Source organism: Hordeum vulgare, chromosome 2H (genome assembly GCF_904849725.1).
Source record: "Hordeum vulgare subsp. vulgare chromosome 2H, MorexV3_pseudomolecules_assembly, whole genome shotgun sequence".
Classification (NCBI taxonomy): Eukaryota; Viridiplantae; Streptophyta; class Magnoliopsida; order Poales; family Poaceae; genus Hordeum; species Hordeum vulgare.
The window spans coordinates 182,030,902-182,102,990 of NC_058519.1; positions in this window are offsets into that span (position 1 = coordinate 182,030,902).

Genomic DNA, 72,089 nt, shown 5'->3' on the forward strand with positions numbered 1-72,089 from the left:
AAAAAACAGAGGAAATCTGCGTGATGCAGGGGTCAGACCAAACGGAAGTATATATAATGATTTTTTCTAGACCAGAAGGAGTACCCTACATGAAAGCAGAGTCTAGAAGGCGCACGAGGTGGCCACAAGCCCTCACGTCGCAGCCAGGGGGTGGGCCCGCACCGTGCAGGCTTGTCGCCTCCTCGCGCACTTTCCAGACTACTTCCAATTTTTGTATTTTTTCAAATATTCCAAAACGGAGAAAATTTCCTACTGGAAAAGTTTTGGACTCTGTTTTCTTACCGAACCACATACCTCTTCGTTTTCAGAGTCTAAAACAGGTTGATAAATATCCCTTAGGTATTCTTCCGGAGTTATGGTATTGATGATATTGCTTTCAACATTTATGGGAGTACCTGAGATATAATGCTTGATTCTCTGCCCATTTACAACTCTCGGATAATTACCTTCCGTGTTGTTGATCTTGATAGCACCGGAATGATATACTTCCTCAACAACATAGGGGCCTTCCCATTTAGATAGAAGCTTGCCTGCAAAGAACCTTAAACGAGAGTTATATAGCAAGACATAATCACCTACATTGAACTCATGATTTTGTATCCTCTTATCATGCCACCTCTTAACCTTCTCTTTGAACAGCTTGGCATTCTCATATGCCTGAGTTCTCCACTCATCAAGTGAACTAATGTCAAATAACCTCTTCTCACCGGCAAGTTTGAAATCAAAGTTGAGCTCTTTGATTGCCCAATAAGCTTTATGCTCTAGCTCAAGAGGTAAGTGACATGCTTTCCCATACACCATTTTTCACGGAGACATGCCCATGGGATTCTTATAGGCAGTTCTATAAGCCCACAGTGCATCATCGAGCTTCTTAGACCAATTCTTTCTAGACCTGTTGACAATCTTTTGCAGAATCAGTTTAATCTCTCTACTACTTAGCTCTACTTGACCACTGGACTGAGGGTGATAGGGAGACGCAATTCTATGGTTGACATCGTACTTAGAGAGCGTTTTACGGAAAGCACCATGAATGAAGTGTGAACCACCGTCGGTCATTAGATATCTAGGGACTCCAAATCTAGGGAAGATAACTTCTTTCAACATCTTGATAGAGGGGTTGTGATCAGCACTACTAGTGGGGATAGCTTCTACCCACTTAGTGACGTAATCAACAGCAACTAAGATATGCGTATACCCGTTGGATTTTGGAAAAGGTCCCATATAATCAAAGCCCCACACATCAAATGGTTCAATGACAAGTGAATAGTTCATAGGCATTTCCTGACATTTGCTAATATTACCTATTCTTTGACATTCGTCACAAGACAAGACAAACTTACGGGCATCCTTGAAGAGAGTTGGCCAATAGAAACCTGATTGCAATACCTTGTGTGCAGTTCTATCTCCCGCATGGTGTCCTCCGTAGGCCTCGGAGTGACACTTCTATAGGATTTGTCCCTGTTCATGTTCAGGCACACAACGTCTAATAACACCATCTACTCCTTCCTTATAAAGGCGAGGATCATCCCAAAAGTAGTGTCTCAAGTCAAAGAAGAATTTCTTCTTTTGTTGGTACGTGAAACTAGGTGGTATATATTTGGCAACGATATAGTTTGCATAATCAGCATACCACGGTGCATTATGTGTAGCATTGATGACATTCAGTTGCTCATCGGGAAAGCTATCATCAATAGGTTGTGGGTCATCAAGAACATTCTCCAACCTAGACAAGTTATCTGCTACTGGGTTATCAACACCCTTTCTGTCGACAACGTGCAAATCAAATTCTTGTAGCAAGAGAACCCATCTAATAAGTCTAGATTTAGCATCCTTCTTCTCCATGAGGTACTTAATAGCAGCGTGATCAGTGTGAATAGTGACTTTGAAATCAACTATGGAAGACCTGAACTTTTCACATGCAAACACGACTGCTAAAAATTCCTTCTCCATAGTAGCATAGTTTCTCTAGGCACTGTCTAGAGTTTTACTAGCGTAGTGAATAACATTCAACTTCTTATCAACTCTTTGCCCTAGAACAGCACCAACAGCATAATCACTAGTGTCACACATGATCTCAAAAGGTAAGTTCCAATCAGGTGGTTGAACAATAGGTGTAGTTATCAAAGCCCTCTTAAGTACTTCGAAGGCTTCCTCACAATCATCGTCAAAGACAAAAGGAATATCCTTTTGCAAGAGATTGGTAAGAGGCCTAGAAATCTTAGAGAAGTCTTTGATGAACCTTCTATAGAAACCAACATGACCAAGGAAACTTCTTATCCCTTTGATATCTGTGGGGTATGGCATTTTCTCGATTCCATCAACCTTAGCCTTATCGACTTCAATACCTCTTTCAGAAATTTTATGTCCTAAGACGATGCCTTCATTAACCATAAAGTGGCACTTCTCCCAATTCAAGACAAGATTGGTTTCTTTACATCTCTGCAAGACTCGATCAAGGTTGCTGAGGAAATCATCAAAGGAAGACCCCTTAACGGAGAAGTCATCCATGAAATCCTCGACAATCTTTTCACAAAAGTCACAGAATGTAGCCATCATACATCTTTGAAAGGTGGCAGGTGCATTACATAAGCCAAAAGGCATACGTCTATAGGCAAATGTACCGAAAGGGCAGGTGAAAGTGGTTTTCTCCTGGTCAGATTGTGCAACTGGTATTTGGGAGAAACCAGAATAACCGTCTAGAAAGGAGAAGTGTGTGTGTTTGGAGAGCCTTTCTAGCATTTGGTCGATAAAAGGCAAAGGGTAATGATCTTTCCTAGTGGCTTTATTCAGTTTCCTAAAATCGATCACCATCCTATAGCCAGTAATAATCCTGTGTGGGATCAACTCATCCTTATCATTAGGGACAATGGTAATGCCTCCCTTCTTAGGGACACAATGCACCGGACTCACCCAATCGCTATGAGCAACAGGATAGATAGTACCTGCTTCCAGGAGCTTTAGTATTTCTTTTCATACTACTTCTTTCATCGTAGGATTTAATCTCCTTTAATGATCAGCAACTGGTTTGAAATCAGGATCAGTTTTAATCTTGTGCTGGCATAGAGTAGGACTAATGCCCCTAAGATCATCAAGAGTATATCCAATAGCAGCACGGTGCTTTCTCAGAGTTTTTAGTAACTTCTTTTCTTCATGCTCTGAGAGGCTAGCACTAATAATAACATGATGTATCTCCTTTTCATCAAGATAGGCATACTTAAGAGTATCAGGCAACTTATTAAGCTCGAACACAGGATCACCCTTTGGTGGGGGTAGATCCCCAAGCAGTTCAACATGCAGATTATTCTTAAGGATAGGATATTGTTCTAGGACAACTCTATCTATCTCATCCCTTTCATCCATATGCATATCATTTTCATGCTCAAGCAAGTATTGCTCTAAGGGATCAGTACGAGGCACGACAATAGAGGCTAAGGCAATAGTTTCATCCCTACTAGGCAACTCCTTTTCATGAGGTTGTCTACCAAACTTAGAGAAATTGAACTCATGTGACACACCTTCAAAGCCAACAGTGACAGTTTGCTTCTCACAATAAATATGAGCATTGAAGGTATTGAGAAAAGGTCTGCCAAAAATGACGGGACAAAAGCTATCTTGTGCAGTAGCAAGAACGAGGAAATCAGCAGGATACTTCATTTTACCATACAAGACTTCAACATCCCTAACAATTCCCACAAGGCAGATAGTATCTCTATTGGCAAGCTGAATAGTGACATCAATATGCTCTATCTCAACAGGTGCAATCTCATCTTTGATTTCATCGTATAAGGATAGAGGTATTGCACTAACACTAGCACCCACGTCACATAAGCCATGATAACAATGATCTCCTATCTTAACAGAAACAACAGGCATGCCAACAACAGGCCTATGTTTGTCTCTAGCGTGAGGTTTAGCAATTCTAGCAGCATCTTCACAGAAGTGAATATTATGTCCCTCAACATCGTCGGACAAAATATCTTTGATAATAGCAATGCTAGGTTCAACTCTAATTTTCTCAGGGGGTGTAGGTGTTCTAATATAGCCTCTATGTATCAAAGTTGAAGCTTTAGAATGATCCTTTATCCTAACAGGGAAAGGTGATTTCTCAATGTAAGCACTGGGAACAACAGGATCATTATAGGCAATGACTTTCTCTTCAACTGGAGTGGGTTTAACTACATTGACTTCTAAAGGAGGATGATATTTAAACCACTTCTCTTTGGGGAGATCAATATGAGCAGCAAATGATTCACACAATGAAGCTACTTTCTCAGAGTCAAGTCCATACTTAGCGCGAAAATCACTAAAGGTATTTGTCTCAACAAAGGATTTAACGCAATCAAACGTGAAATTCATACCTGACTCCTTACCTTCTTCAAGCTCCCAATCTTGAGAGTTGCGTTTAATTCTCTCCAATAAATTCCATTTGAAGTCAATATCTCTCTTCATAAAAGAACCGGTACAAGAAGTGTCAGGCATGGTGCGATCATCATGAGAAAGCCGAGCATAGAAGTTGTGAATGATAATTTCTCTCGAGAGCTCATGATTGGGGATGAATATAGCATTGATTTAAGCCTCCCCCAAGCTTGAGAAATGCTTTCTCTGTCACGAGGCCAAAAATTGTAAATATAATTCCGATGACGATGTACTAAATGCATAGGATAAAACTTTTGATGAAATTCCAATTTCAACCGATTGTAGTCCCATGATCCAGTGTCATCACATAGCCTATACCATGTCAATGTATTATCCTTCATAGATAAAGGAAAGACCCTCTTCTTGACCTCATCCTCGGGCAAACCTGAAAGCTTAAATAAACCACAAACTTCATCTACATAGATTAGATGCAAGTCTGGATGTGATGTTCCATCTCCTGTAAAAGGATTAGCCAGCAGTTTCTCAAGCATACCCGAAGGAAATTCAAAGAAAATATTTTCAGTAGGTGCAGCAGGTTGAGGAGAAACTATTTGTGCTTCCATTTGAGGTGAAGATACCCCGAACAAGCCCCTCAAAGGATTAGTATCCATAGTGACAAGTGACAACAAATTTCAGCACACTATATGAATGTTTCCTTACCAAGTTCCACTTACCAAAGGCGCTTCACTCCCCGACAACGGCGCCAGAAAAGAGTCTTGATGACCCACAAGTATAGGGGATCAATCGTAGTCCTTTCAATAAGTAAGAGTGTCGAACCCAATAAGTATAGTGATTGTGTGGTGAGATGATTCGTAGAAATCAACAAGTAACAAAAGTAGCAACGGTGTAGCAAAGTGGCCCAATCCCTTTTGTAGCAAGGGACAAGCCTGGACAAAGTCTTATAGGAGGAAAATGCTCCCGAGGACACACAGGAATTTCTGTCATGCTAGTTTCATCATGTTCATATGATTCGCGTTCGTTACTTTGACAGTTTGATATGTGGGTGGACCGCCGCTTGGGTACTGCCCTTACTTGGACAAGCATCCCACTTATGATTAACCCCTCTTGCAAGCATTTGCAACTACGAAAGAAGAACTAAGACAAAGTCTAACCATAGCATTAAACTAGTGGATCCAAATCAGCCCCTTACGAAGCAACGCTTAAACTAGGGTTTAAGCTTCTGTCACTCTAGCAACCCATCATCTACTTACTACTTCCCAATGCCTTCCTCTAGGCCCAAATAATGGTGAAGTGTTATGTAGTCGATGTTCAGATAATACTACTAGAGGAAAAACAACATACAACACATCAAAATGTCGAACGAATACCAAATTCACATGACTACTATTAGCATGACTTATCCCATGTCCTGAGGAACAAAAGTAACTACTCATAAAGCATAATCATGATCATGACCAGAGAGGTAATGAGTAGCATCAAGGATCTGAACATAAACTCTTCCACCAAATAATCCAACTAGCATCAACTACAAAGAGTAATCAACACTACTAGAAACCTTACAAGGACCAATCGGAGTCGCGAGACGGAGATTGGTTACAAGTGATGAAATAGGGTTTGGAGATGAGATGGTGCTGATGAAGATGTTGATGGTGACGAGTCCCCTCCGATGAAATGAGTGTTGGTGATGATGATGGCGACGATTTCCCCCTCTGGGAGGGAAGTTTCCCCGGCAGGATCGTCCTCCCAGAGCTCTAGATTGGTTTTGCTCAAGTTCCGCCTCGTGGCGGCGGCGAATACATGAAAAAAGCTCCTCCCTGGTTTTTTCCTGGAAGAAACCCTCCATATAGCAAAAGAGGGGAGCAAGTGGGCTAGTGGGCTGCCCACAAGCCCTCATGGCGCGGCCTGGGGGGTGGCCGCATCGTGCAGGCTTGTGGGCACCCCTTGGTGCCCCTGTGACACTTCTTCGTCCCAGTATTTTTGATAAATCAGGAAAAAAATCCTTGTTGATTTTTACGACGTTTGGAGTTGCATAGAATAGGTATCTCAACTTTGCTCCACTTTCAGGCCAGAATTCCAGTTGCCGGTATTCTCACTCTTCATGTAAACCTTACAAAATAAGAGAGAAAAGGCATAAAAATTGTACCGTGAAGTGAAATAACAGCCAAAGAAGCGATAAGTATCAACATGAAAACATGATGCAAAATGGACGTATCAACGATGTACCCAGGTTCGGGGCTCTTCATGGGAGATAATACCCCTAGTCCTGCCGGAGTGGTTGATGAACCAAAGTCTTTATAATATGCTCCTTGAGCTGTTCGACGGAGGAGGAAGAAGGAGCAGCCGGCTCGCGTTCTACCTCTCTTGTGTGATGTGTGTGGGTGCGAGTATGGCCGACCCTCTGCATGGAGGGGGGCGGGGGGTTTCATAATCGAACCCACCGGCCTACAAAATGGATATCGGGTACATTATGGGAGACCCGGGTGGCAGCGTCTTAGGCCGGCCAGGGGGGCCGCTGAGGTTTGGTCTTGTCGCTTGAGGGGCTCGCCGGCTGCAAGGTCCCATCTGGCCATGGGACCCACCGGCTAGCCTATGGGATTGGTGCGTGCTCCCCATGCAGGATGCATGCGTTCCGACAGACGCCGTCTAGCGGGATCCGACGCTGGTCACCGATACAACCGCATCCACTGCAACCACGCCAAGCCAGGTAATGGAGTGGGTTGTGGCACAGGGGTACTATGCATGGTTAAAGGATCGGAGACGACGTCGGTCAGCGGTACAGCCGCCGCCACTGTAGCCATGCCTGCGCTTCTCCATCGTACCCATGCTAACGTACCTTCACCTTTAATCGAGGACCCCCATCACATCCTAGGGATTGATGCCACAGGAGCCCTTCAGTCGGCTAGCGGCTTGGCCAGCCGGCCAGACAGTAGACGGCTACGCTCCTAGTCGGCAAGTACTTCGTAGCCGGCCAGGAGGAGCCGGTGGTTGACGATGTTGTTGCTCCTTTCTATACCAAAGTATAGAGGAGTAGGCTTGATGATCCTACCCCGAAGTTATCCCCCCATCAGTAGTCCCCGAAGCAGGGGAGGTCTGCCGTCTCGAGGCGAAGGGCCTCTCAGGCTTGAGTATCCGGCTTGCGGTCCTTGAGAGCCGTTGTATGGGAGGCGATCGGGCCGGGAGCCGGTTGGCTTCCGGTGGACGCCTCGGCTTCTTCGTTCGTAGCACTAGTGTGCCATGTGCCGTGCTTTGGGCGCCGTGCCCTGACAAGCCATGTGCATGATGGGACTGGGCCTGCATCATGGGGCCCGCCACGCCGCGCCCTCGGCCCGCACGCGGGGATCCTTTGTGGATGCGCTACGACGGTTGGTATTTCAGAGCGCATTAAAGCTCCCACACAATCCGGAGTGGGTGAGGATCGTGCGCACCGGATCCCCTCCCCACGATCTCCTCTGTGGTTTAAATAGGCAAGTGGGGGCGCCGAAGAGCCATTTGCCCCCATTCTGCTTTGCTCCAACGCCCCTCCCTCCCAGAGCAAGAGAGAGAGAGAGACATTGTTCACGTCTTCGCCGCCGGGGCTTCGGGCATTCCTTAAAGCTTCTCGTCGTCGCTCCGCCATGTCCCAAGCTGCCGTCGACAAGGCGAAAGCCCGGGGCACCTGCGAAGGCAACGACGTCACCGATGGGCATATTGACGTGCTCCGCCACCGCCGTATGCGGCCCTCGGAGGAACTCATCGCGTTGGGCCTCCCTGACGCTGAAGGATCTCCGACCCCTCGTGAAGGTGAATTGGTGGTCTTCAAAGAGCACTTCTTCCGCGGGTTCGGGCTCCCCGCAAGCGACTTCTTCTCGCGATTCTTGGTGCACTTCAGCCTACAGTAGCACCACCTTGCGCCAAATGTCGTCCTCAAGTTGGCGGCCTCCGTAACCCTGTGCGAGGGGTTCGTGGGGATTGAGCCCCGATTGGACCCGTGGTGCAAGCTGTTTTTTTTTCAAGCAGAAGTCGGCCCTGACCGATGTTCCTACCGTCATGAAGATGACCCCTTGCAGCAGCACCCTCGCTCATCACCGGTCCGCCTCCGGCTTCTCGAAGCTTCCTCTCCAGGATTCGGTGAAGAAGTGGCAGAGGGGATGCTTCTATGTGAAGAATGTGAATACCCTGCTCGACTACATCAGCATGCCTCCATTCGCCATCGCTCTGCCGATTGCGAAGCTGAACTGGAAGATTTCACTTCTGAAGCCCATCCCAGAGGTGAAATAGATATGCGCTCACCTCGAGCTTTTGAAGACTTGAGGCCTTCTAACCGAAGATTTGCTTGCCACCATGGTGACACACCGGATACTGCCTCTGCAGTGTTGGCCAGACCTGATCTGCGAGATGGGTGGCCGACATGATCCATGTTGCCTCTCGACGAAGACCCTGCGAGCCGGCAGGGTAGCACATCAGGTGAACTTGATCTCCCCTGCCTCCATGGATGAATGCGGTGAATGGGAGTGGGGCATGGCCCCTTACAACCCAAACCATCTGGCTTCGACGGTATGCTTCTTCATTGATTGTGTTTCTTGTTTTTCTTTGAATACCATCCGGCTTCTAACGCTGGACGCCGGCTACGTCCTCAGCTATTCCAGCGTCTGCAAGTCTACCAGATGTCGGCTGCTGACGTGGAGGTGTCGGACCCCATCGAGATCGAGGATGAGGACGAGGTGGAGCTTCAACCATCCGCCTCCGAACAGGTGGAGGAGGTAGCGGAGTCAGAGGAAACTGAACTCGCCGGTGAATTTTCACGTCTGGGTTGCTTGACTAGACAGACGATGACGAGGTCTCGCCTCCCTTGCATGGTGCCGTCGACGTGGAAGACCTGGAAGAGCTAGAGGAGGTCTCAAGCCCTCCCGTGACGCGGCAACGTCGAGACGCCCGTGAGTTGGCCGCGGATGGCGAAGGGGCGTGGCGCAAAGGCAAGCAGGCCGCTACCGCCAAGCCAGCCTCCAAATGAACCACATCAGGGCCTCTAGTTGGAGGTCGCGGGGGCGGATCAAAGAAGCAGCGAGTCGGCCCGGTCGTCGTCGGGAGACGGGTGGTTCCCTTTGTTATCGGGTAAGTAACCGTGTTTCTCTTCTCTTTTTCCCCCATGTTTGATTCTTTGGTAGAAAATCCCTCCTTAGAAATTTATGGCAAGTAGGGATGCCCAGACAGCGGAAGAGGATGACGCCGCCGCTGTAGAGTAGGCCGCCTGGGCCGAGGCTGATGCCGCCAATAAGGTGCTGATCAAGCAGGAGAACCGTCCCTCAGAGGAGGCGGCCCAAAAGGCAGCTGCAAAACGGGACCAACTCGGCCAGCGTGCAGCCGTCCCTGCTCAGAAGCTAGACACCAAGGAGAGGCGGTCCAAAACGAAGTATGATCCCGCATGGCGGGTAACTGTGGGGGCCTAGACCATTGAGCCAGCTCGTGCCGGAGCAAGCGCGTCCGACACCGCCAAGGCCACCAGGCCAGGCCCTGCCGCCGCGCAGGTGGATCTCGATACTGCACCCAACGCGCCTGACGCTAGAACATACACCACACCGGAGGCACCAATGGATGCGCCGGGAACAGAGATCCCGCCACCCAACACGGAGACGGCCCTAGTGTTGAAGGACAAGATCGTGTGGACCGAGGGTCTGTAGGCGCGTCACCGGGCCGATGCATCGAGGGAGCCGACCCGAAGCGCGCCGCCAGGAGACGACACCATGGTCGCATTCGGTCGTGGCCCGTCCGCCTTCGGAGCCGGCCCCTTTTCCTGGAGTCGGCCCATAGAGTCCTGGAGCGCGGCAAGGGCAAGCCACGCGACCTTGCCTCCTGGCGCCATGCTGACTAGGGTCCCTGCGCTTGTGGCGGCGTATTCACATAGCCATGACGAGGTGGCACAAGCGGCCCTAGTGGCCCGGGAAGACCTGAACCGCCTCGAGGAGTGGACCACGGTATGTTTTAATTCTTGCACCTTTCGGTCGATATTTTTCTTCTTCTTCTTTGCTTCAGTGGAGGAGCGCCAACACACCCACTTGGTGTAGCCCCCGAGAGTCGGGCCGGCTGAGGGTTAGCCGGGCCGAATCTTACTTGCGGCGGCTTGTCTTCTTCTTTTTTCTTTCAGTGGGGGCGCGCAAGCGCACCCACTGGGTGTAGCCCGCGAGAACCAGGCCGGTTGGGAATCCTCCATGCCGAAGATTATTCTTGATTTGTTTTTCTTATTTTCACCGTAGGATCTCCACAACAACCAAGCGCAAGCACACAACACGTTGTTGGCCCGGCTCCAAGAGGCCGAGATGCGGACTAGCGACCTTCAAGGCCGACTGGACCAAGCCGTCTCGGAGCGTGATGCCTTGCATGGTGAAGACGGTCGGCTGCGTCAGGAAGTGGAACTTCTCCAGACGGAGAAGAAGGACCATGAGGCGGCCCATTAGACGTAGCTGGTGCAGCTGTGCGCCGCCTATAACGACGCCCTGACGCAGAAGGAAGCCTCCAACGCCGCCGACCTGGAGCGCATGGAGAAGCTGTGCCTTGATGAGAAGGCGCAGCAGGATGCCGCCCTGAAGGACACGCATGCCCAATTGGCGAAGGAGACCGAGGTGGCCCAGGCCGTTTGGGGCGAGGTCACCCGCCTGGCTCAAGAGCGCTTGGTTCGGGACCGCGAGGCTCTAGAGGAGGCGGGCGAGGTCAACATTTTCCTCGATCGTAAGCCATCCTTGCCTTGTGTTCTTTTTCAACGCTTCTCTTTTCCCTTTTTATCACGCCACGCCCCTACCCCTGCTCCCCATAACTCTTCCTAGGGACACGGGGTGCGGCGGATGCAGCCGTGGAGGCCAGTCGCGACGAGCGACGTGCTGCCGGCGTTGAGGTGGACGCCACCGCTGGTTGGTCCGCGTAGGAGATAGCCCTTGTCACCAGGGCCCGTATGCGGGAGCTAGCACAGTCTCTGACCCGGCTCTAGGATGCCAGGCTCGCGATGGTGAAGGCCCTTTGGCCCAACATGGTGGAGCCGGCGTCGATGAGCTGGCTGTCCCGCTGGCTTGAAGTTGGAAGCTCTTGTCAGGATGCCTGGCGTGCGTCGGCTGTGCGAGCTAGAGCATACATAGCGCTTCGCTTGGCCAAGTCATGGTACAAAAACCTGAACTTGAGCCTGTTCGCAGCACAACCCACCAGCACAGAAGCGGAGCTGGCAGCCGTCGAGGAGGAGCTGCAGGTGCAGGCCAGCGACATCGCCTCCTTCCACGCATGGAACGAATACAGCCTGGAGCGGGAGGCTGATGGCAGCATGATCCCGGAGGATCAATTCTAGGTGGCCATTTATGACGCCAATGGCAGCTCCGACGAGATGTCATTTGAGGACGCCGACTCCAGCGACGAGGCCTATGCCGGCTCCGCCGCAAGGGTTGGTGCCGAAGTTGCTCGGGCGGATGATCGTGTCTCTATCTTTGGCAGAGCCGGCGATGTCGGTGCCTCTGCCTCAAGTGCCGCTGGTGATGCCGGAGCCACGTGTGGAGCCACCACCAACTAAAGCTTTTTTAATTTTCTGCACGTCTTTTGTTAGTCCAGCAGTTCCACCCACTTGGGGTGTTATGTAATGAACTCCGACCGTGGGCATTTACATGCTTTTGAATGTAATATATGTTTGTCTATTTGCATTGTGTGTGAAGGTTGTGCTTGCCGGCTTTCTTTTCTGTCTTTTGTTTCCCTTTGGCTTCCGTTTTTCCATCAGCTTGCCTCCTCCAGCATCCACCCCGCCAGTCCGACAGCCGGGAGCCGGTCTGTGACTGGGACGGGGCTTATTCCTTTGAAAGCGTCACCCTCAGATTCTTTGAAGCCGCAGAGATACTTAGACTTGGAGCGAGCTAGCAGAGGCCGGCTAGAAATGAAGATCGGAAGCGATCGAACCAACCCGAGCAGGCGACCCCTTTCATAGTCGGATTTTTCGTGCAGCCGGCCTTCCTTCCCACAATCGCGTTATCCGGACAGCCGGGAGCGGTCTGTAGCTTTTGCAGGGTGGTAAGGGTTTCGGCTCGACGTGCATTATATATTCGACTACGACTAGGGAGCTAGCTCGGGCCGGCTAGCGATCCCCCGAGCCCGAGGAGTCGGACCAGAGAGCCCATCTTGTAATGACAACTCTTTTCATGAACTTGAAAAAGGTATGCCCCAAGTACTCGCTTTGAGCACCCATTGCATTCATTGAAATCCCAAAAAGGGTAAAGGATACATACGTACGCGTTTCTCTCTCTTGTTCTTAGTAGTAGAATAGGTGAAGCAATGGCGCATTCCATGGATGCTCCGTTTCTTCACCGGAGTCGTCTCTCTTGCACTTCTGCGGCTTCTGAGCGTCTATTAGATAGTACGCATTGTTTGGCAACGCCCTGCTGATAATGAAGGGTCCCTCCCATGGGGAAGAGAGCTTGTGTTGGCCGGTTGTTCGCTGGATACTTCTAAGTATCAGGTCCCCCTCACGAAAGGAGACACGTGTGATCTTCTTGCTGTGGTAGTGTCTCAACTTCTGCTGGTAGATGGCCGTCCAGCTCAGGGCCGGCTCCTGTGCCTCCTCGAGTAGATCAACGCCGCCATCTCTTTCCTCTTTTGCATCCGCCTCCATGTATAAGGTGACACGGGGCGAGTCGAACTCGACATCCGCAGAGATGATTGCCTCGGAACCATATACAAGGAAGAATGGCTTGAAGCCGGTTGACCAGTTCGGCATGGTGCGGATGCTCCACAGCACAGCCCGCAACTCTTCGATCCAGCGGCCGGCTGACCTGACAAGCGGCGCCACGAGTATTGGCTTGATGTCAGCCAAGATTAGGCCATTTTCCTTTTCTGCCTAGCCGTTTGACTGCGGGTGCGCCACTGACACCAGATCGAGTCGGATGCCTTCTTTTGCACAGTAGAGCGCCATTGCACCTTTGGAGAAGTTGGTGTCGTTGTCGATTATGATGCCGTGGGGGACGCCGTAGCGGACGGAGATGTCCTTGATGAACTTGACGGCCTTGGGACCGCCAAGCTTTTTGATTGGCCTGGCCTCAATCTACTTGGAGAATTTGTCGACGGCTACTAGGAGATGCGTCATGCCACCTCAAGCGGTCTTGAATGGGCCCACCATATCCAGCCCCCAGACGGCGAAGGGCCTTGACAGGGGAATGGTCTTGAGAGCCGAGGACAGCAAGTGGCTTTGTGTGTTGAAGCACTAGCATCCTTCGCACTTGTCGATCAGGGCAATGGCCTCTTCCAAGGCTGTGGGCCAGTAGAATCCATGGCGAACCGCCTTGGCCACCAGGGTTCTGGAGGCGGCCAGATTCCCACACTCACCCTGATCTTTGTCCTCGAGAATTTCTTGCCCTTACTATGATTGGACGCAATGTTGGAATACATCGGTTATGCTACGTTAAACCAGCTCGCATTTAATGATGGCGTATGCAGGAGATCGACGCTAGATCTGCCACGCTTCTGCCTCGTCTTCCGGGAGCTCGCCATGAAGAAGGAAAGCCAGGATGGGTGTGCCTGCTACCTCTTGAGCTTGCGTTGGTTTTCCCTTGAAGAGGAACGGGTGATGCAGCACACTAGCAGTAAGTATTTCCCTCAGTTTGAGAACCAAGGTATCAATCCAGTAGGAGTATCAAGACAAGTCACCAATGTACCTACGCAAAAACAAACAAACTTGCACCCAACGCTATAAAGGGGTTGTCAATCCCTTCATGATTAATTGCAAGGTGAGATCTGAAGGTGGAAAGTGCAACAAAGTAAAAGTTTAGAGCTGAAAATATGATGTGAAGTAGACCCGGGGGGCATAGTGTTCACTAGAGGATTCTCTCATGATAGCAAGTATTACAGTGGGTGAACGAATTACTGTCGAGCAATTGATAGAACCGCGCGAACTCATGATGATATCTAAGGCAATGATCATACATATAGGCATCACGTCCGAGACAAGTAGATCGATACTGTCTGCATCTACTACTATTACTCCACACATCAACCGCTATCCAGCATGCATCTAGTGTATTGAGTTCATAACAAACAGAGTAACGCCTTAAGCAAGATGACATGATATAGAGGGATAAATTCATGCAATAGATATAAACCCCATCTTTTTACCCTTGATGGAAACAACATGATGTGTGCCTCGCTACCCCTTCTGTCACTGGGTGAGGACACCGCACGGTATGAACCCAAAACCAAGCACTTCTCCCATTGCAAGAATTATAGATCAAGTTGGCCAAATGAAACCCACAACTCGAAGAGAATTACAAGGATATGAAATCATGCATATAAGAGATCATAAGAGACTCAAATAATATTCATAGATAATCTGATCATAAATCCACAATTCATCGGATCTCGACAAACACACTGCAAAAGAAGATTACATCGGATAGATCTCCATGAAGATCATGGAGAACTTTGTATTGAAGATCCAAGAGAGAAGAAGCCATCTAGCTACTAGCTATGGACCCGAAGGTCCGTGGTGAACTACTCAGGCATAATCGGAGAAGCAATGATGTTGATGAAGAAGCCCTTCGTGTCCGAATCCCCCCTCCGGCGGGGCACCAGAACGTGCCCCAGATGGGATCTTGCAGAGACAGAAGCTTGCGGCGGCGGAAAAGTATTTTCGTGGCTCTCTCTGGCAGTTTTGGATTTTTAGAGAATTTATAGGCGAAAGAAGTAGGGCAAAGGTGCCACGGGGGGCCCACAAACCTGCTAGGCGCGCGCCCCCCAGGCCGCGACTAGGGGGCTTGTGACCTCCCCCGTGGTCCTTTGCCTTGGTTCTCAAGTCCCCTGCGTATCTTCTGTTATGGAAAAAATCATTCCGCAGGTTTTATTCCATTTGGACTCCGTTTAATATTTTCTCTGAAAAAGGTCAAAAACACACAAAAAACAGAAACTGGCACTTGGCACTGAGTTAATAGGTTAGTTGCAAAAAAATATATAAAATATCATATTCATGCATACAAAACATCCAAAGTTGACAAGATAATAGCATGGAACCATAAAAAATTATAGATACGTTGGAGACGTATCAAGCATCCTCAAGCTTAACTCCTGCTCGTCCTTGAGTAGGGAAGTGATAAAGACTAAATTTTTGATGTGGAATGCTACCTAACATATTTGTCCTTTGTAACTTATTTCTTGTGACATGAATGTTCAGATCCGTAAGATTCAAAAAAATAGTTTACTATTGACATGAAAACAATAATACTTCAAGAAAACTAGCAAGGTAATCATGAACTTTTGAAATAACAAGGCCAAAGAAAGTTATCCATACAAAATCATATAGTCTGGCTATGCTCCATCATCCCCACACAACGACTTTAAATCATGCACGACACCGGTATTGGCCAAGTAATTGTTTTCGCACTCTTACTTTCTCAAACTTTTTCAACTCTCACGCAATACATGAGCGTGAGCCATGGATATAGCACTATAGGTGGAATAGAGTGTGGTGGAGGTTGTGAGGCAAAAAGGCGGAGATGGTCACATCGACTCGGTGTATCAACGGGCTATGGAGATGCCCGTCAATAGATATCAATGTGAATGAGTAGGAATTACCATGCAACATATGCACTTAGAGCTATAAGTGTGTGAAATCTCAAAAGGAGAAATAGTGGGTGTGCACCCAACTTGCTTGCTCACGAAGACCTAGAGCAATTTTGAGGAAGCCCATCATTGGAATATACAAGCCAAGTTATATAATGAAAATTCCCACTAGTATATGGAAGTGTCAAAACAAGAGACTCTCTATCATGAAGAACATGGTGCTATTTTGAAGCACAAGTGTGGAAAAAGATAGTAGCATTGTCCCTTCTCTCTTTTTCTCTCTTTTTTTGTTTGGGCTCTTTGGCCTCTTTTCATTTTTTTGGTGGGCATCTTTGGCCACTTTTTTTTTATTTCCTCACATGGGACAATGCTCTAATAATGATGATCACCACACTTTTATTTACTCACAACTCAATACTTAGAGCAATGATGACTCTATAGGAAATGCCTCCGGCAGTGTACCGGGATGTGCAACGATCTAGCTTAGCGTATGACTTTGAAACATCTCGCTAGCTATCTTACGATCATGCAATGGCAATATGAAAGTGATGGCACCAGTCATGAGACGGAACGGTGGGAGTAGCATGGCAATATTTCTCGGAATGGCTATGAAAATGCCATAATAGGTAGGTATGGTGGCTGATTTGAGAAAGGTATATGGTGGGTTTGTGTACCGGCGAAAGTTGCGCGACACTAGAGAGGCTAGCAATGGTGGAAGGTGAAAGTGCATCTATACCATGGAATCACATTAGTCATGAAGAACTCATATACTTATTGCGAAAGTTTTATTAGTAATCGAAACAAAGTGCTAAATGCATACTCCTAGGGGAAGGGTTGGTAGGTGTTAACCATCGCGCGATCCCGACCGCCACACAAAGGATGACAATCAATAAATCAATTATGCTCCGACTTCCTAACATAGCGGTTCACCATACGTGCATGCTACGGGAATCACTAACTTCAACACAAGTATTTCTAGATTCACAACACCCTACTAACATAACTCTAATATTACCAAATCCATGTCTCAAAACTTAATTGTTAGGAATCAAACTTCTCTTACTAATCAATGCACTTGAATATGGAAGTTTTTATTATATCATCCTTGGGTGCCTATCATCTTTAGGACTACTTTCATAGCACACACCAATTACCAAGTTACTTAGAGAAAGCACTCTCAAAAAGATATAAGTGAAGATCGAGAGTTTTTATTTCTACAAAATATGACACCGCCATGCTCTAAAAAGATCTAAGTTAAGCACTAGAGCAAAGTTATCTATCTCAAAAGATATAAGTGAGGCACATGCGAGCTAAATTGCCTAACTCAAAAGATATAAGTGAAGCTCAATGAGTATTCTAGCAAAATCACGATGAGTGCATGTCTCTGTCAAAAAGGTGTGCAGCAAGGATGATTGTGACAAAAAAAAAGAAAATAATCCTATAATACACGACGCTCCAAGAAAAACACATATCATGTGGTGAATAAAAATATAGCTCCAAGTAACGTTACCGATGGATTGAAGACGAAAGAGGGGATGCCTTCCCGGGGCATCCCCAAGCTTAGGCTTTTTGGTGTCCTTGAATTTGTCTTGGGATGCCTTGGGAATCCCCAAGCTTGAGCTCTTTCCACTCTTTATCCCATTGTCCACGAGAACATCACCCAAAACTTGAAAACTTCACAACACAAAACTAAAACAGAAACCCGTGATATCATTAGCATAAGAAAACAAACTACCAACTCTTTAGGCACTGTAGTAAACTTGATTTCTATTTAGATTGATGTTAGATTACTGTATTCTCACTTTTCCATGGCTAGTAACCCCGATAATATCCATAGTTTCATCAAAATAAGCAATCAACACAACAAAAACAGAATCTGTCAAAAACAGACCAGTTTGTAGCAATCTGTATACTTCGTATACTTCTGGTATCTCAAAACTTCTAAACAATTATTACAGTTAGGGAAATTGGCATATCAACCAGCTACAAAAAGAATCAACTCAAAAGGTCTTTCTGTATAGGAATTAAAAATAATTTCGTGAGCGCAAAGTTTCTGTCTTTTCCGGCAAGATCAAACAACCATCACCAAATCTAGTCATAAAGGTTTTACTTGGCCCAAACACAAAAAGAAACACAAAAAACACAATCATAGCAGAATTATGATGGTGCGGGCGCAACAAAACAGAAAGCAAAAAAGCAAAGATAAATTCATTGGGTTGCCTCCCAACAAGCGCTATTGTTTAATTCCCTTAGCTAGGCATAAGGCGATAGAATCAAGTATCGTCGTCTTTGGTGCTCAAACCATAAGTAGCCCTCATCATGGATTCATAAGGCAATCTTATTTTCTTTCTAGAAAACTGTTCCATGCCCTTCTTTTGAAATCTAATATTCCCTTCCTTCATATTGATGGGACATGTCGGATTGCAATCAATATCAAGCACAATGAAATCTACGGGTACATAGTTCCTATTTGTAATAATAAGAACATCATTGATCCTTACCATAGGTTTCTTAATAGTAGAATCCGCAAGATGCAAATTAAGAGAGCACTCATCAATCTCGTTGAAGCCTAGAACATCACATAAATACTTTGGAATAGCGAAAACACTAGCACCCAAATCACACAAAGCATTGTATTCATAGTTTTTAATATTGATTTTGATAGTAGGTTCCCACTCATGATGAAGTTTTCTAGGAATAGATATCTCCAACTCAAGTTTCTCTTCAAGAGATTTCATCAAAGCATCAACGATACGATCAGTAAAGGCCTTATTTTGGCTATAAGCATGTGGAGAGTTTAGCATGGATTGCATCAAGGAAATACATTCAATCAAAGAGCAACTATCATAATTGAATTCCTTGAAATCCAAAGTAGTAATTTCATTATTACTCAAAGTTTTCATATCCTCTACTCCACTTTTAGTGCTTTTAGCATCAAGACAAATAGACTCCGATTCATTGGGGCATTTCTCAACCAAAGTGGATTCATATCCAGCCCCATCATCATTACGTTTGACATTAGAAAACAAGGATTCAATAGGAGTCACACCAAGCACTTTAAGATCTTCGTGATTCTCATCGCGAGAACATGCCTTTTTAAGCCATTCATGTCTAGCACGAATTTGGGTGGTTCTTTATTTACTCTCATTCATGGAAACACGCATAGATTTCAAAGTTTCATCCATATTAATCTTGGGAGGAGCGCATCTCAATTTCAAAGCATCAATATCAAGAGACATTCTATCAACGGTCCTAGCCAAGTCATCAATTTTGAGCAGTTTTTCTTCTATGGACGCATTGAAAATCTTTTGCGGGTTGATAAACTCTTTAATATTACTCTCAAGATCATAGGGTAATTTATTGTAATTTCCATGAGCATTGTTGTAGGAATTGCCAAAGTTATTAGAGGGATTACTAGGAAAAGGCCTAGGAATAAAGTTACCTCTATAAGCATTGTTGTTGCCAAAATTATTCCTACCAACAAAATTAACATCCAAACTTTCATTGCTATTATCAATCTAGGAATACAAAGGCATATCATTTGGATATAGAGGAGCACCTTTACTAGCAAACAATTTCATTAACTCATCCATCTTATCACTCAAAGAGTTGATTTCTTCTATAGCATGCACTTTTTTACTAGTAGGTGACCTTTCAGTGTTCCATTGAGAATAGTTTGTCATGATATTGTCTAGGAGTTTTGTGGCTTCTTCTAATGTGATTTCCATGAAATTCCACCGGAGGCGGAATCCAAGATATTTCTAGAAGCAAAATTCAAACCAGCATAGAAGATTTGTATAATCATCCAAAGACTCAAGCCATGAGCGGGACAATTTATAATCATCAATTTCATTCTCTCCCAAGATTGTGCAACATGTTCATGATCTAGTTGCTCAAAATTCATGATATCATTACGGAGAGAGATAATCTTAGCCGGTGGAAAATACATGTATATATAAGCATCTTTACACTTGTTCCAAGAATCAATGCTATTTTTGGGTAAAGATGAAAACCAAGTTTTTGCTCGATCTCGTAATGAGAATGGAAATAGCATCAATTTAGTCACATGATTATCCATATCTTTCTTCTTTTGCATATCACATAACTCAATGAAGGTATTGAGATGGGATGCGGCATCTTCACTAGGAAGGCAAGAAAATTTCTCTTTCATAAAAAGATTCAGCAAAGCAGCATTGATTTCATATGATTCCGCACTAGTGGCACGAGCAATCGAAGTACTAATAAAATCATTATTATTAGTATTCGAGAAGTCACACAATTTGGTGTTTTCAGTCATGGTGACTTCAGCAAGCATACAAGCAGACAAGCGAACAAAAAGCAAGCGAAAGAAAAGGGCGAACGAAAAAGGCAAATATTTTTGTAAATTTTTGTTTTTCAGAAGTGGGGGAGAGGAAAACGAGAGGCAAAAGGCAAAAAAAGTAAATGCAAGAGATGAGTTTGCGAGAGTTACTTGGATAAGCTTCACTTAGAATAGTCCCCGGCGCCAGAAATTGACACGTTGAAGGGAGACTATTCTTGACTTGATACTCCCCGGCAACGGCGCCAGAAATTCTTCTTGCTACCTCTTGAGCTTGCGTTGGTTTTTCCCTTGAAGAGGAAAGGGTGATGCAGCACAGTAGCAGTAAGTATTTCCCTCAGTTTGAGAACCAAGGTATCAATCCAGTAGGAGTATCAAGAGTCACCAATGTACCTGCGCAAAAACACACAAACTTGCACCCAACGCTATAAAGGGGTTGTCAATCCCTTCACGATTAATTGCAAGGTGAGATCTGAAGGTGGAAAGTGCAACAAAGTAAAAGTGTAGAGCTGAAAATATGATGTGAAGTACACCCGGGGGCCTTAGTGTTCACTAGAGGCTTCTCTGATGATAGCAAGTATTACCGAGGGTGAACGAATTACTGTCGAGGAATTGATAGAACCGCGCAAAGTCATGATGATATCTAAGGCAATGATCATACATATAGGCATCACGTCTGAGACAAGTAGACCGATACTGTGTTTATCTACTACTATTACTCCACACATCGACCGCTATCCAGCATGCATCTAGTGTATTGAGTTCATAACAAACAGAGTAACGCCTTAAGCAAGATGACATGATGGAGAGGGATAAATTCATGCAATAGATATAAACCCCATATTTTTACCCTTGATGGCAACAACATGATGTGTGCCTCGCTACCCCTTCTGTCACTGGGTGAGGACACCGCACGGTATGAACCCAAAACCAAGCACTTCTCCCATTGCAAGAATTATAGATCAAGTTGGCCAAACGAAACCCACAACTCAAAGAGAATTACAAGGATACGAAATCATGCATATAAGATATCAGAGGAGACTCAAATAATATTCATAGATAATCTGATCATAAATCCACAATTCATCGGATCTCGACAAACACGCCGCAAGAGAAGATTACATCGGATAGATCTCCATGAAGATCATGGAGAACTTTGTATTGAAGATCCAAGAGAGAGAAGAAGCCATCTAGCTACTAGCTATGGACCCGAAGGTCTGTGGTGAACTACTCACATCATCGAAGAGGGAATGATGCTGATGAAGAAGCCCTTCGTGTCCGAATCCCCCCTCTGGCAGGGCACCAAAACGTGGCCCAGATGGGGTCTCGCGGAGACAGAAGCTTGCGGCGGCGGAAAAGTATTTTCGTGGCTCTCTATGGCAGTTTTGGATTTTTAAAGAATTTATAGGCGGACGAACTAGGGCACAGGAGCCACGGGGGGGGGGGGCACAAGCCTGCTAGGTGCCCCCCAGGCCGCGGCTAGGGGGCTTGTGACCTCCCCCGGGGTCCTTTGCCTTGATTCTCAAGTCCCCTGCGTACCTTATGTTATGGAAAAAATCATTCCGCGAGTTTTATTCCGTTTGGACTCCGTTTAATATTCTTCTCCGAAAAAGGTCAAAACACGGAAAAAACAGAAACCGGCACTTGGCACTGAGTTAATAGGTTAGTTCCAAAAAAGATATAAAATAGCATATTCATGCATACAAAACATCCAAAGTAGACAAGATAATAGCCTGGAACCATCAAAAATTATAGATACGTTGGAGACGTATCAGTGCCCATGATGGAGCCGCCACGGGAGCCGGCTCCGGCTCGGCTTGAAGGTCAAGGTCATCTGAAGCCCCCGAGTTAGTCGTTTTGGTCCTGGGTTTGAGAGCTTCTGTCCCTGCTACCGTCGTGGCAGCCGGCATGCCATCAACCTCAATGATGGCCACCCACTAGGTGTTGGGCCGACTGGGTTCGAGGTTTGTCATAGCCGACGGAGTTGCTGGAGCCGGCGAAGCAGCTGGAGCAGGCAAGATTGTTGGAGCCGGTGGAGCGAGCAGAGCCGGCGGAGTTGTCGATTCTGACGGTTTCTCCAGACCCAGAATCATTCGGACAGATGGGTCCGCATGCATGAAAATTGATGCTGACTCCGGAGACGGCTTGATGGAGGGTTTGTGCGGTTGCTCGAGGGATACGCCAGCCGGGATTGCTTGCCTTGTGTAGCCGATTTTGGTCAATGTATCAGCCGCCTCGTTCTTTGCTCGGGGGACATGATGGAACTCGCAACCCTCGAAGGGGCCACTGAGTTGCTGGATGAGGAAGCGATAGCTGGCCATGTTGGCGTCCCTGGCTTCCCACTCGTTAGAGACTTGCTGCACCACAAGATCAGAGTCTCCGAATCAAAGAATCCACCGGATGCCGATTTCTCTAACAAGCCGGGGCCGTGTGCGAGCGCCTCGTACTCGGCGACATTGTTGGAGGCGACGAAGTGTATCTGGAGAGCGTACTTGAGCTGGTCTCCTTTGGGAGACGTCAAGACGATGCCGGCTCCTAGACCGGTTTGCATCTTTGAGCCGTCGAAGTGCATCCGCCAATGTGTGGAGTCGGGAGGCGGCGGCAGGAACAGGATCTCATTCCAATCAACGAGGAAGTCGGCCACCACTAAGACTTGATGGCGGTGCGCGGCTCATAGCAGATGTCGTGGTCGGCCATGCCGATGGACCACTTGGCGATCTGGCCCATGGCATCATGGTTGCCCATGATTTCTGAGAGTGGAGAAGTGCTTACCACCGTGATGGCATGCTCCTGGAAGTATTGCTTCAGCTTCTTGGCGGCAAAGTACACACCATAATACATCTTTTGATAGTGGGGTAGTTTTGCTTGGAGGCGGACAAGACCTTGCTCAGATAGTAGACAGGGTGCTGAATCAGCAGCACCTTGCCCTCCTCCTTGTTCTCCACTACAAAGACCACACTGACCATGCATGTGGATGCTGCGATGTAGATGAGGATGGGCTCCCTCTCTGCCAGCGCGGCCAAGTTTAGCGTGCTCGAGATTACGCGCTTGAGGTCGCAAAAAGATTCGTCCCGCTTGATCATTCCACTCGAATTTGGTTGTCTTCTTCATCAGTTGATAGAGTGGTAGCGCCTTCTTGCCTAGCCGGCAGACGAACTGACTAAGGGATGCCAGGCAGCCGACAAACTTCTGAACATCTAGGAGACGAGCCGGCTTGGCCATGTGCTCGATGGTTCTGATTTTCTCGGGGTTAGCTTCAATGCCACGAGCCGACACGAAGAAACCCATGAGCTTGCCGGATGGAACTCCAAATACACACTTCTCAGGATTGAGCCAGATCTTGTACTCGCGCAGGTTGGCGAAGGCTCCCACAAATTGTCAAGGGGACTAAACTGCTGCTTGGTCTTGACGATGATGTAGTCAACGTGGACGTGAATGTTCCTGCCAATTTGCGGCAAGAGGCATTGTTGCATGCAGTGCTGGAAGGTGGCGCCGACGTTCTTCAGGCCGAACGTCATCATCGTGTAGCAGTAGGCTCCAAAAGGTGTGATGAAGGAGGTCTTGAGCCGGTCGGCCGAGTCCAGCTTGATCTAGTGGTAGCCGGAATAGGCGTCCAGAAAGGATAGCAATTCGCAGCCCCCCGTGGAGTCGATCACTTGATCTATCCGTGGCAGGGCGAAGGGGTATTTCGGACATGCCTTATTCAAGCTTGTGTAATCGATACACATGTGCCATGTCTTGTTCTTCTTCAGCACCAGGACTGGGTTGGCCAGCCTGTCCGGGTGCAAACTTCCATGATGAAGCCGGCTCCGAGCAGCCAAGCGATCTCTTCTCCAATTGTGCGCCACCTCCCCTCAGCCAAGCGGCACAAAGGTTGTTTGACCGGCTTTGCGTCCGGCCGCACATGAAGCTTGTGCTCGGCATACCTCCTCGGGACTCCCGGCATGTCCTTTAGGGATCATACGAAGATATCTCGATTGTCACGGGGGAATTCGACGTGCTCGCCTTCCTATTTGGGGCTGAGGTTGGAGCCACGGTGACGCACTGCTTGGGGTTGGCCGGGTCGGTCGCACTTGCTTGGTCTCCTTGGACGGCTCGAATGAGGCCTCGCTGGCCGACTGGGACAGAGGAGTGGGCATTGCCGGCTGCTCGGTGGCCTGAGCCATGAGCCAGTCAAGCTGCCTCTTCTCCTCGGCAATAACCAGTGCCTCGGCCAGCCAGCTGCTGCCGCGCGTGCACTAGAGCGACTTCTTGTAGTCGCCGACAACAGTGATGATGCCCTTGGGACCCAGCATCTTCATCTTGAGATAGGTGTAATGGGGGATCGCCATGAATTTGGCCAGTGTCGGCCTACCCAGCAGCGCGTGGTAGGGTCTGTTGAGGTCCAACACCTCAAACCAGACCGGCTCGCGACGGAAGTGTGCCTTGGTCGCCGAAGAGGACGTCCACCTGGATTTTGCCGATCGGTGAGCAAGATTGTCCTGGCACAATGTCGTGGAAGACAGTCCTGGTCGGCTGCAGGTCCTTCTCCTTCAGCCCGAGCTTGAGCAGAGTGTCTCGGTAGAGTATGTAGATGATGATGCCTCCATCGACCAACACCCGCGAGAACCGGCAGGTGAGTCTCTTGGAGGTGAGGGTGGGGTCGAGGACGAGCGCGTATGTGCCGGTGTTCGGCATCACCGTAGGATGGTCCACCCAGCTCCATGTAATTGGCATTTCAGACCAATGCATATATTGGGGAACCTAGGGGACCGTGGCATTCACCTCATGCTGGTGTTGATGCTGGTTGTGCTTGTCATCGCCTTCACTGGTGAAGATGATGTAGGCCGCGTCCTGCTCGGGGAACTGATCATGGAGACGACCATCGTTGGGAGGCGGCTGAGTTGGAGACGGACCTGGCCCAGGAGCCGGACCTCGAGGAGCCGCCCCCAGGGGAGCCAGCAGACCTTCACCCCGGGCCCGGCGTTGTGAGAAGGTGCACTGCCGGAGTGTGTGGGTGGCCGGCTTCGCCTTGGTATGCATCTTGCAAGGTGCGTCGAGCATCTGCTGGAAGGTGAGCTTGGGCTGCTAGGCGTACTTGCCGGTCCGCTGTCGCGGAGCGCTGGATTGAGCAGCCGGCTGCTCTTCCTCCATGTTGGCCACCTGCTTGCTTCGAGGTCGCGGGTCAAGTTGATCCACCTTGCGCTTGTTGTTTTGCCCGCCTCGGTTGTCGCCAGCCAGCTTCGCTGTAGCCGGCGGTTGGACGGGCTTGTTCGTTGGCTGATCTTGATCCTCTTGGCGGAGTCGGCAGTGTGGTAACTATCTGCCTTGACCATGAGTACCGCCAAAGAGGTAGGCTCGGAGCACATGAGCTTGTTCTTAAGAAGGGTGCCATCTCGGCAGCCCTCGATGAAGTATTGAATAGCTTGTACTTCATGCACTCCTTCGCAGGAGTTGCGCAACTCCGTCAACCGCGTGACGTAGTGTCGAAGGGGTTCGTCAGGCTTCTGAACGCACATGGCCAGCTCACGGGGGCGGCCAGGGCGCTTGTATGTGCCAGTGAAGTTGCGGACGAAGGCCTCTTCAAAGTCAACCCAAGAGTTGACGCTGCCGGCTGGCAGGTGCTACCTCTTGAGCTTGCGTAGGTTTTTCCCTTGAAGAGGAAAGGGTGATGCAACACAGTAGCAGTAAGTATTTCCCTCAGTTTGGGAACCAAGGTATCAACCCAGTAGGAGTATCAAGCCAAGTCTCTAAAGTACGTGCGCAAAAACAGCAAACTTGCACCCAACGCTACAAAGGGGTTGTCAATCCCTTCACGATTGATTGCAAGGTGAGATATGAAGGCGGAAAGTGCAACAAAGTAAAAGTGTAGGGCTGAAACTATGATGTGAAGTAGACCCGGGGGCCATAGTGTTCCCTAGAGGCTTCTCTCATGATATCAAATATTACAGTGGGTGAACGAATTACTGTCGAGCAATTGGTAGAACCGCGCAAAGTCATGACGATATCTAAGGCAATGATCATACATATAGGCATCACGTCCGAGACAAGTAGACCGATACTTTCTGCATCTACTACTATTACTCCACACATCGACCGCTATCCAGCATACATCTAGTGTATTGAGTTCATGACAAACAGAGTAAGGCCTTAAGCAAGATGACATGATGGCAACAACATGATGCGTGCCTCGCTACCCCTTCTGTCACTGGGTGAGGTAACCGCACGGTATGAACCCAAAACCAAGCACTTCTCCCATTGCAAGAATCATAGATCAAGTTGGCCAAACAAAACCCACAACTCGAAGAGAATTCCAAGGATATGAAATCATGCATATAAGAGATCAGAAGAAACTCAAATAAGATTCATAGATAATATGATCATAAATCCACAATTCAACGGATCTCGACAAACACACTGCAAAAGAGGACTACATCGGATAGATCTCCATGAAGATCATGGAGAACTTTGTATTGAAGCTCCAAGAGAGAGAAGAAGCCATCTAGCTACTAGCTATGGAGCCGAAGGTCTATGGTGAACTACTCACGCATCATCGGAGAAGCAATGGTGTTGATGAAGAAGCCCTCCGTGTCCGAATCCCCCCTCCGGCAGGGCACCAGAACGTGCCCCAGATGGGATCTTGCGGAAACAGAAGCTTGCGGCGGCGGAAAAGTATTTTCGTGGCTCTCTCTCGTGGTTTTGGATTTTTCGCGGATTTATAGGTGGAAGAAGTAGGGCAGAGGAGCCACACGGGGCCCACAAGCCTGCTAGGCACCCCCCAGGCCGCGGCTAGGGGGCTTGTGGCCTCCCCTTGTACCCTGTGCCTTGGTTCTCAAGCTTCCTACGTATCTTCTGTTCCGGAATAAATCTTTTCAGAGGTTTTATTCCGTTTGGACTCCGTTTGATATTCTCCTCTGAAAAAGGTCAAGAACACGGAAAAAACAGGAACTGGCACTTGGCACTGAGTTAATAAGTTAGTTCCAAAAAAGATATAAAAGGCATACAAAAATCCAAAGTTTGACAAGATAATAGTATGGAACCATCAACAATTATAGATACGTTGGAGACGTATCAGCAGGTTGTTAAGCCAAGTTCTCGTCGAGCCGGTCAGCATGAGTGGCATGTAGCAGACGGCTATGCGCTTGTTGCCCCGCGCGACGCTGACTGCAGTTGTGCAGTCGATCAGCGAGTCTTCCGGCTTGGCGGAGTCGTTGTACTTTGGATTGTCGCGGGGGAGGGTGAAGCCGGAAGGGAATTGCTCCCCTCGGATCCGGGGCCGAAGCACGCTGGACCAATGGGACCCTCCTCCTCCAGGAGTGCCGACCGCACGAGAAGGTCGAGGCGGATGCGAGCATAATTCTCGCTGTGGGGGACGCGAGGGCCGATCCAAGCCGTGAGCTTGGGCTGGATCGGCGGCACAGGCGTGTTAGCTCTTTCCCGAACCTCGGGTGGGGGAACCTCATGGACCGAGTCTCCTTCATCTCCAGCCGCCTCGCGACGCTGGCTAGAGAATGCTCGTGGCTCACTTCAGCGCTAGGAACACCGGTCGTGGCTTCCCTCAGCCCTCCGTCCGGAGGTGCGAGGGGCTGAAGAATGTTGAGCTTGCTGATGGCCGCTAGGGACGTGGTGACCCTCGGGGTCGAGTCCCGGAGAAACTGAGAAGGCGCGAGTAGGATCAAGGCGAGCCTCCTGCTCGTTGGCAGCGTCGAGGAGGTCCTTGATTTGCTTTTCTTGGCGAGCACGTTCCTCACCCTTTAGAGCGCTAATTTCTTCAAGGGCCGCCTAGACGACCCACATGTTGGCCGTAGGAGTGTTGTAGATGGGCATCGTGTCGCCTAGGACTTCGGCAATGACCCGACCGCGGTCGTGGATCTCTCCACGTCGGCTGTGACCATCGGCGGCCGGGGTGAAGCCATAAGCGGAGTTGTACTCGCGCTGCACGGCCTCCATCCGACGCTTGGCGGTGGCAAGGCAGTGCCCTCTACCAGGAGTGTTTTCGAGCTTCCTCCATCTCAGCCCTTGTCATGGTTGTGTTTCCTGTCGTGGCAATGGGAGTAGTCAACCTGACAAGGGTGTCATGAAGCGGCTCGGCAGGGCCCGGAGGGGGCTCAACCGCATCCACTACAGCCTTGCCACGGCCCGAGCTGGTGCTAGTGCCAGCAACCATCACCTCCATGAGATCAGAGGTAATGGCAACGTCGCACAGGGCAAGACATCCCTTGAACGATGGTGGATCGCTGCAATCGAGTATGTTGCAGGAATACTCGTCGGGCGCAGGTGCATCCTCAAGGCCGAGTCTGCTGAATGCGTGCAAAGACCGTCGATGTCAATGTTCCCGCCAAGGTGGCGAGGCTCCTCATCGAGGAGAAGGTTTTCGAAGAGAACGCAGAGGCGAGCGAAGTTGGCGAAGGGGCGGGCTCCACGAGCATGCTAATCAGTCCAAACGTGAGAGGTTGGCGAAGGGTCCCGCCCGGAGCGTAACTCCGACCGTTCCCGCGGACGGCCCCATGGTGGGTGCCATCTGTCGTTATTTTGTCACGACAGATGCCATAGGTAGGTTTATCGAGGGTAGTTGGGACCGAAAGGACACCGATGGGCTCCGGGAACGGAATTGGTAACTAGAAATGCAAGACACACTATATACTCAGGTTCGAGGCTCTCCGTGGGAGAGAATACCCCTAGTCTTGCCGGAGTGGTTGATGAACCAAAGTGTTTACAGTAAGCTCCTTGAGTTGTTCGACGGATGAGGAAGAAGGAGCAGCCGGCTCACGTTCTACCTCTCATGTCTGATGTGTGTGGGTGCGAGAATGGCCGACCCTCTGCATGGAGGGGGGAGTTATAGTCGAACCCACCGGCCTACAAAATGGATATCAGGTACATTATGGGGGACCCGGCTTGCAGCCTGTCAGGCCGGCCAGGGGGGGCGCTGAGGTTTGGTCTTGTTGCTTGAGTCGCCTGCCGGCTACAAGGTCCCATCTGGCCATGGGACCCGCCGGCTAGCCTATGGGATTGGTGGGTGCTCCCCACGCAGGACGCATGCGGTACGACGGACGTCGTCTAGCGGGATCCGACGCCGGTTAGTGGTATGACCGCATCCACTCTAGCTATGCCAAGCCAGGTAATGGAGTGGGCTGTGGCATGCTGGTACAGTGCATGGTTGACAGATCGGAGCCGGCGTCGGTCAGCGGTACAGCCGCCGCCACTGTAGCGATGCATGCGCTTCTCCATCGTACCCGTGCTGAGGTACCTTCACTTTTAATCGAGGACCCCCGTCACATCCTAGGGATTGATGCGACAGGAGCCCTTCAGGCAGCTGGTGGCTTGGCCAGCCGGCCAGAGAGTAGACGGCTACGCTCCTAGCCGACAAGTACTTCGTAGCCGGCCAGGAGGAGTCGGCGATTGAGGATGTTGTCGCTCCTTTCTATACCAAAGTATATAGGAGTAGGCTTGATGAGCCTACCCCGGGGTTATCCCCCCGTCACACCCGCAACACACCTCATCATGTTCCCAGTAGCAAGGTTAATTAACTGTGTGGTTGTAACATAAGAGGGATCTGAGGTATCACCCTCGATGGATTCCGAACGATGTAACCGTCAAGGTGGCCATGGAGGAATCACCCTCGATGGACCATGCTTGATGGGTTGTACGACAGAGGTGTTATCGGAGGTGGTGAAGGAGGATTCACCCTCCGAGAGCAACCGCCGGTCAACTACACTACAACACTAACATCGAAGTACGTAACGAGGTGTCACCCTCGTTACTCGATAGTAGCTCTCCATATTCATACAACTAAGGGGGTGTGAGTGATGTGACGGGTCTTGGCTCGTCGATCAGATGATCGAGACTTGGTAATAAAGCAGGGGCAACTAGGACTAACGGGTCAACGTGGAATCACTAAGCCACCTATACCAAGCATTTAAAGTTATAGTAGAGTAAAAAGAAGTGTACCAAAAAGAGGCTATGCATCAGAATAGGAGCTATCTACAATAGTAGCAAAATGTAATGCAAGCATGAGGGAGAAAGGAATATGTGAATATAGCAATGATCAAGGGGGTTGGCTTGCCTTGTTGCTGTGCGGCAAAGGGCTAGTCGTTAGGAGGGTAGTCGTACCCGGCAGCAACGTTTGTCTCGGGGTCTACCGGAGAGAAGAGGGGAAAGAAACAATAAATATAAAGCACACAGATGCATGACATGGCAATATGCAGTGGTAGGCATGAACTAACGCGACACTACACGTCATAAACGGATCGGGAAAATATCTGACGATATTTCTCACGTCTAACGCTACTACCGGACACACGAAAATGATGGAAAAGTTTCATGTTCGCTATGCTAGGGGCGTGTGACAATCAAATGGACATCGTATCTGGGTTCGTCTCGTTTTTCTGATTAACTTTCATGTACAAAATATTTTCATCCGTATTACGGATTATTTTCTCTTAATTTTCAAAGTTTTAAAGATTTTCTGAAATTCTCTTTATTATTAAATTCGATAGAAAAGGAAAAATGATGTCAGCATGGGGTTACATTGATGTGAGCAGTCAACTTTTAGGTGTTGACCAGTCAAACTGACAGGTGGGGTCCATCTGTCAGGTTTAACAGAGTTTATAACTAATCTAAATTAGTTAAATAACAGACTAGGTCCACATGTGAGTGTCACATTAACTTAACTTAATTATTTCTATTTAAATAATGAACTGGGCCCATATGTCATAGGCCTAGGGGGGCTGGCCCACTTGCCACTGACTGGGTTGTGCCTAGTCACCAAGTTGACCAAGTCAACTGGTGAACCAGTGCGCCCTGGCCCACTGGCGAGTGACACTAGCAGTGGCCACGGCTAGGCCACGTCGGCAGAGGTCGGTGGCCCGTCGCCGACGAGGTAAGACACGGCAGAGGGCTTGGGATGGGCTCGGGATTCGCCGTCCGGTCACCAAACGGGCGGCAGAGAGGTGTGTTAGGACGCAGGGGTCCATGCAGGACCATTCTGGCAAGCAGGAGGAGCTCGGGCGGAAGGGAACGACGTCGATGGCGAGAAGAGGTGATATGGGTACCACCAAGCGCGGGAATGCGACTGTAGGCTGCTAGCAAGCCACTAAGGTTGGTGGGCGGTACCTACGGCCCACCCGAAGAACGACGACTAGCATGGAGAGGCCCAAGCGGCTCGATGTTGAGAAGGGTGTCGGTCATGGCGCCGCCGAGCTCGGTGACGGTAGATGCTAACTATGGCGGCCTACGAGAGCGCAGAAGGAAGGGGACGACGAGGAGCTGCTCACATTGTTGCAGGGAAGGCTCGGGGAGACGTCCGCCGGGATCGAGAAGGGGGAAGTGCTCAGGGACGATGCCGCAACGAGCCATGGCTCAAGTTGGCGCGTAAGGTAAATAAAGGGGAGGCCCGAGGAGCTTCAGAACATAGCGACGGGGCGCCGGGACACATGTGGTTGCGAGTTCCACCACAGCATAGCAATATTGGGAGAGCCACCAAAAAGTTTGACGCATTTTGAGAAGTGTTTGGATACTAGACTCAACTTCGGCCAAGGAGTTGGAAAGGGGGCTACCTACATACGTCGGCTCTGATGCCAACTTGTGACGCCCTCGATTTGATCGTACACTAATCATACACGCCAATGCGTACGACCAAGCTCAAGGACTCACGGGAAGATATCACAACACAACTCTAGACACAAATAAAAACATACAAGCTTCATATTACAAGCCAGGGGCCTCGAGGGCTAGAATACAAAAGCTCGAGAAACACACTGAAAGGACGTGGATGTCGCCTAGAGGGGGGTGAATAGGCGCTTTAAAATAATTACGGTTTAGGCTTGAACAAATGCGGAATAAAACTAACGTTTAATATGTCAAGCACAAAACCTCGAACAACTAGGCTCACCTATGTGCACCAACAACTTATGCTAAGAAAGATAAACAACTAAGTGATAGCAAGATATTTGACAAGAGACAATATGGCTATCACAAAGTAAAGTGCATAAGTAAAGGGTTGGGGTAAGAGATAACCGAGGCACGCGGAGATGATGATGTATCCCGAAGTTCACACCCTCCCGAAGTTCACACCCTTGCACAATGCTCCCCAAGATGCCACTAAGGCCACCGTAATCTCCTCACGCCCTTGATGTCGTGATTCCACTAAGGGACCCTTGAGGGCGGTCACCGAACCCGTACAAATGGCAAACCTTGCGGGCGGTCACCGAACCCGTACACGTAGCAACCCTTGGGGGCGGTTACCGGTACCCGTACAAATTGCTCGGGGCAATCTCCACAACCTAATTGGAGACCCCGACGCTTGCCCGGAGCTTCACACCACAATGATTGAGCTCCGAGACACCACCAAGCTTCTAGGACGCCAAAGCATCCACGAAGAACAATATCTAGGGTACCAAGTATCAAAGGTAGTAAGCTTCTCAACTTCTCACTTCCACGTATCACCGTGGAGAACTCAAACCGATGCAACTAATGCAATGGCAAGAACACACGAAGTGGTCAAGTCCCTCAAACTCAAATCCCTCCACAACAACAAAAGCTATGGAGAAATATGAGAGGAAGAACAAGGAGCTCACAAAGAACTCCAAGATCTAGATCCAAGGGGTTCCCCTCACATAGAGGAGAAAGTGATTGGTGGAGATGTGGATCTAGATCTCCTCTCTCTTTTCCCTCAAGAACAAGCAAGAATCATTGGAGGGATTGAGAGTAAGCAAGCTCTAAGAATGTCAACAATGGAGGTAGAACAAGAGCTCAACGGATAGATAAGGCCAAGGGGGAAGAAGATCCCCTTTATATAGTGGGGGAAGGAATCAGACCATTACCCCCACTTACAACCCGAGCCCAGCGGTACTACCGCTGGCTCCAGCGGTACTACCGCTGACCCTCCGGCGGTACTACCGCTGGCTGCAGCGGTACTACCGCTGGCTGCAGCGGTACTACCACTAACCCTCCGGCGGTACTACCGCTGGCTGCAGCGGTACTACCACTGACCCTCCAGCGGTACTACTGCTAGCTGCAGCGGTACTACCGCTGAGCCCATGGTAGCGCAAAGATACTACCGGGCCAACCACCGCCAAGAAAGTCTTCGCAAAAATGTCCGACGCAGTACAACCGCAAAGATGACGGTACTAAAAACTTGGAGCGGTACTACCGCCGGCCAGGGGCGGTACTACCGCTGGGACAGCGGTACTACCGCCAGCTCTAGCGGTACTACCGCTAGGGCCAGCGGTACTACCGCCAACTCTAGCGGTACTACCGCTAGGTTCAGCGGTACTACCGCTTGCCACTGAAACAGCCATAACTTTCGCATACGAGCTCCGAATCGAGCAAACCCAAGCTTGTTGGATTCAGGACGACAAGAGCTATTGAAACAGCGATTGGAAATCTTAAGACCATGCAGATATGAAAATGCCAATGATATAGAGATGTGAGTCCTTTATGAATGAAGAACCGACAAAAACTCCAACATCGAAAACATCATAGTAGATGCATATGGACTCCGTTTTCGATGAACTTGAGCTTGTCACGAAGATGACCATAAGCTCTAAAACTCACAAAGAGAAACACCAAACAAGAACCAAGAAGTATGATGCAAGGATGCAAATGGTTTGAGCTCTCAACAAACGATACGATCAAGCTACTCACTTGAGAGCCCCCCTTGATAATACAACAATCTATCCTAAACAGAAAACCTATCAAGGGCAAACCTATACCTTGCACCTCGTCCTCTTGAGCTAGATGATGATGATCTTCCTCAAGATGGACCACCATTCTTGATTGCGTTGTCTTGATGAAGACTAGTTGATTGCTCCCCCATACTCACTATGGGTGAGCCACTCTTCAGCATATCTTCACAAGTCCATTGCCACCACAATGGACGGCAAGCTTCAAGCATCATATCTTCGTGCTGATCCACTTGAACTTGCACATCGCAATCTTGATGACGATAACAACTTGACGTCATACTCCATGGGTTGTATGAGATCTTCCCTTTGACGCAAGCCCATGGAAACACACCTAACCCCCACATAGAACTCTCACGAAGACCATGGGTTAGTACACAAACACGTAATGGACAATGCTTACCATACCATGGGACCACTTGATCCCTCTCGGTACATCTTGTACGCTTTGTGTGTTGATCATCTTGATTTACTCTTTGTCTCAGATCTTGATCAACCTTGTGTCTCTATGACCATTCTTTGGATAATACCTTGAATACCATCTTGGTCATCATATAAACTCCTTGAACCCAACAGATGGACTTCAAGAAGTGCCTATGGACAAATCCTATAAATGTAACTTAAAGCAACCATTAGTCCATAGGAATTGTCATCAATTACCAAAACCACATATGGAGATATATGCTCTAACACACACGAGTCAACGTAAGCAACAAATATCTGAGTGCAGACATACAAGATGGAAATTCCTTAGATAAGGCTAGCACAAAAGATATGTCGATCGAACAAGGCGAGGCCTCCTGCCTGGGAACCTCCTAAACTACTCCACGTAGTAGTAGGCACCAGAGGGCTAACAGACGTCATCGGCGGGATACACCATCTCATGGGGTCCATCATTTGGTTGCAGCAATCATATCAAGGGGAAAAGGGGGAGCAAAGCAACAGTGAATACTCATCCAAAGTACTCGCAAGACTGACAACAGAACTATGCTAAGAATGCATCATTATCAAAGGAATGGGGTTATATGTGGACTGACTGCAGTAATGCGAGAATGGAGAGGAGGGGCTAGTCCTATCGAAGACTTGCATCTTCAGGGGTCTTGCAGTAATAGACGAGAGTAGAGAAAGTAACACAATTAAATAGTCATACTGTTGCAGAAATATTAATTAAGGTCACACCCAAAGATTCTTCCTCAACACCTTGCGAGAAAGCAATCCCGAAGAAAACATTCGAGTTAAGTAATAGTTGAAGTTGTATAACATCGGGGCTCAACTCCAAGTCGCCCTGAAATCATGGACACGGCTATTCGAATAGTTAATTTTCATCCCTGTAGGGGTGCACAACAAATACCCAACACGCTTGATAAACTATGGCCGGACACACTTTCCTAGGTCATGCCCGGGCTCGGAATATCAACACGTCGCAGCCCTACCTAGGCTCACCAGAGAGGCCAGCCCTCCGGTCTAAATCATAAGCGCGCGGGAGTCATGGGCCCATCACCCTTTGCGCTCCTGCACGATGCAAGGGCGACCGAGGTCAGTCCTGGCACATCTTATACAAGAACGATGCTTACGCGGACACCTCGGGCGCGCAACGCTCCATTGCTGATGTCTGAAGAGCTTCGGCTGATACCACGATGTCGAGTACACATAACTTCTCCCACGTGAAGGTTAGTGCGAAAAGGTCTCCCCCCAACTCACATAAGAAACCCAAATCATATTTGCATTTTAATTAACACTGCAGTGATGATCAACAACCCATGATATGTGGTCCCGTCGCCCCGTCTCGAGGATGTGTGCCAAGGGCCAAGAATGCCCGGCCACGCCTCGTCACATTCACGCGAGAATCCACCCGCAACATACCTCATCATGTTCCCAGTAGCAAGGTTAATTAACTATGTGGTTGTAACATAAGAGGGATCCGAGGTATCACCCTCGATGGATTTCAAATGATGTAACCATCAAGGTGGCCAGGGAGGAATCACCCTCGATGGACCATGCTTGATGGGTTGTACGAAAGAGTCGTTATCGGAGGCGGTGAAGGAGGAATCACCCTCTGAGAGCCACCGCCGGTCGACTACCCTATAGCACTAACATCGGAGTATGTAACCAGGTGTCACCATCGGTACTCGATAGTAGCACTGCAGAGTCATACAACTAAGGGGATGCGAGTGACGTGACGGGTCTTGGCTCGTCGATCAGATGATCGAGCGTTGATGATAAAGCGGGGGCAACTCGGACTAAGGGGTCAATGGGGAATCACTGATCCACCTATACTAAGCATTTAAAGTAATAGCAGAGTAAATAACCGTGTATCAAAAACAAGCTATGCATCGGAAGAGGAACTATCTACAACAGTAGAAAAATCTAATGCAAGCATGAGGGAGAAAGGAATAGGCGATATAGCAATGATCAAGGGGGGTTTTCTTGCCTTGTTGCTCTGCGACAAAGGGCTGACCGTTAGGAGGGTAGTCGAACCTGACAGCAGCATCAGTCTCGGAGTCTATCGGAGAGAAGAGGGTGAAGAAACGATAAATATAAAGCAGACATATGCATCACGATGCATGGCATGACAATATGCAGTGCTAGGCATGAACTAACGCGGCACTACATGGCATAGACGGATCGAGAAAATATCTGACGATATTTACCTGATTTGTGGCTACTTCAGGACAAGCAAAAATGATGGAAAAGTTTCATGTTCGCTATGCTAGGGATGCGTGACAAATGAAAGGAGAGTGTATCCGGGTTCGTCTCGTTTTTCTCATCAACTTTCATGTACAAAATATTTTCATCTGGATTACGGATTATTCTCTATTAAGTTGAAAGTTTTATAGATTTTCTGAAATTATATTTATTATTAAATTCGACACAAAAGGAAAAATGATGTCAGCATGAGGTGAGACTCATGTCAACAGTCAACTTTGACCTCTTGAACAGTCAAAGTGACAGGTGGGGCCCATCTGTCATTGGAAGTGGGTTTTACAAAGTTTATAAGTAACCTAAATTAGTTAAATAATAGACCCGGTCCACATGGTAGTGTCACATTAACTTAACTCAATTATTTTTATTTAAACTAATTGCAAGATTAGCCCTAATGAACTGGGGCCATATGCCATAGGCCTAGGGGGGCTGGCCCACTTGTTAGTGACTCAGTTGCGCCTAGTCAGCCAGTTGACCAAGTCAACTGGTCAACCTGGGGGCCCTGGCCCAGTGGCTAGTGACACTGGGAGTGCCCCGGCAAGGCCACGTCGGCAGTGGCCGACGGCTCCTCACCGGCAACGTAAGACGCGGCGGAGGGCTCGGGATTCACCCTCCGGCCACCAAATGGGCGGCGGAGAGGTGTGTTAGTACACGGGGCCCGTGCGGGACCATTCCGGCAAGTAGGAGGAGCTCGGACGGACCAGAAGGGCGCCGACACCGAGAAGAGGCGACGACGGGTACGGCAAAGCGCGGGAGTGCGGCTGCTGGTCGCTAGCAAGACACTAAGGGGGTGGGTGGTAGCTACGGCCCACCCAGAGCACGACGACTAGCGTGGGGAGGCCCGAGTGGCTCGACGTTGAGCAGGGCGTCGGTCATGGCGCCGCCTTGCTCGGTGGCAGTAGAAGCTAGGTACGGTGGCCTACGAGAACGTATAAAGAAGGGGACGATGAGGAGAAGCTCACATCGTTGTAGGGAGGGCTCGAGGAGGCATGCGGAGGTCGAAATCGAGGGATCGAGAAGGGGGAAGTGCTCGAGGACGACGGAGCAACGAGCCACGACTTGAATTAGCGCGCGAGGTAGACGAAGGGGAGGCCCGCAAAGCTTCAAAAGACAGCGAGGGGGCGTCGGGACAGACCTGGCTCTTTGACATAGTGAAGGGGAGGGTTAGATGCTTTTCATGGCAATGTTGGGAGGCTTGATATATGAGGAGGTAGGCAGCAAGACATAGCGATAGAAATGAGACAACTAGCATAGCAATGATAATAGTGGTATCTAGGAAAATGATCATGTTGCCTGAGGTCCCGCTTGGATGAAGAACGAATCCATGAAGTAGACGAACCATGTAGTCGAATGAATCCTCACACTCCGAAGCGGTTTTGGAACTCTACCGAGAAGATGCAATCCGGAAACAAACTATAAGCACATGATAAACACCACAACATATTCATGACATGATGTGCAAACAAATATGATTCATGTCCGGTTTAAATATACGGGGCATGACAATCACAACAAACAAATATTGCATATTAAATGAAGCTCAATATGCAACAAGTTGCATATTGACCGAACTCCACATTTGAATTATTTAGTTCGCTCCCATTTAGGTACTCATCAATATAAGATGATGTTTAACATGTGTGGTCATGGCATAAGGTGAATATGGAATTAACCAATTTTAAATGGAGAAGGAGAACATACATAACACAAAACATTAACTCTCCATATTAATAGAAATGCGATTAATGTTGATTTAGCTAAATAATTATTTTAAATGTTGTTAAACATGCCAAGAGGTGAAGCATGGACAACTACATCATCTAGGCATTTTAAATGAGGCCGGAAACAACACTTAACAATTTTGGTAAACTATCATATGCAATTATTTTGAATTTCCTACTGTTCTGTCTATAACATAATTTTAAAGTTGTTAAACAGCAAAATAAATGCCATCATGTTATTTTACACTTTTTTAGTCAAGTTGCATATATAAAACATTATAATCGGAGATATGGTTATTTAGTTATGAAATAAATCATTTTAACCTTGCATTTATGCAAATTTAAACAAACAACAAGTTTAAACATGTTAAACATGCGTCAAAGTTGGATATTACTAACCTACACAAAATGATAAATATTTTTCACATACAAATTGTTTTAATCTGATGCATGGTTGTGAAGTTATTAAATGCATGAACATTGAGGACTTCTTTGAAAATCTGTAATTCCCTGGTTAATTAGTAAAATCGTTCTGCAGAAAAAATGTTATATGGGCCGAATCATTACACGGGCTAAAACAAGGTGAGCGTCGGTTAGCTAAAATGTTCTCAGGGCGATGAATAGCAATAGAGGCACACTGGGCCAGGACCAAGAACAGAAAAGGGGGGGATTGCTCACCATGGGCCTCGACCCAAACGGTGGAGCAGCTGGGCACGCGCGAGCTAGGCCAGGGGCAACTATTGCGGGCAGCCCGGCTCCTCGTCGTGGCTGGGCCTCGCGGGGCAGGAGGCCCGTGCAGCACGGGCGCCGTCAACGCTGGCATTGGTCCGTCGTCTTCCTCGCTCGATGCAGACGAGCAGGGTGGCGCGAACTTCCTGGTTCGATGGAGATGGGCAACAGGGTGTGGGATGGGGACGGGGTCGAGGGAAGCAAAACGGCGGATCCGGTGCCTTGGGACCCGGAGGCGAAGACGTGGCGATGGAGCCCCGGATCATGGCCAAGGCGATGAGGGCGGATGGAACTTTCTCAGTGGTGGCGGCTACTCCCTGCACAGAGGACGCGCGAGAGAGCTTAGAGAAGGAGAGAGAGTTGCGAGAGGAGGGAGAACATGGCACGAGGGACGGCACTGGCCTGCGTGGCTCCAGCGGGTTCAGGGTCACCGCAGGAGCTGTGAGCGGTAGGAAGACCGACGATCTAAGGCGCAGGGTCATAGCATTGGCCTGGCACCGCGTCACCGACGAGTGGAGTGCGAGCAGTCGCTCGAAGATGCGCGGGACGAGTGTTGAAATTAGAGATGGGTCTTAGACAAATTTCATAAGACAAATTTCATAAAAATGTTCAAAGACCCGTGTAGGTGGTGGCATGACAAGGTGGTGGAAAGTTTAGTCCCACCCCGCAGTAGTGGCATGATAAGCAGGTTATCGTCTACCCTAGCCGTCACGAGAATCAGATCACATCTGGCTCACGCGTTCGTTCCTTGACTGCTGCTGCCGCCGGGGACTCCGTCCCGTTTACCGCGTACACGGTCAACGGAAGAGCAGGCCTCCGAAACCTCGCCTCTCCGGTTCCTGTACGGAAGAGGGACGATTAGGTTTTTGGGGAGCGATCACGCGACTGCTCGCCTCCGTCCGTCTGCTTCGTCTACTGGCTGTATAATTTGCATAGCTAAGGAACTTGAGGTTCTTAAGTGCAATTTGCCGGGCAAGTTTGTCGCGGGCTGTATAATTGCTAAGCTCCCTAATTCCTGGAGGAACTTTGCTAGTACTCTGAAACATCAGAAGCGTGAGTTCTCAATAGAGGACATCATCGGCCATCTGAGTGTTGAGCAGAACTCGAGAGCAAGGACTCCAATGGAAAAGCGGTGGAAAGCTCTTCTGCTGCCAATATGGTACATCAGAGGAACTTCAATTCTCACAAGCCTAAGGGAAAGAATTCTGTCCAACAGAATACCGGCTTCAAGAAGAAGGGAAAGAAGCCCTTCAAGAAGAATAAGAAGGGAGATGGCTGTTATACTTGTGGTTCAGAGGAACATTGGGCGAACAAATGCCCAAACAAGTACAAGAAGCCGGCACATGACTCCAAGTCTGCCAATATGATTGTGGGCAACAATGAAAGTGGTGCATGTGGGTACGGTAATTTACTTACTGTATTTACAGTTTGTCAGTCCACCGATTGGTGGGTGGACACGGGTGCAAATATTCATGTGTGTGCTGACTTATCATTGTTTTCCTCTTATCAGGCCACCGGTCGCGGGTCCGTATTGATGGGGAATGGCGCGAGTGCTTCTGTTCTTGGTGTTGGCACGGTCGATCTGAAGTTTACTTCGGGAAGGATCGTGCAGCTGAAGAACGTGCAGCATGTCCCCGCCATTAAGAAGAATCTCGTTAGTGGCTCCCTTCTGTGTAGAGAAGGGTTTAAGTTGGTATTCGAGTCTAATAAAGTAGTAGTTACGAAATATGGACTTTTCGTTGGAAAAGGTTATGAATGCGGAGGTCTGTTCCGCCTTTCTCTTGCAGATTTTTGTAATAAAGTCGTGAACAATATTCATTCGAGTGTTAATGAATCTGAAGTTTGGCATTCACGTCTTTGTCACATAAGTTTCGGTGTTATGTCGCGGCTATCAAAACTGAAATTAATCTCAACTTTCACTTTAGCCAAAGGTTCTAAGTGCCATTCGTGTGTGCAAGCAAAGCAACTTCGCAAGCCTCACAAGGCTGCAGAGGAGAGACACTTGGCACCATTAGAACTCATACATTCTGATCTTTGTGAGATGAATGGTGTGTTGACTAAAGGTGGAAAGAAATACTTCATGACATTGATAGATGATTCCACTAGATTTTGCTACGTGTATCTGTTAAATACGAAAGACGAGGCTCTACACTACTTTAAAATCTATAAGGCAGAAGTTGAGAATCAACTTGAAAAGAAAATTAAACGAGTCCGTTCTGATCGTGGTGGAGAGTACTTCTCAAACGAATTTGATTCATTTTGTGCGGAACACGACATTATTCATGAGAGGACGCCTCCCTATTCACCCCAGTCAAACGGGGTTGCCGAGCGGAAAAATCATACTCTAACTGATTTGGTTAACGCCATGTTAGATACATCGGGTTTATCCAAGGCATGGTGGAGGGAGGCTATATTGACCGCGTGTCATGTCCTGAATAAAGTTCCTACAAAAGATAATGAGGTCACTCCCTACGAGGAGTGGTCGAAGAGAAGGACGACGCTCTCGTACTTACGTACTTGGGGCTGCTTGGCAAAAGTCAATGTACCGATCCCCAAGAAGCGTAAGCTTGGACCAAAGACTGTGGACTGCGTTAATTTGGGATACGCTAAGAATAGCATAGGCTATAGATTTCTAGTAGTGAAATCTGAGGTACCTGACGTGAAGGTCGGTACAATAATGGAGTCGAGGGATGCTACATTCTTTGAGGATATATTTCCCATGAGAGATATGCAAAGCACTTCTAGACAAGAATCTGAGATAACTCCTGAGCCTGCCATTCCTATGGAATACTATGAACAAACACATGATGAAAATCCTAAGGAGGATGACGAGGAAGCCCGTGGTAGGGGCAAGAGACAAAGGACTGCAAAGACCTTTGGTGATGATTTCTTCGTATACCTCGTGGATGATAATCCCACTTCTATTTCAGAAGCGTATGCTTCTCCAGATGCTGATTACTGGAAAGCTGCGGTCCGTAGCGAGATGGATTCCATCATGGCTAACGGGACATGGGAAATCACTGATCGTCCCTATGGTTGCAAACCATTGGGATGCAAGTGGGTGTTCAAAAAGAAGCTTAGGCCCGATGGTACGATTGAAAAGTACAAGGCTAGGCTTGTGGCCAAGGGCTATGCCCGGAAAGAAGAAGAAGATTTCTTCGATACTTATTCACCTGTGGCTAGACTGACCACCATTCGAGTACTACTCTCATTGGCGGCCTCTCATGGTCTTCTCGTTCATCAAATGGACGTTAAGACGACTTTCCTGAATGGAGAGCTAAATGAGGAAATCTATATGCAACAGCCAGATGGCTTTGTGATAGAAGGTCAGGAAGGAAAGGTGTGTAAGTTGCTGAAATCTTTATATGGTCTGAGACAAGCACCTAAGCAATGGCATGAGAAGTTTAACACAACTCTGACATCTGTTGGCTTCGTTGTTAATGAAGCTGACAAATGTGTATACTATCGCCATGGTGGGGGCGAAGGAGTTATATTGTGCTTGTATGTTGATGACATACTGATATTTGGAACCAACCTCAAAGTAATTGAGGATGTTAAGTCTTTTCTGTCTTAAAACTTTGAGATGAAGGACCTTGGGGTGACTGATGTTATCTTGAACATCAAGCTGTTGAGAGATGATGAGGGTGGGATTACACTTCTGCAATCCCACTATGTTGATAAGATTTTGAGTCGCTTTGGATATTCATACTGCAAAATTTGTCAAACACCATATGATCCTAGTGTGCTTATTCGAAAGTTTAAAGGCACAACTATAGATCAATTGAGATTCTCTCAAATTATCGGTTCACTTATGTACCTAGCTAGCGCAACAAGGCCTGACATCGTGTTTGCTTTGAGCAAACTTAGCCGGTTTGTTGCAAACCCAGGCGATGTTCATTGGCGTGGTGTTGAAAGAATTATGCGCTACTTGAAAGGTACTATCAACCACGGGCTTCACTATACGGGATTCCCATCGGTACTTGAAGGGTATAGTGATGCGAATTGGATCTCTGATGCTGATGAGATGAAGGCCACTACTGGGTATATGTTTACTCTTGGGGGTGGTGCTGTTTCCTGGAAGTCTTGCAAGAAAACGATCTTAACAAGATCGACAATGGAAGCAGAATTAACAGCATTAGACACATCTGGTGTCGAAGCAGAATTTCTTCAAGATCTTTTGATGGACTTACCTGTGGTTGAGAAGCCGGTTCCGGCTATCCTTATGAACTGCGATAATCAAACAGTTATTGTTAAAGTGAAGAGTTCAAAGGACAATATGAAGTCCAATAAACATATAAGAATGAGATTGAAGTCTGTCAGACGTTTGAGAAACTCCGGAGTGATAGCGTTGGATTACATCCAAACGGCTAAGAATCTGGCAGATCCCTTTACTAAAGGGCTATCACGTGTTGTGATAGACAGTGCATCGAGGGAGATGGGTATGAGACCCACATGAGTTGCCATGGCAGTAACCCAACCTATATGATCGGAGATCCCGTGAAGTAGGACCTGGGAAAACAAGCCAGTGGTGAACTGAGGAGAGTAACTTTACTAACCCACTCCGTTGGAGATGCAATACTCTCGGATACTGTATGGTAGGATGACTACTGTCTTAATGTGTTCTAAAGCTTATATGTAAGCAAGATGCTGTCCTACAGAGCGATCTTTGGAGGAACACACCTATATGAGCCTGACTGCTGGTCACAGTCTATGAGGTTTGGGTGATCTCTAGTAAACTCATGAATAGGCCAGGAGTGTGACTAATATGCTCCACCCTAGGGGTCACCTTCGGCAGCCTAGTACTAGTAAGACTTGTGGTGAAGCTCCTTTACAATTCAAGGCATAGTCCATTGTTCAGTTGTAAAGGGGTGTAGCTACTTGCTCTAGGTGAAGCTCAACCTTAACAGGTCTTCACTGAAATGCTGGTATATTAAAACAATGTTTGGAACGAGGGAACACAATGTGCCCTTGAGATCTGGTGGGGGATTGTTGAAATTAGAGATGGGCCTTAGGCCCATAAGACAAATTTCAGAAAAATCTCCAAGGGCCCGTGTAGGTGGTGGCATGACAAGGTGGTGGGAAGTTTAGTCCCACCCCGCTAGTGGAAGAGAAGTTGGACCCCTTTATAAGGGTCTCTCTTCCACATGCTATTGGAGAGTGAGAAGAGAAGGTGCCCTCGCGCACTCCTCCTCCGCCGCCCGCCTCGCCACGCCACGCCACGCCACGCCTCGTCACGCCGCGCCGCGCCGCGGGAATGAGCCGAGCCGAGCTCATACCTACGCGCTTATTTTTGCCGGTCAGGAACGGAGAATACGTAACGGACAAGGCACGATCCGAGACGTCGGATCGTGGCTGTTACCGACTCGGACGTGGGTTTGGCCCACGTCTCTCCACCCAGCCGCCTTTATAAGCAGGCTATTGCCTACCCTAGCCGACACGAGAATCAGATCACATCTGCCTCACGCGTTCGTTCCTTGACTGCTGCTGCCGCCGGCGACTCCATCCCGTTTACCGCGTACATGGTCGACGGGAGAGCAGGCCTCCGAAACCTCGCCTCTCTAGTTCCTGTACGGGAGAGGGGCGATTAGGTTTTTGGGGAGCGATCACGCGACTGCTCGCCTCCGTCCGTCTGCTTCGTCTACGTCCGCGTCGCCCTCGTCATCGCCATGTCTTCACCAAGCGAAGCTGACCGTCTCCGCGAGAAGGCCGAAGCCGAAAAGAAGGCGGCAGAGGATACTGCCGCCGCCGCCACTGCTGCTACGGCCAACTGGCCGATCGGAGGGTATGATGTGTTTGTCTCTCTCCTGTTTCTGTCTGCACTAGTAGTATTGCATATATGCGTAGATGTTTCTGCTATATGCGTAGTACTTGCTAGTATACTCCGTGATCAGTATGTCATGAACCTAGTCAATGCCATGTTAGTAATTATTTCATGGATTAATCTTCTCGGAAAATTGCCTATTTACTCAACAACGAGGTGTTCAGTGTGGCGGGTACTCGCTCGAGGCGGCGGTCATGGATCCCGCGGTTTCTACTGATCCGGATCGACGACCATGGTTATTGCTGGAGCTCAAAGGTTCGCTCGGGCACGAGGACGAGCTGTGGTCACTGGACATGTCCAGTTGATCCAGTGGGAAAACAAGGAGTTGAAGCTGTTGGCTGGTTTTGGATCTGCGGGGAGGAGGTGGTTGGCTGGCGCTGAAATCAAGGAAATTTGTTGGATCAGAGCAAGGACAATAGGATGACGTAAGCGGATTGTAAGACTTAAAATAATATATTTATGATGAGTTGGAAAAGGGAAAAGAGAAGGGAGAAGAGAAGCGGGCTACAAACTAACAGCCGACTGTAACACGTTCTCCTAGACACTTTGTGAAAGAGGATGGTGGTCCTTGTATCAATAAAGTAGTACTTATTTACATCTACCTATTGTATTTGGAGGCTATAAGCTTGGCTGTACATGATGTGTCAATATCATATAGCCAACATCTGGCTATACTATTAACCATGCTCTTAGGGAAGGAGGTGGATCTCGAGGAAGGGGAAGAGAGCGGCGGAGGCAAGGGAATGGGTGGACGGGACATCTAGGGCTAGGGTTTCATCTGCTACAAATAGCAAGTGGATATGGTTAGGGGTTATCTCGACTGTCCGATTTAGATCAAATGATAGAGAAAAAAATAGGTTAGGGTGTTCAATTAAAAAACCGATGATGGTTTGCCCAACGGTCATGACCGTCGGGTTCGGGTCAGCGAAAATATCGAGCGTGTGCTAGGGGTTTGTGCACCGTGCATAGGGGCAAGACATATGAGAGAGGGAAAGCGAGGGCAGCCCGACAACAAGTTTTAAACTGCGAAAACATCTCATAATTTGACCAACTATGTTGCCGTTATTGGTTTAATGGTTCGGGTATCAAACGACCTCCCAATGCGATGAAATTTGGCACGCAGTCTACCTACACTATATTAAGACCGCACGTCAACTGTCGACCCAATCTGAGAAAGTTTTATAGATATTTTAAAAACAATAATGTAACACTGCCGCGTGCGAGTGCGTGTGCGGTTGGTCTCGAAATGGTCGACGACAAGAACGTGAAGAACCGGGAACAAATAACGGTTGCAAGTTTTTAAAAAATGATGGCAACGGAGTGCCGATGCTATGCGGATGATGCGTATGATGCGATGATGACAGCGACAATCAAATAAATCACATGGCAATAACGAAATACAAAGGGAATCTTCTAGAGTGTCGGTTCCGAACTGATATAACTCTTCTCCACTAACAAGAGATCTCGACCCGAGATCTTAGAATGAGAAGAGAAAGAGAAAGAGGAAGAGTTAAAACTTAATTGCTTCTTTGACAAACGAGTGAAATGAACGAAACTTGAAGGTTGCAAAGAGATGAAGAACGGCATGAGGAACAAACGAGAATTCAAAAGAAATTTGGGCAGCACTTTGGTTGAAATAGAAGGAAAACTTGATAAGATGGAAAGAACTTGAAAAGATTTCATAGCACTCCGATTAATTGATAAGAAAGGAAAGAACATGATCTTGATAACACGAGATGATGATTCTATGAGAGTAGCACCACAAAGTATCTAGAACAAAAGAATAGAAGCTAGATCACTAGAAAGAAAAGAACGCATAAGAAAGTGACTACTTCTACGAAATTGAATTGAAGAGCATCCTTACAAGAATAATTGAACGGAGTTGTTGGAAAATCAACAACGATAAGAATAATCTTATTGTGGTCTTATGGAAACCATCCCAAATTATGAGGTGAAAACATTTCACTAACATAAACAAAGATTGTTTGGGAGCAACAATATATGCAAAACTTCTTTCACCAAGATGATACATTGAGAACTTGGATGAACGATAATCACCAGGATAGCAACAATCCTTAGGAAAAGATTTAAGTGAAATCCAATCCAAGATAACTTCAATGAAGAAATCATGAGTTGCAAATATCTCATGATCAAAGAAATTGGTGGGCTTAAATATCTCATTCTTCAAACAAATTCTCTTCAAGACTGCTCGTGGGTCAAGAATGCTATAACACCACCTCAAAGGATAATGGACGAAGAATTGCACTTTGAAATGCAAGATAAATAATACTTGAGGTACCACCACAAGAATCGTGAGGAATACTTCGAGAAAGAATTACATACTCAATGAACGACCATGAAGAACCACTTGAAGAACACCGGAATGAAAGGATGATAGAAAGAGTTGCAGGTTGCAAAAAGAACAAGATCGAGGCCTTGCCGTGATTTACATGGAGCTTCGCAAAGATATACTTGAGAAAACTTGGAACTCCAGAAAAGGAAAGGTAAACAATTTAGAATCTAGAATTTGATATCATGAATAAGTCTGAAAAAGAATTAAAATCACCTCAAGGAAACGAGAATAAGAATTATGTTATGCTTATCCTTCATCTAGTTAAATTGATGACAAGACATGGATTTGGCATACAACTTATTCTTCTTGAAAATGATTGTAGAGAGAGACCATGACCCGCCTAACATAAAACTTCAACAAGGCACAGGAATAAGTGAGATACGAACAAAGAGACTATAGTGAAGAAGAATTTGATAACAAAAGCTGAAAGCTGAGAACGAAGAAATCTTCTGAAATGATGATCGAGAAATAAAAAAACAACTCGGAAATGCACCGGATAGATACGGAAGGAATTTCGCATGACCGGAAACAATTTAAGAGGACCACAACAAGCTGACATGACGAATTTTTAGAAAAACGGACACAGATTTAAGAGAAACACTTCTTGGTCTTCAATGCACAGAATGATGGCGAGAAATACCACCAAGAATCACTAAGATACTTTCGAACAATCAATAAGGAAAGGTTTATCCAACGATGAAAATCAATTTGAAACGATCTTGAAGAAGGAATAAGACTGATGGAATCCATACTTACATCACAATTGCAAAGAACTTAAGATCTCCGAAAAGATTAGAAGAGCCAGCTAAGATCTTGGGAGAAACCTGTGGGTTATGGGCCCACTCTAAGAGAACACCATTGAAACGATTGCTCAGAAGGAGATATTGCACCGCTACAAATGAAAACTTTATGAGGCTGAGCACCTCAAAATAATTTGGAAGGATTTGAATGAAACACGAATATTCTGAGATATCTTCACCACTCCGGATAGAAAAGAGCGAGGTGAATAAATAAGAGAGGGTTGACTAAGAATTTTAAAAAGTGGAAAGCATTGAACGAATGAAAAGGATATGATGAACAACAAAAGCTTGAATTGAATCCACCAGGGAAGAACACAAAGGCGAAGAAACGACAAACTCGAAACTCCTAAGAATCTTCACAAGGAATCACCAGATACTATATGAAAGGAAAATATAGTGGAAGCAACAATTAAAGAAAGGCACTCTGATGATAATTAAATCATTGAAGAAAAGGGCGGGACGGTGGAGAAAACAAAGACAACTTGGGACAGATAAGACGAACTCCGGAAAGAAACACGAGGATTGATGTTGCAAATATTGGAGATAATTAAATTGCTTGAATAAAAGCACACCGGTTGAAAAGAATTTTACATTAAAAATTGGATTGAGCAAAAGGATTAGCACTCTCATATAAATATGATAACACGTAGAAAAGATATGAAAACACCACTTGACATCAAAGCAACTCGAATTACCATATTCCAACAAAACAAATGATGAGGCTTGCAAGTTAAGCCGGAAACAAATATATGACAGAGATTTCTCTCGATATTTTCGTGGTATGATTCACACGGGCTCGATCGTACATTGGATTATCATATTGAAATGACGCTCGAATATGCTCCCTAGGCGTTGCAAACTACAAGGCTTCACATAGCATATTTGATGAAGTATATCAACACTATCCTCTGTAAGAAAGACCGTGAACAAACAAACCACCAGATGTCGAACCCCAACCTAACATCATGCATATGTTGGAAGATAATCCTAGATAACTACTTGAATTCCCATCTAAGAACTTCTGAAATCTTTCTTGGTTATGCTATTAGGTTGCGGGTGCAGGAACTACTCAATGTAATCAAGTGCATGACCTTTTCCGCAAGTGTCAACACATATCCGAGAAGTTCTACAAACTCATATACCTCAAACCTTTGAAACAACAATGATACCAGACCCGGTAGATTATCCAAGCTATCTCCACTATTACTAGGGAAAAGTCACGACACTATTTGCTACCAAGCAAAGTATTGAGGCATTTTGATGTCCGCATCCTGAGGTACTAAGGAAGCTGACGTCGAAAACCCTTGGAGATCTACTCCTCGAAAACAGGGGCATCAAGTACAAAACTCCGTCACATCGGCATCATAGAGATTCCAATATACCCGCGTGATCCTAAAAAAGTCTGAGTGAGAAGAGGGGTAGAATTAAAATAACCACGTCAAGATTCCTCACTTGAGCATAGAAGAGGAGTAAAAAGAGTCCTACTCTCCTTATATAATTAGACTCAAAGTAGTTTTTACTAGCCTCCACTCGGCCAAGTTCGATCAATCAAGGGGGCTCCTAGGTTGGTACTGCTCTAATACCAACTTGTAACGCCCAAAATGTGGTACTATCCTTATTTTGGCATGAGGGCCTCAATGGTGATAGAAGCGCATCTCGTTGTTTCATTAGAATGGATATCGTTACAAGTACATGTAAAGAAGAGATGAGTATATGGAATTGGCTTACACTCGCGACAAGGTAATCATGATCATCTGAATACAATGTACATCCAATCACCTTTCATAAGAGAAGGGTCCAACTACGGACAAAATCAAAAGATAAAAACGACGTCCATCCTTGCTATCCCAGACTGCCGGTCAGGAACCCAACCTATGATCGAAGAAGAAGAAGAAGAAGAAACTCCAAATAGAACAATCATCGCGCTCACTTCAAAGTATCGCTTTACCTGTACCTTCAACTATTGTTGTAGTAACTTATGAGCCACATGGACTCAGCAATCTCATTTCCAAAGGTATCAAGAATAGCAAAGCTTAATGGGTGAGGTATGGTTAAGTGGTCAGGTTGCAACAAGCACTAAGCATTTATTTGAGTGGCTAACTTACGAGTACAAGAACAAGAGGGGGTGATCTATGCATAAATAGACATGAACTAATAATGATCAAGAAATGATCTTGAACACCTACTTATGACTCAAACATAACCCGAGTGTGTCCTCTCTTGGATAAGAATTCACGAGAAGAGACATTCATGGTTACACACACAGTTGGCATATTTTAATTGAGTTTACTTCAAGTTTGCTATGATGGGGGTGTTAAACAAAGTGTCCAAGTTGCCACATAACCGCGGGCATGACATTCTGAAAGATTTAACCCTGCACGGGTGCTCCAACTAGTCCATTACAAACTACCACAAGCTGGCCTTGAGAGAAAACCTCAACCTCGAGGTAGGCCGAGGTATTCTCAATATCGCAATGCATAAGACCTTCGATAAGAGTAAAAGAAATCCAGCAAGACCGCCCGACAGGCCAGATTACAATAGGATTCGGGCATATCTCTTTCTTAGGGCACTACCGGATAAGCGAAGCATACGGTGGCCCGATCGAAATCTCCCGAGTTGGCCCGGGTTGGCCCCGCACGGTGCTCTAGTTTTGGACCAGGACCATCAGCACCGGTGCCCTGTATTAGGTTGAATAACAAACCTCGGGCAACGCTAACTCCTTATGCATCATATTAATTATTAGTATTATTACATTGAGCAAATATAGTACCAATGTTGGGCCGTGCCGAAGAGTTTTATCCCAAAACGAAAATCAAGGGGGTCCCCATAACAACCCCAAACATGTTAGGAGCGCTCAGTATGGAACATAACACTGCTACACAAGTAATTAGGGTGGCATAGATGGAACAAAACACCTAGCTAGAAGGACATGCCTTCCACCTTTTACCAAGTGTATAGGTCCATTAAATTAAATAGCAATAATATTTTTATACATCAAGGAATCCATGTTGTCACAAGGGAAGCAACTTGTACCTGCTACTAGCAATGCTATAAGAAGGGACGAGAAAGCGGTAACATAACCAAACAAAGGTTTGCTGGGGTGTGGCGGGGGTTAGAGGCTTTTCATGGCAATGTTGGGAGGCTTGACATAACAAGTGGTAGGTAGCAAGACATAGCAATAGATACGAGACAACTAGCATAACAATGATAGTAGTGATATCTAGGGAAATGATCATCTTACCTGAGATCTCGCTTGGAAGAACAACGAATCCGTGAAGTAGACGAACCACGTCGTCGAACGAATCCTCACACTCCGAAGCGGTTTCGGAACTCTATCCAGAAGAAGCAATCCATAAACAAATAGTCAACACACGATAAACACCACAACATATTCATGACATGATGTGCAAACAAATATGGTGCATGTCCGATTTAAATATACGGGCCATGACAATCACAACAAACAAATACTACACGGTAAGTGAAGCTCAATATGCAATGAGTTGCATATTGACAAAACTCCACATTTAAATTATTTAGTTCAGTCCCATTTAGGTACTCATCAATTAAAGTGTTGATTAACATGTGTGGTCATGGCATAAGGTGAATATGGAATTAAGCAATTTTAAATGGAGAAGGAGAACATACATAACACAAAACGGTAACTCTCCATATTAATAGAAGTACGATTAATGTTGTTTTAGCTAGACAATCATTTTTAAATGCTGTTAAACATGGCAAGAGGTGAAGCATGGACAACTACATCATCTAGGCATTTTAAATGAGGCCGGAAACAACACTTAACAATTTTTGTAACTCTCATATGCAATTATTTTGCATTTCCTATTGTTCTGCCTATAACACAAATTTTGAGTTGTTCAACAATAAAATAAATGCCACCGTGTTATTCTACACATTTTTTTAGTGAAGTTGCATATATAAAACATTTTAATTGAAGATACAGTTATTTAGTTATGAAATATATCATTGTAACATGACATTTACGCAAATTTAAACAACCAACAAGTTTAAACATTTTAAACATGGGTGAAAGTTGGATATTACTAACCTACACAAAATGTTCAACATTATAAATAAATAAATGAATAGAGTTTTTATATAATGGGTGAGGAATAGTTATCCTTCACCCCTCTATTTTAACATTAATGTATCGTAATTTTACATTACATAATTTTTTACTTATTCCATACGTAAAAAGAGACCGTAAGAAAATATATAATCACTGTAAAAAAATTTTGTTACGTAAAATTACAAACGTAAAAACATAGTGTAAAATATACATAAAATGCATATTTTCTTTTCTTACAGCCTATATTTTTAATTTTTTTATGCCAAATTTTCCATAGTGGGTCAATATGAATGTAACTATTTGTATTTTAAATGTAATTTATTTATGAAAATCTCGTAAGATTACCTCGGGTGAAGAATAACCTATTCTGCACCCTGGATGATGAATAGAGTTTCTATATATATATATATATATATATATATATATATATTGTTTTAATCTGATGAATGGTTGTGAAGTTATTAAATGCATCAACATTCTGGGCTTTCCTGAAAATTTGTAATTCCCCTATTAATTAGTAAAATCATTGTGCAGAAAAACATTATATGGGCCGAATCAGTACACGGGCCAAAATAGGGTGATCGTCGGTTAACTAAAATGTTCTCAGGGCGATGAATAGTAATAGAGGCACACTAGGCCATGCCCAACAAGAGAAAAAGGGTGATTGCTCATAATGGGCCTCATGGTGGAGTAGGTGGGTAGGGGTGAGCTGGGCGTGGTGTAGCTGGTGCGGGCAGGCCGGCTCCTGGTCGTGGTTGGGCCTCACGGGGAAGGAGGCCCATGCAGCAGGGGCACCGTCAACACTGGCGTTGGTTTGTCGTCTCCCTCGCTCGATGCGAACCTCCTGGTTCGATGGAGATGGGCAGGGGCATGGGGGATGGGGACGGGTTCGAGGGAAGCAAAACAGCGGATCCAATGTCGTGGGACCCAGAGGCGACGGAGCCCCAGATCATGGCCAAGGGGATGAGGGCGACTGGAACATTCTCAATGGCGTCGGCTGCTCCCTGCAAAGAGGACGTGCGAGAGAGCTTGGAGTGGGAGAGATAGTTGCGACAGGAGGGGGAATAGGGCATGGGAGGCACTAGTGTGCGCGTCTCCGGCGGGGTCAGGTTCACTGGAGGAGCACTGATGAGGTGTGGCCCGCGGCGGGGAAGACCGACAATGGAGCAAGGCGCAGGGTCATAGCATTGGCCTGGCAAGGTGTCACTAACGAGTGGAGCATGAGGAGGCTCTCGAAGACGCGCGGGGCGAGGAGTTTGGTGTGGTGGGTGTTAGAATTAAATGGGCTTGGCCCATCTACAAAATTCTGAAATCTTAAATTGAACCTATGAATAAAATGACAAGTAGTGGTGTTATGGTGCTAAAGTTTAATCCCATACCGCTAGTGGATGAAGAGTTGGACCTCTTTATATAGTGAGTTCTCCCCACTACTCTAAGTGTGTGTTGAGAAGAGGAAGGAGAGAACCACACGCACGCGCTCGCTCGCCTCGCCTGGCCGGGCAGGGCGTACATGCGACATACGCGTGAATGGTCCGCCAAATTCCAGTCCGATGCCTTGCCGGGGCGCGGCTATCTTTTGCCGTTTTATTTTTTATGTCTTGGAAGACAAGTTAATTTATTGTTCGGTAAGTATACGACTTGGAAACCAAGTGGTTTGAGACGTGGTCGCGACATGGAACCGACCTTGGTCCTCCTATATATACAACTTATCAGGGTCGGCCAAAGATATACCGAAAACCATCTAGGGCTTTGCCTCATCTCACAACTTGCGCTGCCATCGTAGTGTACCTCATCCCGAGCATCGGCGTCCAACGGCGAACGGGAGAGCGGGTCTCCAGAACCAGTCACCTTTGCGATCCTGTACGGGAGAAGGCAAATTAGGTTTTTGGGAAGCGCTTTGCGCGACTGCTCGCTGCTTCCACAATGGGTCGTCTACCAAGCAAGTCGGGCGGTGTTGCGTACCGCCGCCTCAAGCGTCGTCTACTTCGTCCCGTCATCGCCAATGTCATCGTCAACAACGTGTCTGCACCGAACACATCTGCTTCCTCTACAAACGTTCGGTACATGCGTCGTGTTCCCGTTAGCCTGATGAACATGTTAGATGCGTACATGTTTTGCTATACGGTCTTGCTGCTATTCATGTTGTCTGCTGCATCTAGTATGATAGAGTTTCACATGTTAGTACCTAGTATGGTCATGCTTTATATTCTGGAATTAATCATGGAAATTGTGCCTAATAATTCAACAATCCAAAAACCTAATTGTAGGCAATTTCCTGAGTTAACTATGGCTGGATTTTCTGATGCACTGAGGCCGGATAAGTTTACCGGTGTGCACTTTAAGAGGTGGGAAGTGAGATCCACGCTCTGGCTTACTCCTCTGAAGTTTTCCATGTTAGTGCTGGCATGCCAGAGGGAGTTTCTGATGAAGATCAGAGGAAGTTCCAGGAAGCCAACACTCTGTTTGTGGGATGCATTTTGAGTGTTCTTGCTGACCGTCTTTGTGATGTGTACATGCACATACAAAATGAAAAGACACTGTGGGATGCACTGAAGGCTAAATTCGGTGCTACAGATGCAGGTAGTGAATTGTACATCATGGAGAATTTTCACGACTACAAGATGGTGAATAACCGTTCTGTGGTTGAACAAGCTCATGAGATACAGTGTATTGTGAAGGAACTGGAACTCCTTAAGTGTGATCTACCCGATAAATTTGTGGCTGGGTGCATTATTGCAAAGTTGCCTTCTTCATGGAGTAACTTCGCCACTTCTCTGAAACATAAGAGACATGATATATCAGTTGAAAATCTGATTGCACCTCTTGACGTTCAAGAGAAAGCTCAGGCTAAAGACCTACTGCCAACATGGTACAAAGGTTCCCACAAAACAAGAACAATGGAAAGAACAAGCCTGTTTTCAACAAGCCTATAAAGACTACTACCTTCAAGAAGAAGAAGTTCAACAAGGCTGAGCTAGAGTGCTACGCCTGCGGGAAGCTTGGACACTTTTCCAAGGAATGCCCAGAACACGCAGACCGCAGAGGGAAAACCAGCTCCAAGACATTCAACATGGTGACCGCTAGCAATACTGATGGGTATGGTAATTTACCTATTGCGCTTTCTGTATTTCAATCATCTTCCTGCTGGATTGATTCAGGAGCTAATGTTCATGTGTGTGCTGACGTCTCTTTGTTTACTTTTATCAGGTCACAAGGGATTCTTCCGTCCTAATGGGGAATGGGTCGCATGCTTATGTTCGTGGCATTGGCACGGTGGATCCGAAGTTTACTTCGGGAAAGATCGTGCAACTAAGGAACGTGCAACATGTCCCTACTATGAACAAGAATCTAGTTAGCGGTTCCCTTCTATGTCGAGATGGGTTTATGGTAGCTTTAGAGTCAAATAAAGTAATCTTGTCGAGATTTGGACAATTTATAGGTAAAGGCTATGAGTGCGGAGGCTTGTTCCACTTTTCCCTTTCAGATTTTTGCAATAAGTCAGTAAACCAAATTTGTACTAGTATTAATGATGATACAAGTGTTTGGCATTCTCGTTTGTGTCATATTAATTTTGGTTTAATGTCTCGACTATCCATTATGAGCTTAATTCCTAATTTCACACTTGCCAAAGGTTCTAAGTGCCATAGTTGTGTGCAGTCGAAGCAACCTCGAAAGCCTCACACGGCTGCCGAAGAGAGAAACTTGGCACCTCTAGAACTCATACATTCTGATCTACGTGAGAAGAATGGTGTGTTGACAAAGGTGGAAAGAAATATTTCATGAATTTGATTGATGATGCGACTAGATTTTGCTATGTTTATTTGTTGCAAACTAAAGATGAAGCTCTCGGTTACTTTAAGATCTATAAAGCTGAAGTTGAAAATCAACTAGAGAGAAAGATCAAGCGTCTTAGGTCGGATCATGGTAAAGAATATTTTTCCAAAGTTTTTGATGAATTTCTGAGGAACATGGCATTATTCATGAGAGGACGCCTCCCTATTCGCCCCAATCAAAAGGGGTTGCCGAGAGGAAAAACCGCACGTTGACTGACTTGGTGAACGCCATGATAGACACTACTGGTTTATCTAAGGCATGGTGGGGGAGGCTTTGTTGACTATATGTCATATCCTGAATAGAGTTCCTAACAAAAATAAAGAGAAAACCCCTTATGAAGAGTGGGTTGGGAGAAAACCATCACTTTCTTATTTGCGCACTTGGGGATGTTTGGCAAAGGTCAATATTCCTATTCCCAAGAAACGCAAACTTGGACCAAACACAGTGGATTGTGTGTTTCTGGGTTATGCTCAGCGGCGCATTGCTTATAGATTTTTAGTAGTTAAATCTGAGGTTCCTGATATGCATGCAGATACTGTAATGGAATCTCGTGATGCAACATTTTTGGAGAATATGTTTCCTATGAAAGATATGCATATCATTGCTAGATTTTCTTCTGAGTTAAATTCTAAATCTAGTACACTTGATGATTATATTGAACAAACACCGGAGGAAGTCCATGAGAAGGATAACGATGAAGCTCTTGTAAGGAGCAAGAGATAAAGGGTTGCAAAATCCTTTGGTGATGATTTCATTGGATACCTTGTGGACGATACTCCCAAGTCTATTGAAGAGGCATATGCGTCTCCAGATGTAGATGATTGGAAAGAAGCTGTTCATAATGAGATGGACTCAGTTCTTTCTAATGGAACTTGGGAGTTAACTGAACGACCTTATGGTTGTAAACCTGTGGGTTGTAAATGGGTGTTCAAAAAGAAGTTAAGGCCTGATGGTACTATTTATAAGTACAAGGCGCGACTTGTGGCCAAGGGCTACACTCAGAAAGAAGGCAAAGATTACTTTGACACCTGATGGGGTTATAGTCCTAGGGTAGGGTCATAGGCCTGCCCTATAAGTCCTACCCAAGGACTACCCTTCATAAGAGATAGGGCCCTTAGTCAGTTTCGACTGAATTAAGGATTTCCCATCATCCAGTCGGTGACGAGTCCTCCATCATCCAGTCGGAGATGAGCATTCAGAGTGTATCTAACTTACCGACTGGATTCCACTCTGTGCATCGTAACCCCCTTGGAGGGCAACGGTCATACGTTTCCATGTGCCTTTATTAGCATTTAAGACATACGTTACCTGTAACGTAGGCATTTATTCGCCACTACTCCACCCCTGTGCACCGAACCGTTGTGAAGGGTAGCGCACTCTGTATAAGCCGCCCTTCCCCACTGGTGCAGGGGTTAGCCATTCACTATAATCCATATTCCACTCGACAACAAGCTCCCAAGAGCACTGAGACGTAGGGCTATTACCTCCACTGTAGAGGGGCCTGAACTCATACAACCTCGCCGTAGCTAAGGCTCTGCCCATCCTTTCGTACCCTACACATCTACTGTCAGGCTTATACCCACGACAATTGGCGCCCACCGTGGGGCAGGCGTCTAAGCGACTTCCGGCGAGTTTGCAACTACATCTTTTCGTCATGTCTTTCGGTGGAGATTTGAGCATGGGTCACGAGATCCTCTTCGGCGCTCTCTCCTTCATCGTCGACGATTCGGCATGGCTTCGGGACGCCTCTCTCGACGTCGAGGCGCTCCCCCGTCGCGGGGCTACGCACTTCCGTGCCGGTGCCCGCGGTATTCGTCTTCTCCAGCAGTCGGCTCCGGTGTCGACCTACGCCGCCGTCACGCGCCGCAACAAGCGGTCCCGCCGTCCGCGGCTCCAGCGTTGGGTGCAACACGCCCAGGCGCGCCAGAACGCGTCCTCACAAGTGGCGGTCCTAGAGTCGGTTGTGGTTGCACCACCGTCCCAGCGCTCGGACTCAGTTCCGACCGAGTTTCCTTTCGAGTACTTGGGTCGCGGGCCTGCGGCTGAAGTGCACATGGTCAACTCCCATGAAAGTCCCCGCCAAACTGGCCGGAACGAGCACGAGGTCGGCGAAACATCCGGCGCTCGCCGTCATACCCACCGTTCTGCCAGTCGACACACTCGGCGGAGCAACGTGGAGGTGTTCCGCACACCCATCCTCAACCTGGCTGCCGCCGCCAAGATAGCCGATTCCCTCCAGCCGACTGATTCAGAGGCTGGGAGGGGGATCGAGCAAATCCGCGCCCTGCTGCACACGGTGCAGCAGCAAAATTCGGCGGTCTCCCAGTCGCACAACAGGATCCACAATAGTTATGTTCATGCGAACACGCATCGGTCAGTTCACAGCCCCGGTTCTCATCAGCGACACAGGGGAGGCAGCCGTTCCATAAATCCCGAAGATCGTCGCCGTTCACGCACCCTTCCGCGGGGTGGGCCTTACGGGCCCCGACATCATGATGATCAGCGTTCAGTCGGTGACACTTACGATCCAAGGCCCGACGCGAGAGGGCATATCGCCCAGCGGAGGGTCGACACGGGCCGAGCCCACCGCGATGGTCACGATATGGACCATCCAAGTGGAAGCAGGACCATCGTCTCTGGTCCCGAGTGTTTTAGTCGAGCCATCCGTTCGGCTGACATCCCTCCCAACTTCCGATTGGCGACGGGGATCAGCAAGTTTACAGGAGAATCCAAGCCAGAAACATGGCTAGACGACTACCGAGTGGCAGTCCAGATCGGAGGAGGGGACGACCACGTCGCCATGAAGCACCTTCCTCTGACGCTCGACGGCTCGGCATGAGCGTGGCTGAACCAGTTGGCTCCCTCAAGCATCTACAGCTGGGCAGATCTGGCCCGAGTCTTCACCAGGACCTTCGAAGGGATGTGCAAATGCCCTGTTGGCCTCGTGGAGCTCCAGCACTGTGTCCAGAAGCAGAATGAGCCCCTGCGCGATTTCATTCAGCGTTGGACGACCCTCTACCACACGGTGGAGAACGTCATAGAGCACCAAGCAGTCTGCGTCTTCAAGGCAGGCGTGCGGTACAGAGATTTGTACCTGAAGTTCGGTCGAACATGCGACATCTCCATGAGCAAGATGATGGAGATAGGGCACGCTATGCAAATGGCGAAGAAGAGGACCGCATCCGTAGCGGCAAGCACAAAGCAGTCGCCGATGGAGATGGAAACATCACTCGGAAGCAGAAGAAGAAAGCTCCGTCCACCCCGCAGGCAGAGGCCGCAGCCGTTACCAATGCCAAGTTCAAGGGCAAGGGGAAGGCTCAGTTCACCCCCAAGAAGAAGCAGTTCGGAAACCCCATCCTGGACCAGCCATGTCCGATTCACACGAAGATGGATGAAGAGGGCAACACCATATATCCGAAGCATACCACTCGGCAATGTCGCCTCCTGATCCAGGGGTTCGGCGAAGGGCAACCGAGTGAAAAGGGCAATGAACAGGACGAGGTGGACAAGGAGGATCCGTTCCCCCAAGTCCATGCAACACTGATGATTTTTGCTGACGTTGAGAGCAAGAGTCGACTGAAGCTGGAACACAGGGAGGTGAACATGGCCACGCCGACCAACCCCACGTTCCTCAAATGGTCTCAGACTGCGATCACCTTTGACCAGTCGGATCATCCAGCACACGTACCCACCCCAGGGAGATTGGCTCTGGTCGTCGACCCGGTGGTGGAAGGAGTCCGACTGCGCAAAGTCCTCATGGAGGCGGCAGTGGCTTGAACATCATGTACGCCGACACTCTCAAGGGGATGGGAATTCCGATGTCCAAACTCAGCGAGAGCAGCATGCAGTTCCATGGAGTCGTCCCTGGACGAAAGGCCAAGTCACTCGGCCAGATCGCGTTGGACGTCGTTTTCGGCTCCGACAAGAACTTCCGCAAGGAAAAGCTGACGTTCGAGGTGGTGGACTTCCAGAGCGCGTACCACGCAATTCTGGGCCGCCGTGGACTTCAGGTTTATCAGTCGACTCGGCGAGAAGGCACTTCCTCTGTACCGACTCATGAAAAAGTTAGATACTTTCGAGTGGACAGACGAAGCCCAAGTCGCATTCGACGACCTCAAAGTCCTACTTTCCACCCAGCCGGTTCTTACTGCTCCGCTCAGTAAAGAGCCCCTTCTTCTGTACATCACGGCTACAAATCAAGTCGTCAGCATTGTTCTCACAGTCGAACGGAAAGAAGAAGGCAAAGCATACAAGGTTCAGCGGCCAGTGTATTACGTCTCCGAAGTCCTGACTCCTTCCAAGCAGAGGTATCCCCACTATCAAAAACTTATCTACGGGATTTACATGACTGTGAAGAAGGTGGCTCATTATTTCCAAGACCACTCGGTGTCCGTCATTTTTGATGCTCCGTTGTCGAAAATCCTCCACAATCGGAACGCGTCGGGCCGAGTGGCGAAGTGGGCAATGGAGATGTTGTACTGCGACATCAAGTTCGAGGCCAAGAAAGCTATAAAGTCTCAAGCTCTGGCTGACTTCATAGCAGAATGGGTAGAACAACAGCAACCGACCCACATTTACTCGGCTCATTGGACAATGTTCTTTGATGGGTCCAAGATGTTGAATGGCTCCGGCACTGGCATTGTGATCATATCGCCAAAGGGTGAAAAACTCAAGTATGTGTTGCAGATACACTTTGATTCCTCCAACAATGAGGCAGAGTATGAAGCTCTCCTTTATGGACTACGCATGGCCATCGCACTCGGCGTCCGTTGCCTGATGGTCTATGGCGATTCGGATTTGGTGGTTAATCAGGTGATGAAGGAGTGGGACGTCAGGAACCCCACCATGACCACATACTGCAATGCAGTGAGGAAGCTCAAGAAAAAGTTTGAAGGTCTAGAACTCCACCATGTTCCGCGACTTAAAAACCAAGCAGCTGATGAGTTGGCAAAACTCGGATCCACTCGGAGACCAGTCCCGAGTGAGGTCTGCCTCGAGCACCTCCACCTTCCCTCAGTTAAAGAAGATCCTTTCACAGAGGAACCAGTACAACCAAAGATCTCGACAGATCCGACTGAAGTCAAAGTACCTGCTGTGGTTGATTTGATCATGGAGATTCTTGCTATCATCCCCGATTGGACTGTGCCGATCATTGCATACATCCTGAGGCAAGAATTACCAGAAGACGAAGTCCAAGCCAGACAGATCGTTCGCAGGTCAAAGTCGTTCACTGTCATCGATGGCCAGTTGTACAAGGAAAGCGTTTCAGGCGTCCTTCAACGATGCATCTCCCCTGAGGAGGGACAGTTTATCCTGGAAGAAATTCACTCAGGAACCTGCGGTCATCACGCCTCTTCAAGAGCAATCGTGGCCAAAGCATTCAGAGCTGGCTTCTTCTGGCTGCAGGCGAATGAAATGGCGAAAGCTATGGTCGACCGATGTGAAGGCTGTCAGTTCTACTCTAACAAGTCCCACAAGCCAACATCTGCGTTGAAGACAATCCCTCTTGTTTGGCCGTTTGCGGTATGGGGATTAGATACAGTCGGTCCATTCAGGACAGGCCAAGGGGGATTCACACATCTGTTGGTGGCAGTCGACAAGTTCACAAAGTGGATCGAAGCCAAGCCCATCAAGAAGCTCGACGCCCTAACGGCCATCAAGTTTGTCAGGGACATCATCTCCACATTCGGGGTACCTCACAGTATAATCACTGACAACGGAACAAACTTTGACTCGGATAGATTCAAAGGTTTCTGTACAGGCCAAGGTATCCGAGTGGATTTTGCATCTGTGGCGCATCCCCAAACAAACGGGCAAGCAGAGCGGGCGAATGGACTTATTCTGCAAGGTTTGAAGCCTCGACTCCTGCGAGAGGTGGGACATGCCGGTGGCGCATGGGTCACCGAGCTACCTTCGGTGCTTTGGGGTTTCCGCACAACCCCAAATAGATCTACAGGGCGATCCCCATTCTTCCTCGTTTACGGAGCAGAGGCAGTCCTTCCAAGTGACTTCCTTCGCAATGCTCCACGAGTTGAACCCTTGTTCGAAGCTGAAGCAGAACAAGAAAGGCAAGGCGGAGTGGATCTTCTAGAGGAGGAGCGCGAGATGGCACTGACCCGCTCAACCATTTATCAACAAGATCTGCGGCGCTTTCACGCGCGACACGTTAGGAGTCGTACATTCCAAGCAGGCGACCTGGTGCTCCAAGTGGATAAACAGAGACCTCACAAGTTGGCTTCCGCCTGGGAAGGACCCTTCATCATCTCCAAGGTGCTGAACAACGGAGCATACCAACTCTACAACATCGACAGGGAAACGGACGAGCCGCGAGCATGGAACGAAGATCTCCTGAAGCGCTTCTACACGTGACCGTCGACCGAAGCAATGTAAAGAACAAGTATCGGTGAAATAATACAAAGCAGATTGAATTTTTGTAGATTCAAAATTCTTCCGCGGTCGCAAACTCCGGTCTCAAAAAAACTTAGCTGCGATCACGAATCGCCTAAGTATTAACTTTCTCCGAGTGTGCACTAAACGTCGCACTCGAGGACTTAGCTGCGATCAAGAATCGCCTAAGTACAAACTTTCTCCGAGTGTGCACTAAACGTCGCACTCGGGGACTTAGCTCTGATCAAGAATCGCCTAAGTACAAACTTTCTCCGAGTGTGCACTAAACGTCGCACTCGGGGACTTAGCTGCGATCAAGAATCGCCTAAGTACAAACTTTCTCCGAGTGTGCACTAAACATCGCACTCGGGGACTTAGATGTGATCAAGAATCGCCTAAGTACAAACTTTCTCCGAGAGTGCACTAAACGTCGCACTCGGGGACTTAGCTGCGATCACGAATCGCCTAAGTATTAACTTTCTCCGAGTGTGCACTAAATGTCACACTCGGGGACTTAGCTGTGATCACGAATCGCCTAAGTATTAACTTTCTCCGAGTGTGCACTAAATGTCGCACTCGGGGACTTAGCTGCGATCACGAATCGCCTAAGTATTAACTTTCTCCGAGTGTGCACTAAACGTCGCACTCGGGGACTTAGCTGCGATCAAAGAATTGCCTAAGTACAAACTTTCTCCGAGTGTGCACTAAACGTCGCACTCGGGGACTTAGCTGCGATCAAAGAATCGCCTAAGTACAAATTTTCTCCGAGTGTGCACTAACCGTCGCACTCGGGGACTTAGCTGCGATCAAGAATCGTCTAAGTACTAACTTTCTCCGAGTGTGCACTAAACGTCACACTCGGAGACTTAGCTGCGATCACGAATCGCCTAAGTACAAAGTTTCTCCGAGTGTACACTTAACGTCAAACTCGGGGACTTGTCTGCGATCAAGAATCGCTTAAGTACTCAATTGCCTTCGAGTGTATCCTACAGATCCACTCGGAGAGTCAGCAGACCCTCAGTGAGGCTCATGCAGATGTCAAGACAACTGACAATTACATGCTTCGCATGTTTTCCATTGGCTTCAGCAAGAAACACCAAACAAAAACCACGAGCCAAAATTGTGTCAACAACTCTTTGGCAAAAGAAGAGCAAAAGATTCGATTCAAATTCAAAGTTCGCCTAAAGATAGTTGGTTCGGTGTAGATCAAGCTTATCCACAGCGAACCACGAATCTGACAGCCAACAGCAGTGGCCCAAGTTTCATACAACTAACACTCGACATACCGAGGTAAAAGTTTTCTTAAACATCGTCAGGACTGGCACTGGGACTGGCAGGCTCCACGAATGTGTCGAGGTCGATCCCGTCTGCGATGCGAGTGGAGCTCTCAAGGAAGGTCTCCATGAAATCTTCGAATCGAAGCTTTTTGGTATTGGCGACTTGCAACGCCTTCAGCTTCTCTTCGCGAGCCTCCTTGCAGTGTACTCGGACCAGCGACAGAGCGACGTCCGCACCACAGCAAGCCGCAGACTTCTTCCACGCCTGCACTCGGTTCGGGACCTCCTCCAGCCAAGTCATCAAGCCTTCCATCTCTTGCCGAGACTCGTCTTCAGGCCAAAGCTCCTTGTCGATTCGACCGACGACCTCTCTCAGTCGACCAATGAAAGATCCCATTTTGCCTAGGCGAATGTGCGCTCGGAGCATATCTCGATTGGCATCCTCGCCGAGTGGAACGTTCGAAAGAATCGACCGCTCAATGTCGGCTGCTTCAACCTCAGTGTCCATGCAAAAATCTGCAAAGACAGGACGAGCAAACAGTAAGCGCAGAGTGAATTACACAGTCCACAAGCACTCGGAAAAACAGAACTTACCACCAAGAAGCGCTATCATCTTCCGGGCCCAGTCACTGACGTACTTCTCCTGTGCTATGCACCGCCTGTTCAACACCTGCATCTGTCCCATCAGCTCGGTCCTTTGTTTCCCCATTTTCTCCACTTCAGCCGCCAATGCCTTGTTTGCCTCACGGGCCTCCTCCAAGGACTTCTCTCTTCAGCTAGAACATCCTTCATACCAGCCAAGGCAACCATTGCCGCATCCAGTTCCCCAGCAAATTGAACTTTTTCAACCCTCAGAGTCTCGTACGCTGATCCCATCTCGCAAGTTTTCTGCAAGTCAGCGCCAAGAGATGATCAGAGAAATTCAACAAGGACAACAATAAAAATTCGAAGTTCTTCAGACCCCTGCCGACGCAAGCAGTCGACAGCGGTCTCGGGGACTACACCAAGTGGGTTCACTAAGAGTGACCCCACTGGCATGAAGCTCAAACAGGTCCGCCCTATTGAGATACATGACAACAAATAAGCCTATGAGGTTACTACTACCCGACCTGAGTAAATTTACTCTTGGGGACTCATCGAGTAGGTGCACTCGGAGTGCCCCCACTGGTAACATTCGAACAGATTTGTTTTAATCTGATCAAGTTAAAAAAATGTGTATAAAGACAACTGCCGGTGCAAGCACTCGATAGAAGTCTCGGGGACTACACCCACTAGGTTCACTAAGAGTGAACCCACTGCAAAAGAATCATACTGTATCTGAGTGCATAGCTTAAACACCCAGTGGGTTACAAGAGGAAAGTAAATACTTACTAGTCCACTTACTCGGATATCGTCTCGCAGTTCCAAGCTTTGCTTGTACACAGACGCGATGGAGTCGTACGCTCTCTTGTTCTCTCCGCCATCAACTCCGCCTGCACCATGGCCCCCTTGGCAGCTCCCACCTGATCCTCCGGGAGGTGCTGGACGTTGTACTGGACAGTCGACGGACCTGGCATCATAGGAGACTCCTTGGGCATCCCAAGTCCTGCTCCAGTCGGTTCAGCAGCGATGAGCGCCGTTTCAGTCGACGGCATCGTCTCAGTCGGCAGCGCATCCATGGCGAGAGTAGTAACCGGCGGAACAGCCTCAAGGACAGGCACCGCAGCTTGCTCGGACCTCCTCTAGTCGCCCTCCTCCACATAAATCACCTCTGAGGGAAACCCGACCGAATGGCGTGAGACCACAGGAAAAAGGCAAGACCAAAGACAGAATTCATGATGCAATAATGTAAACTCTCGGAATCGCCACGACGCACCTGGCTGGGATGTGACAACATTGTCCATGTCCATGGGATCATCCCCGTGGCGTGCCGGAGAGGTGGCAGCTCTGTCGAGTAAAATTCATTCGACCAATAAGCAGGAGTTCAATCAAATACTGGAAGAAGATAGAAGAACAATGCACTTACGTTGAGGTGACGGGAACTGTGACCCTCATCCGCGACAAAGCCTTCCGAGGCTTAGATCCACTCGGTTTGGCCGCCTTAGAGGGCTGGCCCGCGGGCTCAGCAGCAGAGTCCCTGGTCCTCTTTGTGCTCCGAGCACTCGGGACCACGGGAGCGGCTGGCGAGGCGCTCGGAACCACAGGAGAAGCTGGCGGGGTACTCGAGGCCGCTGGAGGAGCCGACGGAGCCACGGGTTCGTGACGACGTTTGGTTCGAGGCTCTGGCGGTGGGGGTGGCGAGTTCTACTCCTCATCTTCCTCCTTTTCTTCTTCGGACTCCTCCTCCGTCTCCCCACTGTCGGAGACATACTCGACGCTCTCCACGCTGCCCTCCTGGCTACCTTCCTCTTCCTCGGCCAGATTCCCGTTCGAGACGGGAGAAAACCAGTTAGTCCACGCCTGCACGAGATACAGTTGACAACATCAGACGTCAGACAGTGATTCAAGAAAGTGATAAATCTAAGACAATTGTGTGCACTCGACAAGTTATACTCACCTCATTCAGAGGAGGGTTGTCCGCGTGGAAGGCCTTCACTCGCCGGGCCCCTCTGGGTTTTCCACAGGCGCCTGTGATGTTGAGGACCCACGACGCCACCATCTCCCCGGTCACGCACTCGACGCTAGTCCGAGTGGAGTCCTTAGGCCCCGTGTAGTGCCACATGGCGTGGTGTCGAGCTTGCAGAGGCTAGATACGCCGACCCAGAAAAACCTCCAGCAAATCTATGCCGGTGACTCCCCTTCGAACGACATCTACAAGCGCATCGACCAGAGGCTGGATCTGGATCTTCTCCGCCTTCGTGAGCGCGAGCTGCCTAGGCGGAGCCGGTCGGTCTAAGCTAAAAGGAGGCAGTCCAGTTGTGGCATTCGGGCAAGCAACGTCCTGGCAGTAGAACCATGTCGACTGCCAGTTCCTAACAGATTCAGGCAACTGAAGAGCGGGATAACTACTTTTACTTTTCTTTTGGAAGCCTTAGCCTCCGCAGAGCTGGAGGAGGTGAGTTTTGTCATCCGACTAGTTAAGTCTTTTGATGGTTTGGGATCTAGCAGAGAAGATGTATTTGAAAATCCCCCAATGGGGAGGACAGCCAATGAAACACTCGCACAACACGACGAAGGCAGAGAGATGAGCTATTGCGTTGGGAGGAAAATGGTGGAGCTGCGCCCCGAAGTAGTTCATTATACCTTTGAATAAGGGATGAGGAGGCAAAGAGAAGCCTCGGTGCACGTGGCTGAGCAGCAAGACGCGCTCCCCCTCCCGGGGCGCCGGCTCGGTCTCGCCCTCCGCCGGCAACCTCCACGTCTTGTGCGCGATCATGCTGTGCTCCACCAACTCCAGCAAGTCCCCCTCCGTCACCGTGGAGGGGAGGGAATCCCCCTGGATCCAACCTGCCGGTACCGCTCGCTGCCACCGCTGAGCAGGAGCCGCCGCCTTCCCCTTCTTCTTCCGCGCCTCTAGCTTGCTAGTCTGCCCCTTTGTCATGGCAGAGGCTGCAGATCCGCGAAGGAGAAGGAGAAGGAAGGAGCTTGGGATGCGCAGGGGATGGCGAGAGAAGCGGGGCAAGTGCAAGTTATCCGGTGAGTGTAACGAAAAACCCTCGCCGGAGAGGTTTAAATAAGGTTCCGACTGGGTCACTTGCAGGTGGCCCCGAAATCTTATCCCCCGACCGGTTGCTGCGATATTAGTGGAGAAGATGAAGGCGTGGGAATCAAGGTGTCAGATACTACTCGATTGCGATGTCGTCATCCCCGCCGAGCGCGCGACAACCGAAATTTGAGGATCCCGGAAAATCCGCCGCTGTCAGTTGACTGGTCACGTCAAAAGATACCACGGAAGCACTCGGTCCCTGACGGTCCGTTTCACAAATGCATCCACTCAGATCATTGGTCAAAGAAGATAAAATGGATCGAGGCAAACAACGCCAAAGTCGCATCCGTACCAGTCGGATTCGTACTCCAAGCATCGCTTCGTCGTTCCAACCCCAATCCATTCGGGGACTAATGATGGGGTCATAGGCCTGCCCTATAAGTCCTACCCAAGGACTACCCTTCATAAGAGATAGGGCCCTTAGTCAGTTCCGACTGAATTAAGGATTTCCCATCATCCAGTCGGTGATGAGTCCTCCATCATCCAGTCGGAGATGAGCATTCGAAGTGTATCTAACTTACCGAGTGGATTCCACTCTGTGCATCGTAACCCCCCTCGAGGGCAACGGTCATACGTTCCCATGTGCCTTTATTAGCATTTAAGACATACGTTACCTGTAACGTAGGCATTTATTCGCCACTACTCCACCCCTGTGCACCGAACCGTTGTGAAGGGTAGCACACTCTATATAAGCCGCCCTTCCCCATTGGTGCAGGGGTTAGCCATTCACTGTAATCCATATTCCACTCGACAACAAGCTCCCAAGAGCACTGAGACGTAGGGCTATTACCTCCACTGTAGAGGGGCCTGAACTCATATAACCTCGCCGTAGCTAAGGCTCTGCCCATCCTTTCGTACCCTACACATCTACTGTCAGGCTTATACCCACGACAACACCTATTCACCTGTTGCTAGAATAACCACCATTCGGGTGCTACTTTCCCTGGCTGCCTCTTATGGTCTGATCATTCATCAAATGGATGTAAAGACATATTTCCTAAATGGAGAGTTGGAAGAGGAAATTTATATGGATTAGCCTGATGGGTTTGTGGTAAAAGGAGAAGAGAAAAAGGTGTGCAAGTTGCTAAAATCTTTGTATGGTGTGAAACAAGCACCTAAGCAATGGCATGAGAAGTTTGAAAGAACTTTGACTCATGCGGGATTTGTCATTAATGAGGCTGATAGGTGTGTCTACCAAAGCCATGGTGGAGGCAATAGTGTCATATTATGTTTGTATGTGGATGACATATTGATATTTGGTACAAACATTGTTGTGATCAATGAGGTCAAGAGTTTCCTATCAAAGAGTTTTGACATGAAAGATTTGGGAGAAGCCGATGTGATCCTAAACATCAAACTAATTAAGGATGAGAGTGGGATTACTCTAACGCAATCTCACTATGTTGAGAAGGTCTTGAGCCGTTTCGGCTTTATGGATAGCAAGCCTTCTCCAACACCTTATGATCCCAGCGTGACACTTAGAAAGAACAAGAAAGAAACGAGAGAACAATTAAGATACTCTCAAATTGTCGGTTCACTCATGTACCTAGCTAGCGCTACAAGACCAGACATCTCTTTTGCTGTGAGCAAACTGAGTAGGTTCATGTCCAACCCGGGTAATGATCATTGGCATGCACTAGAAAGGGTCTTGCACTATCTGAGAGGTACTATGAGTTATGGAATTCACTATTCAGGGCACCCCGTTGTGCTAGAAGGATATAGTGATTCAAATTGGATCTCTGATGTTGATGTACTCTATGCTACAAGTGGGTATGTATTTACTCATGGAGGTGGTGTAGTGTCATGGAGGTCTTGCAAGCAAACCATATTGACAAGGTCAACTATGGAAGCAGAACTAACTGCGTTAGACACAGCCACTGTAAATGCAGAATGGCTGCATGAACTCTTGATGGACTTGCATGTGGTTGAAAAACCTATACCGGCTATTCTTATGAATTGTGACAACCAAACGGTTATCGCTAAAGTGAATAATTCTAAGGATAACGCAAAGTCATCAAGACACGTGAAGAGACGTTTAAAATCTATCAGGAAGTTGAGAAACTCCGAAGTAATAACTCTTACGTATATTCAAACAAACAAAAACCTGACAGATCCTTTTACAAAGGGACTATCACGCAATGTGATAGATAGTGCATCTAGGGAGATGTGTATGAGACCCATAGACATTACACCATAGTAGTAACCCAACCTCTGTGATCAGAGATCCCGTGAATTAGGACCTGGGAAGAACAAGCTATTGGTTAATAGAGGAGAGTAATAAGTGACCATCTCTAAGTGAAGATGCAAAACTCTCACAGCTGTAAGGCTTAAGTACTGTTTGGCACGTTGGCAACATGCCTTAATGTGATTCTATTGGCTATTATAGCAAAGATGTTGTCCTACAGAACAATCTTGAAAGAACACACCTATATGAGCTTCGATTGTAAAACATCGCAATCTAGAAGATTTTGGTAATCTCTAGTAAGCTCACGAAGAGACCAGGGAGTACGACGTATATGCTCCAAACCGCGGGGTAGTCTACTGGCAGCTAGGTACTGGTTAAGACTTTGAGTGAAACATGTTCACACAAAACTAGCAATTCAAGGCATAGTCCATTGTCAAGTTGTGGATGGATGTAGCTTAAAGTTCTAGGCAGAAGTTCAACTTAACAATCTCTGCTGAAACACTGGTATATTAAACAAGTGGAGAGGCAAGGCAAATCTCTAAATGGGTATTTGAGATCTGGTGGGGGATTGTTAGAATTAAATGGGCTTGGCCCATCTACAAAATTCTGAAATCTCAAATTGAGCCCATGAATAAAATGGCAAGTGGTGGTGTGGTGATGCTAAAGTTTAGTCCCATACCACTAGTGGAGGAAGAGTTGGACCTCTTTATATAGTGAGTTCTCCCCACTACTCTAAGTGTGTGTTGAGAAGAGAAAGGATAGAACCACACGCGCGCACTCGCTCGCCTCGCCTGGCCTGGCCTGGCAGGGCAGGGCAGGGCGACGCGTACATGCGACATACGCGTGAATGTTCCGCCAAATTCCGGTCTGATGCCTTGCGGGGGCGCCGCTATCTTTTGCCGTTTTATTTTTTATGTCTTGGCAGACAAGTTAATTTCTTGTCCGGTAAGTATACGACTTGGAAACCAAGTCGGTTTGAGACGTGGTCGCGACACGGAAACGACCTTGGTCCTCCTATATATACAGCTTATTGGGGTCGGCCAAAGATATACCGAAAACCATCTAGGGTTTTGCCTCATCTCACAACTTGCGCCGCCATCGTAGTCTACCTAATCCCGAGCGTCGACGTCCAATGGCGAACGAGAGAGCAGGTCTCCGGAACCAGTTGCCTTTGCGATCCTGTACGGGAGAAGGAGAATTAGGTTTTTGGGAAGCGCTTTGCGCGAATGCTCGCTGCTTCCACAATTGGTCGTCTACCAAGCAAGTAGGGCGGTGTTGCGTACCGTCACCTCAAGTGTCGTCTACTTCGTCCCGTCATCGCCAACGTCATCGTCAACAATGTGTCTGCACCGAACACATCTTCTTCCTCTACAAACGTTCGGTGCATGCATCGTGTTCCCGTTAGCCTGATGAACAAGTTAGATGCGTACATGTTTTTTATACGGTCTTGCTGCTATTCATGTTGTCTGCTGCATCTAGTATTATAGAGTTTCACATGTTAGTGCTATCCCAGAGACAACAATGCCAGAAATTGACACGTTGACAGAGGCTGGGCTTGCGTTGATTTTTCCCATGAAGAGGAAAGGGTGATGCAAGACAGGAGCAGTAAGTATTTCCCTCAGTTTGAGAACCAAGGTATCGATCCAGAAGGAGGGTCTCGTCAAGTCCAGAGTACGTGCGCAAACACAAACAACCTTGCACCCAACGCTTCAAAGGGGTAGTCAATCCCTTCAACATTGTTTGCAAAGTGAGATCTGAAGGCAGAAAGTGCAACGAAGTAAAAAGTGTAAGGCTGAAAATATGGTGTGGAGTAGACCCTGGGGGCCATAGTGTTCACTAGAGGCTTCTCTCAAAATAGCAAGTGTTACGGTGGGTGGTCAAATTACTGCCGAGCAATTGATAGAACCGCGCAAAGTCATGACGATGTCTAAGGCAATGATCATACATATAGGCATCACGTCCGAGGGAAGTAGACCGATACTTTCTGCATCTACTACTATTACTCCACACATCGACCGCTATCCAGCATGCATCTAGTGTATTGAGTTCATGACGAACAGAGTATAACGCTTTAAGCAAGATGACATGATGTAGAGGGATAATCTCAAACCAATGATGAAAACCCCATCTTTTTACCCTTGATGGCAACAACACGATGCGTGCCTCGCTACCCCTTCTGTCACTGGGTGAGGTCACCGCACGGTATGAACCCAAAACCAAGCACTTCTCCCATTGCAAAAATCATAGATCTAGTTGGCCAGACAAAACCCACAACTCGAAGAGAATTACAAGGATATGAAATCATGCATAAGAGAGATCAGAAGAAACTCAAATAAGATTCATAGATAATCTGATCATAAATCTACAATTCATCGGATCTCGACAAACACACCGCAAAAGAAGATTACATCGGATAGATCTCCATGAAGATCATGGAGAACTTTGTATTGAAGATCCAAGAGAGAGAAGAAGCCATCTAGTTACTAGCTATGGACCCGTAGGTCTATGGTGAACTACTCACGCATCATCAGAGAGGTCATGGTGTTGATGGAGAAGCCCTCCGTGTCCGAATCCCCCCTCCGGCAGGGCACCCGAACGTGC